At 35.9% G+C, this 72,089-nt stretch overlaps 1 long non-coding RNA gene across 1 annotated transcript; it reads right to left on the bottom strand.

The window, feature by feature from the left end:
- Positions 1-19,597: 19,597 nt before the first annotated feature.
- Positions 19,598-68,796, bottom strand: LOC141504893 (uncharacterized). Its single transcript, XR_012473493.1, has 3 exons — positions 68,699-68,796; positions 62,865-62,925; positions 19,598-19,684 (listed from the first exon to the last, which is right to left on the bottom strand). It is a non-coding gene; the product is annotated as an uncharacterized LOC141504893 (long non-coding RNA).
- Between the last annotated feature and the right edge of the window lie 3,293 nt (positions 68,797-72,089).

Raw genomic sequence — 72,089 nt, 5'->3', positions numbered from 1 at the left:
CATAATCATGATCCTGGAGTCATCTCTGACTTTCCTCTTCATCACCTCTCACATCTACTCATTCATCAAATCCTGAAAACTTCTAACATCATAACATCTCTTATCTTTATCTTTTTCTTTATATTATCATTTCTACCTCCCCCCCCAAAATAGGCCCTCAATATAATTTACTAGAAACATTGCAGTAACCTCTTTAAGAGAGAAGAAAATAGTCATTTATTAGGTGCTTACTTAATATGCCAGGCCCTATCCTAAGCACTTAACAAACAACTCATTTGATCCTCACACAATTTCTGTGTGAGGCATATGCTATTATTATCATCCCTATTTTATAGTTGAGGAAGGCAGAGCTTAAATGACTTGCTCAAAAATCATACAACTAGTAAGTATCTGAGGATAGATTTGAACTCAGGTATTCTTGACTCCAAGACCAGCATGTCACTGAGCCACTCAATTGCCTCCTTTCAGGTGTTCTATTCATTCTCTCTTCTAATCCACCATTCACTCTGCCACCTGAGTATTCTTTCTTAGGCATATTCTTATTCCTCTCCTGAAAAAAAATTTTTCACCAAAGCTCCATTGCCTAGGAAATAAAATTCAAATTCTTACTGACATTCAGAACAGATCCTTTTCTTCCTTCATAGATTAATTTCATATTACTTTCTTCCATGTACTCTGTTCTCTGGACAAACTGAATGACTTTTTTTGAGTGTGTCCTGTGGTTTTCTTCCTTCATCCTTTGCCTTCTTCCTGTGTCAGAATGCTCCTCCCTCTCCTCCCATTTGGAATTCTTGCAAAATTTGTAGATTAAAGACTAATTCAAATGCCAACTTCTCCAGGAATGCTCTTTTGAAAGAGCCTTCACCTTCAGACTTCACAGAACATTTTATTTTTTTAACTCAAATATACTTCTAAAGATCATGGATCATAGAGTTAGAGTAATTCATTTAGCTTAGCTTTCTTAAAAGTATGGTCCAGGGAAGGTTAAAACTATTTTCACAATAATTTTAAAATACTTTAATTCCTAATACAGCAAATTTTGATAGCTATAACCCACATAAAAAACCTATTTGGGAGGGGTTCCTCAAATTTTAGGAGCACGAACAATTATGGAGACCAAAAAGATAAAGTGACAACTTTCACTCCAATTTTGAGAAAAGCTGTTCTAGTTCAATGATCTCATTTAACAGAAAGGAGACTGAGATCTTGGAGTTTAAGTGACTTATCCAAGGTCACACAGGTAATAGTAAATGGCAGAATGAAAATTTGAAATCATATTCTCTACTTTCCAATTCATCTCTCTTTCTGTCGTTAGACACCACATGTGTTGAATTTTTTGTATATTGTGTTGTCTTTTCCCTTCAAGTATTTCCTCCATGAAGTTAATAACTATGCTAAATATAAGCCATGATTCTCCTTCAGCACCTGGGAGAATACTAGGTGAACAATAGGAACTGAATAAATGTTAGAATTATTGTTTTATATGTACACACATCCAATACACACACACACACATATATGCAGTAGTTATTTAAACATAATACACATACACATTCATATATCCACCCAATGTAAATACATATACACATCAATAACTCATACATATACATGCATACATGTATGTGTATATATGTATATATATATATACACACATGTGCATGTCTAGCTCTAGCTCTCTAGATATGGTGGTTATCATATTCTAGAAAACTTTTCATCCTGAAAGATTATTTCATCTCTAGAATTCATAACTCACTTGGACCATCTGTCCCTGTGGTCCTGGTTGACTCTTCTATTTAAAGAAGAAACTTAGGCAGTCTTTCTTCATCTAGCACCAGGATTCACTCTTTTCTATCATGCTCCTTATTTGGTGCTTTTGCTTCTTCTCTTATCCCCCTTTTTAGCTCCCCTTTATGTGTTTTCTTGTATTGTATTTCTAGTATTTTATACAGTAGGGAATATAGACAACACATTAATAAGTTTTTTTGCTTGTTGATTAACTAGTTTATTTTGTGTGTGTGTGTGTGTGTGTGTGTGTGTGTGTGTGTGTGTGTGTGTGTGTGTGTGTGTGTGTGTGTACAGATAATGCTTTTAAAGACAAATTCTGAGAAAGGTCTCATAGACTCCACTATACTGCCAAAGGGTTCCATGACACACAAAAAGTTAAGAGCCCCTTATCTAGACCTTTCATCTATTATTCCTGAGTCTTTCCAATTGACTCAGGCAGAATAAATCTAATCCATCTTCCATATGATAACCATCCAAATAACTGAAGACAGTGACTGTACACTTTTGAAGACATCTTGCTTACTATCCCTATTTCCTTTCATTGATCCTCACATGTTATGATCTCCATTTTCCTTATCATCTTAGCAGCCTTTCCTTGAGCTGCTCTAACTTGTCAACAACTACCTTGCTTGACTTCTAGATCTGAAAACAAAATTACTCCACATAAGACCAAAACTGAGTAAAGTAAGACTATTATATTTTAAATTTTGTAATCTATGCTGCTATTAGGGCATATGTAGAAGGTATATTAAAAAGAAAAAGAAAATCAAATTCATGTGTTCTTGATACAAATACAATTTCTCTCTTAAATTTCTATAGAGTTCAGAATATTGAGTTTAGTGCTTGAGAATACAAGGTTAAATTAAAGTTGGTCGCTTTTCTCAAGTTTAGCAGGAAGCTAAAGTACCAAATAAATAAAATGTTACCATACAAGATGAATGTTAAGCTCCAACTTAGTCTCCTTTCCTAGATCTTTATCCAGATCATAACTCTTAACCCTTGGTGTCCACCAATATTCCATAAGTCATCTCTCCTTCCTCTATGTTATTTCACTTGTTTGTTGTTCTTCATTCTTGAAAAGGACCACGACATCGGGGAGGTAATGCTACGACACGCAAGTAAATTGGATTTAAGTAAGGGGAGGATTGTTAAAGTCACCAGTCATACTTTCTCCATCTGGAACCATCTGGATTCAGTGGCCAGATATGGATTAGGATTACTGGAAATATCCCTGGATGTAGTAGGAGTCTTTGACCTTCTAAAGCTAAAGTCTTTAACAAGTCTTAGTTTGACTGAGGTAATACCCATTCAGTAATTAAGGTTAGGTAAGGCAGATAAAATGACTTTTTTTTAACCTAGTAAAAAAAAATCAAGCATAGAGGAAGACCCTCAGGGTTTCTGGTCAAACCAGAAAATAATTGGTTTTTATATCCACTCTGTGCCAATCAGGACCCAAGCAATGATCAAGCCAGGTTTGACCTGGGTCCTACTGTCAGTCAATCAATGAAGTTTTTAGGCATATCCTTAGGAAAGATATCTAGCCTGTAGCCCAAAATAACTTCTAAGGTTTCAGTTTTGTTTAGTGATCTCATCAGTTCCCATGAATTCAATTATCATTTCTATGAAGATGATTCTCAAATGTATTTTTCCATCCCTCAATATTCTCACATCTCCAATTAGCTATTGGAGACTCAGACTGTATTTCCTGGGGACTAAAGACATCAAATACATAGCAGGTGATACTTCCCATTGTAGATGCCAGATTAATGTCATTGGGAAATATTTAATGAAATAAATAAAATTCAGTAGAACATAAATAAAGTTAATATGTTGTTTTCTAAGTCAACATGTGACTCACAGGGAACTTATGTATAGTTTATTGGGTCTTGTTTCTATTTGAGTTTGACTTTACTACTATTGGCATTTTAAATTCAGCATGTCCAAAACTGTTTTCATTCCATTCTTATATTCACTATTAATTACTATTGAAGTTACCATTACTCTCCTGGTTACCCAGATTCACAATGTAGATGATATCTTTAGCTTACACTCTTTCCAATACCACTCCTTTCCCCTGTACCCCTCTCCCACATCCAATCTGTTGCCAAAGCCTGTTGATTTATCTTAACAATATTCCCCCTTCTTCTCTAATAATGCCACGATGAGTATGCAGGTCCTCATCACCTCCTGCCTCCTCTATTTTAATAGCCTTCTTCTTGATTTTCCTTCTTCAGATGTCTTTGTGCTTTGATTTATCCTCTATTCAGCTCTCTAAACGATTTTATTAAACAAAAGCAGGATCTTCCACTCCCCACAAAATTAGGAATCTCTAGCAACTGCTATCTATCCTCAGGATATGCTTGGCATTGAAAGCCCCAAATCATCTTGCCACTTCCTACATTTTTAGTCTTCTTACATTTTACTCTGAGAATTCTGTGGTACAAGTGAAATTGGTCTTGCTATTCCTGAAACTGAATGCCCATCTTATGACAGCTTAGTTGAACAGGGGATAGAGCAGTGACCCTGAAGTCAAGAGAATCTGAGTTCCAATTCAGCCTCAGACACTTACTTGTTGTATGACCTTGGGCAAGTTACTTAACCTCTATGGCCTTGCATTGAGGGTCATCTCTAGTCATTCTGATTCATATCTGACCACTGAACCCAGATGGCTCCAGAGAAAAAAATGAATCTGGTTACTTAGCACAACACCCCTCACTCAAATCCAATCCATGTGCTTGTCATGGCATCACCTCTCTGATGTCATGGTCTTCTTCAAGAACAAAGGAGAAAACAACTTCATCTTCCAATTTGGGGCATTTTCTTCAGGTGTCCCCCATATCTGGAAGTCTCTCTTTCCTTACTTCTTCCCCTCTGGTTTCCCAGGCTCCCTTCAAGGCTCAACTAATAATTCACCATCTAAAAGAAACTTTCCTTTAAGATTATGTCCAATTAAACCTGTATATATAGCTTATATGTACATAATAGTTTGCATGTTTTCTTCCCCATTAGACTATAAGCTGCTTGAGAGTGAGAATTGTCTTTGCTTTTTTTTGGTATAGTGTGTAGCACACAGAAGCTGCTTAATAAATGCATATTGACTGAACTTGACTTTACAAATAAATGCTATGAGAGGCATGGGGGAGGGGGGAGGGATGTAATTCCAAATTGAGGTGAGGGAAGTGGTATCATCAATAAAATATTTTTGAAGAGGGTAGCATTTAGGTTGATGTTTAATGGTTCCAAGTAGCAATTTGTAAACTGATCTTGTAGAAATGACAAAGACAGGCATTCTAGATCTAGGGAGAAAAGTAAGAAGAGTTAGAGGGAGAGGAAAGTAACGTCATTCTCTTCTTGATAGAAGTGTGATGCACTAAGAGTACAGAACAGGGAATATATGTATTTTTAGCATATAGCAAAAAAGGGGAATTTATTTTCTTTAACTATGCATATTTGTTAAAAGGAATTTAGAGGATGTGAGGGAGAATAAAAAGATTTTATCAATTAAAAATAATTTTAAACAAAGATATGGCTGGGTATGAGTAGTCTTGTTTGACTGAAGCATAAAGTGTTTACAGAGGAGTAAGCATGACAAAAGTTAAGTTGGTGCCAGAAAGTGAAGGGTTTTGAATGTCAGGCAGAAAAATTTGACTTTTACTAACATTTACAAGTGACCCACAGTCAGTTGCATCAATAGATAGTAAGCTTCTTTATCACAGAAGTTTTTTTTTTAGTAGAAGTTGATTGCTCACTTGGTGATATTATAGAATGCAGATAAAATTCTGTCAGGTGTGAGGTGAACTCAATGTTGTCTGAAGTCCTTTCCAGCTCTCTAGAGTATGATTTCTCAAATAGGTAATTTAAAAAGGATGCCATAATCTAGGAACAACTAGAAAAGATAAAGATAATAGTGAATCATTGAGCAGAATACTCTTTCCAGTAGTCAATGGATGACTACTATCTTCCTTCTAAGTGGTGAAAATCCATGTCATTCAGGACATGTCTAGGTGAGGTTCTCCTTTTTTTCACCTTGCATCTGCTCAGGATCGAAATCCCAAATTGTGGGAGTGAAGCTCTGGCAACCTCTAAGGATATAATTTGTCTCCTATTACATGATTTCTTCCAGTACAGGAAGTACCAAGTGTTTGTCATTTAGGAGTGGCATGTCATTATATTGAATATTGCAGTGTAATGATGTGAAATGATTAAATGACAAAATGCCAGCTCACTGCCAAAAATTTAAAGTGGCATACTTTTATTTGTACATTGGAAAGCTATTATTAATTCTTATATTGACTTTGCCAGCTGAAATAATGCAAGTGGACTGGTGCATGCTGAGACTGGGTGATGGGCTTGGTCCTGAGTCCAAACGCCAGCTTACAAACAAGAAGAGTCCATTCTTCTATCCGTGAGCTCAAAGTTGAATGCATCAGCTTAAAAGCAATCTTGTCACCTGATGAATATGGAATGACAGACATCAAAATAAGACTTGACTGGTGTTTTCATTGAGACAAAAAAACAGTAACTGGGACCAGGTGTCTGAACCAATAAAATAGCCTAGGCATATTATCATCATTATTATTATTTTACCTTCTGTTAATGTGATTTTTTTTGTAGTGAATTCATAGGGAAATTCATTTTGGCTTGTTGTCTTTAGAAAAACGGGATATAAAAATAATTTATGCTGTTGAATTATCAGAAGGACTTAGGGATAGCAAAGAAATTACACCCTTCCTAGAATGTAGAATCATGTATAGAAATGGTTGTGCAGGTTTGGAAATATAGGGTTTAAAATTTCATTCTTAGTAAGATGCTTTAAAAATGTTGCAGAGCCAATTTATGTGACCTCAAGCACATGAAGTTAATAAAATAGCTTGCTCTCTTCTTTCATCACTGGCTGCTATTCATGGGTCACCATTTTAAGGAGGTATTCATTGACAAATTCCATTCAGTACCTTCTCACCCACCCATATTCACTGAAGCAACTTTTCCTTTTTTTCCTTGTTTTTTTCCTCTGAGTGGGTCTCATATTTTGCTTTGTGGGGATAGGTGAAAATGCCATTTATCCAGACCTAGCCATTTACCTCTCAGTCATCCACCTTTGAATAGGCTTTTGCCATTACAATTCTCCTACCCCAGCACTTAAGACTAGCATATTTGGTATGGTGGGTTTTGTTTGGCATTGTGTGTATATGCGTGTGTATGTGTGTGTGTGTGTTTCTGTGTGTTTGTGTGTGTGTGTTGTTCATGTAAGCTGAACACCTTTACTCTTTGCTGTGTTTTTATTACATGCCATTACTGCTTTTGTTTGAGGCACTCTTCTGTTGTAAAGTGCTCTGGGGTGAGAGTGAGTGATTGATTGAGTATAGGAAAAAAAACAATAGAAGCACATGGCTTTCTAACCTGAACACACCTTGAAGGCCATTTAACTTGCTTGTGCCCTGACCACGTTCCAACAGAAAAGCACAAAGCAAGAATGCTATTATAAGTTTATATAAAATAGGGATGTATGTTCCAATATAGTTAGCATACTTCCCTCCCTTCTCTCCTCCCAACATAGGGGATATGCTCTTTGATTTCTGGCCTTTTCACCCAAGGAGAAAAACACATCTTTAAGGGATAGGGTTTGAATGTATAACTGTTTTATTAACAACTCTGATTCTGGCATTCATTGAACTTGTGAGAAATTATTAAAAATATAAAAACTGAAAAAGGAAACTGTTAAATATACATCTTGGGAGGAGAAATTGACTAAAACCATTTTATTTAGGATTTAAATGAATACCTTCATCTTTGTTTCTTCTCTTCATTTATCTAATTTGAAAAGTATAGAGTGGCCAGAAGTGGAATACCATCAGATTATGTTGCCCTCTTGTAATTCTCCTCTCCGCTCCTTCGTTTCAATCCTTCCACACATCCTTTTGGCTCCTGTTGTTGGTCAGCAGGTAATGAGAACTAAAGATTTTCTGAGAGGACAACAGAATGAATGGCAATGGAAGATTTTTCTATTTTTCTTTCACATATAGAGAGGCTTTGTTTAGGATGTCAACAGTGAGAACATCTTCTGAAATATGACTGCCAAAGATGGATGAAAAGCTCTGCTTAGACATCTGTGTCTAGTATCCTGAAAAAGTACACTTTGCCCTCCAGATCTGCCCTGGGTCACCACATCATGACCAGAACTCACTCAAAAACAATCCAGTCTGTTTTTATGGAGGTAGGATGGAAGGCTATATCTTTCTGCCATTTTTGCAGCAATTGATCCAATGAGCTTTGTGTGGATTTTCATGGAGGTTTATGATCTTTTTGTGAAGGCCTCCTGTATTACTGTCACTTCCCCAGAACTTAGATTCTTCCAAGAATTAGTTGGGCCATAGCCTCAGAAATATGGCCCCTGATTTTCAATATGTCATAAAAATGATGAAATGGATAGGTTCAAAGGAAACTGGGAAGATTTATCTGAACTTATGTACAATTGAGTAAGCAGAATTAAGACAATATGCAAGAAAACATTATAGAGAAAAACAACTTTGAAAGACTTTAGCACTCCAATCAATGCAATAATCAACAATCCAGAAGACTAAGGATGAAACCCACTAAAAGTGATGAGTTTAAAATTTAGAATTAAATGTATATCTTTGGACATGACCAATCTAGGAATTCTCTTTTCTGTGATATGCATCTTTGTTACTGAGGGATTTTTTTTTGATTGTTCCATCCATGGTGGTGGTGAGGAGCAATGGAAAGAAAAGACAGCAAATGCTTGAAAACATAAATACATTTTAAAAATTCAAATAAATTTAGTCTTTTCCATTATACCCTTTTATTCCATATTCTTCCTTGTTACAAGTCACTTATAGCAAAACATTCTCAAGTCAGGCTTCCTGAAGTTAGAAAAAAGATTAATAGACACTATAGATTAATAGAAAGGTACAAACCTAAATATCATCAATGGGACTCTATAACTCTTTCACTGCCACCCTAACCCTGGGCAGCAAATCCTCCTGAGATGTTATTGTATGATTTCCTCCCTCCAATTCCCAAGTCCAGGTGATTTAAGGTCTTTCTCTTAGACACCTAAATAAAACTACTCCTTTTTGGCTTCCATTCATTGTCCAAACTGAGATCCTAACTGAGCTCACTGACTTCAGGAGTAGCATATAGGTAGTATGAAATAGTGGAAAAAATGTTGCATTTGGAATCAAATGGTTCACAACCCAGTTTTGTACTTTATAAGTTAATGTGATTTTGTACAAGTCAGTTGACTTCTCTGGGCCTCAGCTTCCATTTCTGTAAAACAAGGTGGATAGACTAAATGGCTTCTCAGGTTCCTGCTTGCTCTTAATTTACTATCTGATATTATCTTGCTCTTAAAGTACCATTTTCCAAGCTGGGAACTCTACTCTGTTTAAATTAAAAGAGGGAATATCATCTATCTAGAGCGGGAAGGGACTTCAGGGACCTTTCAGTCCAATCCTCTTATTTTATAATTGAGAAAACTGAGGCCTAGGAAGGTTATTTGTCCCTGAAATCAGTTTATTAACATGATAGCATTTGAATTCACATTCTCTGATTCCAATATTGGCACACTTTTATGGTTTCCATGACTAGAAAACTTTAATATTTTTATTTTAATTTTTCAAGGAAATGGGGTTAATTAACATGACCAAGGTCAGTTTTAAGTTAAGGTAGTTAGTTTTAAGTTAGTAAGTTATAAGTAACTGAGGTCACATTTGAACTCAGGTCCTTCTGACTCCAGGGCCAATGCTCTATCCACTGCATCACCTAGCTGCCCATTGATGTTTAATATTTTATAATATTCCTCTAATAGATTTCCAAATCAACTGTTAGTTTATTATTGACCTATTAGGGAACCTCTGGATGACAACATCATGGCCCCCTATTGAAGTCTTTGAATCTCATAGCTTTGGTAGTATCTGACAATGATAAGGATCAGTATGCCTATATTCCTTCTCAGCTAATGTGATCACTGCCAATATCTTCCTAAAGTATTCCCTGGGGCAAGAGATGGAATTCCTCCCCAATGAGCAATGGACCTTTCTCATTGTTACTGAATGCTATATAGATACCAATGGAGCACAGGGGTTTTACATAAAAAACAGTTATTTCTTCCACATTATAGAGGTAAGTGCTTCTGCACTCTGGAAAATCCATGTAAAATTGTTTGATCCTCCTTTCATACCAGAAAATAAGTTTCAATATATTCTTTTTTGGGGGGGTGCTTACAGTTGTTTATTGCAAGATTTGGGTCAATATTATACAATATACAATATTATACAATACTATACACATTCAGCATTTCTGAACTTCTAAACTTTTTTTGTGTCATCTGCTGGTCTTTGCATGCCACCTCTACTTTCTGCAAAACTCCTTTCTTATATAAACCCATGATTTTTTGAAACCATGATGAGGAAGGGAAAATTGCATATGAACAAATCCATAATCCCTGAGTTGCTTTCCTAACTTGCTTGGATTTTCTTTAGAATGAACCAGAAATGTTTCCACTCTGTTTCTCCATATGAATTTAATTACAATTTTTTTCTAGCTCATTAAAGTATGATGTTTAATTAAATTTAATTTTGAAGTTTAATTAGTAAGGCACTAAATAAGTAGTTTAATTTAGGTAGAATTGTATTTTTATTATTATAGCCCAGCCTATCCATGATCAATTGGTATTTGCCCAGTTATTTAAATCTTATTTTATTTCTGTGAGAAGTGTTTTATATTTGTTTTTCATAGAGTTTCTGAGTCTGCCTTGTCAGGTAGACTCCCAAGTATTTTATATTATCTGAAGTTACTTTGAATGGGGTTTCTCTTTCTAGCTCTTGCTGCTGTATCTTACTAGTAATATATAGGTATGCTGAGGATTTATGAGGATTCATTTTATATCCTGCAACTTTGCTAAAATTGCTAATTGTTTCTAGCATTTTAGCTTATTTTTTATGATTCTATAGCTATACCATCATGTCATCTGCAAAGAGTGAGAGTTTTGTTTCTTCCTTCCCAATTCTAATTCCTTCAATTTCTTTTTTCTTCTCTTATTACTGAAGCTAACATTTCTAATACTTATTGGGAATGCCTCTAGCTTATCCCCATTGCATATAATGTTTGTTGATGGTTTCAGATAGATACTGCTTATCATTCTAAGGCACAATTCATTCATTCCTAGTTCTCTAGGGTTTTTAGTAGGAATGAATGCTGTATTTTGTCAAAGGCTTTTTCAGCATGTATTGAGATAATCATATGATTTCTGATAGGTTTGTTATTAATATAGTTAATTATACTAGCAGTTTTCCTAATACTGAACCAACCCTGCATTCTTGGGACAAATCCTGTTTTGTCATAATGTATTATCCTAGTGATAACTTGTTGTAATCATTTTGCTAAGATTTTATTTAAGATTTTTGTATCTATTATTCATTAAGGGGATAGGTCTATAATTTTTTCCCTCTGTTTTGACTCTTCCTGGTTTATGTTATCAGCACCATATTGGTGTCATAGGAAGAGTTAGGCAGAGTTCAGTCTTCACCTATTTTTTCCAAAGAGTTTGTATTGAATTGGAACCAATTGTTCCTTAAATATTTGATATAATCACTTGTGAATCCATCTGACCCAGGAGATATTTTCTTAGGGAGTTTAATAATGGCTTGTTGAATTTCTTTTTCTGAGTTAGGGTTTATTTAGGTATTTAATTTCCTCTTCATTTAACTTGGGCAACTTATATTTTTGTAAATATTCATACATTTAATTTAGGTTATCAAAATTATTGGCAAATACCAGACAAAATAATTCCAAATTATTACTTTATTATTATTATTTATTATTTATAATAATTATTAGTTCTCATTGGTGGTGAGTTCACTTTTTCATTTATGATATTAGCAATTTGGTTTTCTTCTTTTTTTAAATAAAATTAACCAGAGATTTATCAATTTTATTGGTTTTATTTATTAGTTCAATAGTTTTCTTGCTTTTGATTTTATTAATTTCTCCTCTAATTTTTAGAATTTCTAATTTGGTATTTAATTGGGATTTTTTCAGTTTGTTCTTTTTCTAATGTTTTTAGTTGCATGTTCAATTTATTGATTTCCTCTTTCTCTAATTTCTTCATGTAATCATTTAAAGATAAAACATATACCCTAGAAACCATCTTGGTTATATACCATACGGTTTGGTATGTTGTCTCATTATTGTCATTATCTTGGATAAAATCATTAATTCTTTCTATAATTTGTTGTTTGACCCACTTATTCTTTAAAATGAGGTTATTTAGTTTGCAATTAATTTTAGGTCTATCTCTCCCTAGCTGATTATTGCATGTGATTTTTATTGCATTATGATATGAGAAAGATGTATTCACTATTTCTTCCCTTTCTGCATTTGATTATTAGGTTTTTATGACCTAATCCATGATCAATTTTTGTTTAAATACCTTGTACAGCAGAAAAAAGTATATTCCTTTCTATCCTCATTTAATTTTCTCTAAAGGTCTGTCATGTCTAAGTGTTCTAACATTCTATTTACCTCCTTAACTCCCTTCTTGTTTATTTTATGGTTCGACTTATCTAAATCTGAGAATGGAGGGTTGAGGTCTCCCACCAGTAGAGTTTTGCTGTCTATGTCTTTCTGTAGTTCTTTCAGCTTCTCCTTTAAGAATTTGGATGCTATCCCATTGGGTGTATACATATTAATTATTGAAATCACTTTCTTAATTGTCTATGGTATCTTTTAAGAGGATATAGTTTCTTTCCTTATGTCTTTTAATGCTATCAAGTTTTACAGCTGCTTTGTCTGAGATAAGGATTGCTACCTCTTCCTTTTTCACTTCAGATGAAGAAAAATATATTTTGCTCCAACATTTTACCTTTACTCTATATGTATCTCTCTGCTTCAAATGAGATTCTTGTTAGCAACATATTGTAGGATTTTAGTTTTTAATACACTCTGCTATTTACTTTCTTTTTTGTTTGTTTGTTTGGTTTTGGTAATGGGGTTAAATGACTTGTACAAGATCACACAGCTAGGTAATTATCAAGTGTCTGAGGCCAGATTTGAACTCGTGTCATCCTGACTCCAAGGCTGGTGCTCTATCCACTGCACTATCTAGCTGCCCCCTCTCTTATGTTTTATGGGAGAATTCATCACCATTCACATTCAAAATTATAATTACTAACTCTTTATTGCCCTGCATGGTCTCTTCCCTTTGTTTGTATTTTCCCCCTTTCCCCCGCCTTTATCCATATTCCCCATTATTTTGCTTCTGAATACTACCTCCTTCAGTGTGTTTGCCCCCCCTTGTATCCAACCCCCCTCCTCTTTCTTTCCCCTTTCTCTTTGCCCCTTCTTTCTTCCCTTCTCTTAGTTCCTCTTTTTCTCCCCTCCCCCTTTCTCCTTTTAATACTTGAAAGGTAAGATAAGTTTCTTAATTTACTGAGTGTGTGTATGTTAACTTGGAACTAAATCTGATGAGAGTAAGATTCAGGCGGTTCTCATCTACTGCCTTCTTCCCCTGTATTGCAATAGGTCCTTTGTACCTCTTTATGTAATGCGATTTACTTTTTCTTGGTTTTGTCTATCGAAATTCTATTAAGTGGCTTTATTCATATTAGTTCTGAGGGAAAGCCAGGAGACCTTAGCACAATATCTGGTTTCTCTATGCCATCATGGCTGGAAGTCAAATGTTTTCACTCTGAAACTCATCCAACTTTGGGCTTCATATATTGAAATCAACCTCCACCTATATTGTCTCTTCCTCTGATGGACTTATTCCTTCTCAAATCTCCATTTTAAGGAGGATAGCAACCAAGGAAGTCATATCTTCATTCCTCTCCAGTCAATATTTCTGACTCTCCTGGATTTTCTCTATAATGCCTTACTTTTAACTTTCTTTTGTATGATGTCTTCTTCCAAAGAAATAAAACTCCTTGAGAACAGAGATTGTCATTTATTTCTCCCTATATTAGTATTTATACACTAACACATAAGCATAATGTGAGGAATTTAGGAAGCACTTAATAAATGCTTTAGTGACTTCACTTGACCAGACTTGACTTTTCTGATTGTACACTTTATACAGTATGCACTGTTTAAATGTCCTATGATTATTTTTGTCATATTTTTATTCCTTTTATTCATTTCTGATGCACAATTCTTCATGACTTGTCTGAAATATTTGATGATTATCTACCATGTCTCTTTCCATTGCCTTGATTCTGTAGAAGATTATGGAATTCCATGACCTCTAGCCATATTGCATTAATGGAAGAGTATTAGTATTAAAAAGTTGATTTTTTTTAAGGGAGAGGATTGAGGACATTTCACCAAAGGCAATCTAGATCTCCACTCTTCCTTCTATTCACTTTAGATCTCAGCTCACTGTCAAGTTTACAGCATTTGTCCAGGAAAACTGATAGATAGATAGATAGATAGATAGATAGATAGATAGATAGATAGATGATAGATAGATTGACAGATAGATGGATGGATTGATGGACTGCTAAATAGGTAGATAGATAGATAGATAGATAGATAGATAGATAGATAGACAGATGAATATATGTATGGATAGGTGATAGGTAGATAGAGGTAAACAGTGCCAATATGGAATTTTTATTGATAAATAATTTGGAAAATAATGTAACTTATTAGATGCATATCTATTTCTGTTTATCTTTATATTTACATATCTATCTGATTGCAGATTCCATGGATTGTCCAATCAACTGGCTTATCAGGCTGTGAGCAATAGCCATTTTTCAATCTACTTCTTTTTTCCTCTGTGGTTAGTTAGAACAAACTCTCCTGAGTAATTATGAATCTCATTTAAGCTGTTGTTCAGTGTTCCAGGACTGGATGCAATCAGCACAATGTCACCCTCAAAAATGATCTTTTGAGGACCTTGCCAACTGCAGAATTTCTGAATTTGTTTCTGTAAATTTGGCTTAAAATATTTTGATTTGATTTGTAACATAATATGATTGGATTTCTTTGTTATCATATGTATTTCATTTCTCTGCATTTAAAGAAATATTTTCAGGAGTCCATAAGATTTATAAGATAGCCATTATACACAAAAAAGGTTGAGAATCCCTATCCATAGGGAATCTTTCTTCCATTGAATATCCTTCATGATTGTTACAAAATATTGTGATATTTAAATAAAGTGATGACATATTGCTATGGTATTTTTATAGTAAAGCTGATTCTCCTGCCCTATTTCACTGCTGGAGTTTTGATGTATTCATTCTATATCTTGGGCCAGTTCATTCTCCCTTCAGCAATCCTTTCCCTTCCTTCCTTCATTCCCTTCCAATCTCCTGCTCTTCTTTTTGGCTCATAATATTGATGCCAGACTTAGTACAGATACCAGATTCTCCCAGCTCACAGTAGCTCAGAGTTCTGAGTTTAAGAGCTCCCCCCACAACCTGAGTTTTTCCTGGTAGCTGTTATTATAGCCATATCCCAGGACTAACCTAACACCTGACTAGCCATATAGTACTTTTATATAGTTTACAAATACTTCATCATGCATTTTCTTCTTTGGCTTTTGCAAATAGCCCTGTGCTATAGATAGGTGGAGAATTAGTCTCATTTTACTAATGAGGCAACTAGGACTCTGAAAGATTAAATATTCTTCTGTTATTCCATTAAATGGAAGAGGTCACTTTATGGATAAGAAAACTGGGGACTGAAGAGATCAAGTGGCTTTCCTGAGGGGATTTGAACTCAGACCATCTAAATCTTATCAGTACACTTCTCATCTTGCCAGGGAATGGTAGAAGAGAAAAGACAAATAAATTTTGTTGTAGGGGAAAGGCATATTTGAGTTTTTGAAGGTATAAACCTGGCCAGTATTTTGTATTATCATAATATCCTAGTCTAAGCATTGGATCTAACAGAATCTTGGATATCTAGGTGGCACAGTACATAAAGCACTGAGTCTGGGTTCTGGAAGATCTGGTTCAAATCCAACCTCAGATATTTAAGTCATTTAACCCCATTTGTCTCAGTTTTTTTCACCTGTAAAATGAGCTCAAGAAGGAAAATTACAAACTGATGTAGGATATTTAGCAAGAAAATCCCAAATGAGATCATGATGGGTCAAACAAAATTGGAATATCAAGATCTTGAAACTTCTGACACAAACTTATAATCCAGCTGGGCAACAGCTCATAAAGAACTGCCAAGAAGACAATTGCCATTAACCTTTTATCTAGAGCTGTAACTAGTGCAGAGACATTGGAACCTTGGCCCAGAGTAAGAAGTTCAGAAGACACTAAGAGAACCAACTAAGAGTGTATTGCTTTCCCCAACAACCACACAGAGTTGTCCAGAATAGTCCAGACTAGCTACAGCTAGTCTTCTAGTGATGCAGAAACGTTATGTAATATGGGGAGGGGGGAAGGACTTCTCTTCTCCATCCCATTCCAAGTTTCTTATAGCAGTTGCAAAAATCTCTAGCTATGCCTCTTCTTAAGAAACTGAGTTGCCTATCTTCTTCAAGACTGTCTTCAGAAAACCTCATCACTGAAACACAGAGCAAACTGACCAGATATCTAGCTCCTCTGATGTGTACTGCTCTTCCAAAAAGAGGTTTAACCTGGCTCTTTTGCTGGTGTATATAATATATAGTCAGAGATCTGGCCTTCCCTCTGCTTTTATCTGTTGCCTATAAGTGACCTCAGAGCAAAACAAAGGAAAAAACCTAATGCTTCCTGTTTAAAAAATGCAATTCCCTGCCTCCTTGAGTATGACAATGGTGTAGCAACTCTATATACCAGAAAGAAAAACTGATATCTCTCTGCCCAGGTGTCAGGGAATCATTGTCTATCTAGGCAGAGAGTCTTCGAATCTTATCCAGCTCACCTGGATGCCTAGGAGAGGCACAGCTGTCAGGTCATAGTTGGTGAATGGCACCAAGTCACACAGAACCACCAGATCTCAGAATTAGAACTTGGAGTTCATCTCGGTCAGCTGGTACCTAGCCAAGAATCCTCTTGATAGCATTCTCATCAAGTGGTCATCCAGTCTTTGCTTGAAATCTCTACAGAAAAGGTACTCATTTATTATTGAAGCAGGCAATTCCAGTTTTGGAAAGATCTAATTGCTAATAACTATAAGTAATAGCATTTGCAATCTGATTTAAGGTTTGTAAAATGTTTCACATAAATCATCTCATTTGATCCAGAGAGTGATAACAACCCTGTGAGATCTATAAGTGCTGTTATCATTCCCATTTTATAGAGGTGAAAACTGAGGTAGTAAGAAGATAATGGATTTGCCCAGCAACACACAGGCTAGAAGTGGTCTATAGAAAGATTTGAATTCAGGTCTTCCAGATTTTAAGTTGAACATTTTATGCATTTCTCCAAAGAACTTCTTTCAAGGAAAATTTTCCTATTCAGGACCATAACTTGCCCTTCCATAAGGCATTTCCAGAAGGCATTTCTTACTCATAAGAAGCTGATGTGTATGGGATAAACAGCAAACACTGTCTTTCATGATGAAAAGAGACATGAGGATGCTTATTTGGCTAAACCAAATATTTGGCTGAATCACCTGAGGAAAAAGTCAACCATCATAAATTGTTTTTACATCTTCAGTTTTCACTGTGAGAGAAGCAGTACCAGTTTACTTTACTTTGGAAATAAATTGAAATGTATTCTCTTCAAATAAACTATAGTACTTCCTCCAAAAGACTACTTAAGGATAGCAAAGTTCATAATAAAAAGAATTGATAGTAACAACAGCAACAACAACAACAACAACATCAACAATTATAAAGGACTTAGTTTTATGCAAAAAGCTCTATATTAAAACTGGAACTCAAATTTGGCCGACTTAGGTTGATTGACCAAAAATAGAAATTGGCTTACATAGCCTTTCGTTTTTAGGGAAGGTGAAGATATGAATTTAGACACTTGATTTTCTTAGCTTAGAGAACACTGTAGGCTAAACTGCTCTGGCCCTCAGGGACTGTGCTATCAGCAGCTATGGGCTGGATAAAATTTTTTAAAATTCATTTCTCATATCCATTTGACATGGATTTGTATGTGTGCATCATGTATAAAATTGTACTGGCATGTACTCTGACCTTCCAAATAGTTTTGAGATCATGGTCTGTGGATCTTCTCCTTCATTTAATTCTCAGACCAAAAACTTCAACTTTGCTAAGTTGGGTATTACATTATTAACAATTCAGAAATAAGAGGAAGTGCACAATGACTGTATTTGTGAGCTAGATATGTGAACTATGGTAGAAAAAGCAATGGACTTGAAGTTCAGAGTCCTAGTATTGAGTCCTCGCTTTTTTCATTAAATAACAAAGTGATCCATAGGAGGTCACATTATCAGGGAAGCAGGTTAGTATATGGGAAGCAACAGAGAGACTGGTTTCAAATCATATCTCTGATGCTTTAACTTGATGAGCTTGTGCAAGTCACTTCCTTGGTTCTCATTTTTCTTATCTGTAAAATGAAAGGATTGGGCTAGGTGGTTCCTGAGGGCTCTTCCTGCTCTCAATCTCTGATTATTGTTAAATGGTAAATCATTTAAACACTATGAGCCTCCACTTCCCCATTTTTAAAAGGATAATAATAATAATAACAATAACAGACATTTATATAGTTCTTTAAGTTCTAGCATCTCATTTGATTCTTACAATCCTATGAAGTATGATTCCCCATTTTTTAGTTGAGAAAACTGAGTCTGAGAAAGGATAAATGATTAACTCAGGATTATATTATCTCACATGTGAAAAATACTTTTAAAATTTGAAATGCAAAATTTTACTATGCAATGATTGTTTATTAATATTATTGGGTGACACTGAATTTTACTGGCTTACATTTTTAGTAAGTCAAGAAGCTAGGACTTGAATCCAGGTCTTTTGACTCTAAATCCAGGCCTGTCCACAAATCTAGTTTGATGAATAGCACGTACACACACACACACACACACACACACACACACACACACACACAGAAATATATATTTTTTTCTCTGATTCATTTCTCTGAATCAGGCAAGATCCTTAAGTTTCAATTTCTGCTTCTGCAAAATGGGAATAATAATACCTATATTATTTGATTCATGGGATTTTTTAAAAGTTCAAATAAACATCAAGTTTAATATAAAAGTCCTTATTAAAATGAAAAGCACAACTTAAATATTCACTGCTATTATTGATAGTCATAGTGGTGATATTACAATAATTTACATGAAAGACACACTAGATTTTGAGAAAGGGGAAAAATTAAGATGCTCAAAAAGGTAGGTGACTACAGTTGTTGATAAAGTATGACAAGGGAAAATGGTCAATTAATGGCAGTCAACAGACATTACACTAGGCTGTGGATGGACTTGGGATGAAATTCAAGCCAATGTTTTGTTTTTAATTTGTGGCTACATCTTCATGCTGGCATCTCTGTATGAGGAACTGTATGAACAGAAATGGTTTTCTCTTTAAATATGGCCCCTGGAGATTTAAATGAACCAGATGTGGCTAGATACCTAACTAGATTTCATATTTAGATTCAGTGTTCTGCACTCTTCCCCTCCCCCAAATTAATTCATGATTAGGTTGACGATGGGTAGGCTGTGTGCATCATGTCACTGCCAAAGATGGAAAACAACTAACCTTACCTTTGCCCCAAGCCCAAACAACACTCATTAAAAATTGGAAAAGGTTTTTACAGACCTGAAGAAGGTAGTAGTAGATTTTTATTTGTTTTCCATTTTCTTCACGATTCTCTGTAATGTAGTTTATACAGAGAAGGAAATGTAAAAAAGGGTAGGGAACAGAAGTCACCCTCAAGACAGTGTGGGGGGGTAGATTCTTATTCAGCATATTTGCCCAGTCAATTTTGCCATCCTGGAAGACCTAAACACAGCAAATGGAAGACAATTTTGATGAGTTCAGAGATCTTTATTTCCTATTAATCATTAGACTACCATCACTGGTTCAGTTTAGTATCCAAAACCGAAATAAAACATCGACTAAATTAATAAAATCTTAGAATTGGAGGGTATCATAAAGGCCATCTTTCTTGGAGTTTAAGTCCCTTTTGTTATATCCCCATTAAATGATCAACCAACTTCAATTTAAGTATCACCCTGGGTTGGGGAGCTCATTACCTTTAGTTGTTTTTTCCCCTAATATTTTTGAATCTTTCTTATTAGTAGTATTTTTACCTTTTATTGAGCAGGAATCTTTCTTCCTATGAACACTTATTTGAACTATTTCATACTCTGTGCAAAGTAAAATCATTTTATTTTTTTTCTATATGACAAATGGATTTGGAAACTTTTTAAAAGCCTATGATGTAGTAGTATGATTTCTACCCTTCAATATTTCATGAGATGCCACGGATAAACAATTCATACATCAATGGGCAACATAAACTGGTTTTCAGTGACATAGGTGGATAATCTGTACCTGGGTCCATAGTCAAATTTCTTCTAATCCAATAGTAAATGTCAGAAATTGGGCCTGTTGCTATTGTAATTTTTGTTGTTAATATTTTATTGATTTGTGGGGATTTGCTTTTAATACCACCACTTCTCAATAATCTGTCTTTTCCCTTCCCAATTTAAATAAGGGTATACCCTTATTTAAAGGGAACTCATTCTAAAGTATCAAAGTAAAAACAGTTAAGCAAAAACAGTGATCATTACTTTTGAGAACCTAGGATTGATTACTTGATAGTAATAATAACTGACATTCATGTAGTTCTGTAAATTTTGCAAAACACATTTATATTCTGTCATTTGATCCTCATTAAAAATTTAGGTTGATGGTACAATATCCCCATTGTATAGTTAAGAAAAGTAAGACTCAGAAGGCTAGTAAATGTCAGAGGTGATATTTAAATTCAGGACATCTTGACTCTGGATTCTATATTTTAGCCATTAAACCATTCTGCCTCTCTCTCTCTCTCTCTCTCTCTCTCTCTCTCTCTCTCTCTCTCTCTCTCTCTCTCCACACACACACACACACACACACACACACACACATTCAGGTTTGGATATAGATGATGGACATTATATTTCTTCATTAATGGATCCATTCACACTTTCACCTTAATAGTCTCATCATTGGTGTTACCAACAGGTTTTCTTTTACCCTTTCTTCCTTTCTTCACTTCTTCCATCGAAGGTAGATAGGTGAGAATAGTTTCTAGCATGAATGCTCTTCCTTTTTCTTTCTTTTCTCCTCTCCAGTTTTCCCTTTCTTTGTCCCTGCCCAGACCCCATAAGTGCACTAGGTGGAAATGATGAACAAGAAGTCCCTTCTCCTAACTGCTCTACTCTTGATTAGCCACTAATCTTTATCATGCCCATTCTTTGTGAGAGATCTTGGAATCTCTACTCCATTTGAGCCACTTCTAGCTTCCTAGTGATTAATAAATCACAGGTCCCTCCAGTCTCCCCTACCTTGCAGAGTAATTATGGAAGCTCACACTGCTTGGAGGAGCTGGCAATCTCCAAATATAATCCTTCTGGATGATAGAGGACTATTAGACCTTATTTGCCCTGCTACTTCCTCCTAAAATACTTTGAGCTTCACCATCTGCCTTGCTCCACATCCTCCAGACCACTGAACACTGTCACATGACCTGCCAATGAATCCCAGTGACCCTTGTCATCTGCTTAGATTCTGACCAATTGTACATTCAAATCTTTCCCTCCCCTTTGAAATCTAATCTATGTGGTATCTCCTCTTTGAGAATGTGAGCTTCTTGAAAGTAGGCCCTACATTGTCTTTTTTGTTTGTGTTCCTAGAATTTTGCTCATTGAAATGCACACAGTAAGACCTTACCAAATGTGTTTTTTTATTCATTCATTCATTCACTGATGTGAATACTCAATTTAACAGTTCAGATCACAGTCCAGTCATGCCTTTCCCTTCTGTATACTTTTATTCTAAGTCCTCCTGTAAATCTTCCCTAGGAGTTTCCTTTTGTTGTTTATCCCTTAAAATATATACTTCCTCCCTCAAAATTCCTTATGACATCATACTTTCCTTCAGATTGTCTAATATTTATTCTATAAAAATTTATTTTGTATAAATTTACACACATACTTGTTGTCTCCCTTGGTAGCATACAAACTCTTAGGGGTCAGGGTCAATTTGATATTTGTTGTTCTTTACCTGAGATCTCATCACACAATGCCTATCATAGAGTAGGCACAAATCTTATTGGCTTGATGAAGGATTAAGTGGATACCAGGAGAGGACATGGTCAATCTGAACCTCAATCTTATATGACCAATCTACCTTCTCATTCAGTCATACATTTCTTTAATGATTACTGTTTGATGTATAATTTGTTTTACGTTACATGTCTGATTTATTTCCACTATGTATTTCTCCCTGAGTGATCTACAATTTTGGTTCTTCAGAGACTGTGACATTACATGTTTCATAGTTATATTGCATCAATAATATGAAAAAAATTAAGTTTTTGTTTGCTTTGGGGAAAAGTTAAGGATTTTTTAAAAATAGTGCGTAATTTTTCAAATGCAGATCTACACTATTTCATCTTCCCATGGAATTCTGCACCAGCTTATTGTCTTTCTGCATTAGATATAAGTACCAAGACCAGTTCAATAGACAGTCCTTTCAATTGTATATCATCATTTTCTGAACAATAAGCATTCTTTATCTTCTTAGTTTTTGTATGTGGAACATTAAGCTGAACATTCAGTGATTTTTTTGAAGGAAGTTATGTGATTCACAGGGTAGAGTATAGGAGGAATTGAGTTTAAATCTTATCTTAAACATTTATTAGTTGTGTTACCTTGGGGAGGTCAATTGATCTATGTTGATCTCAGTTTTTTAATCTGTAAAATGAAGATAATAATAGTGCCCACCTTCCAAGATAGTTGTGAAGAGCAAGTGATATATATATATATATATATATATAGATTATATATATGTATATGTATGCATATATATGTGCATAAATACATACACACATATATAATTTTACAAATCTTAAAGTACTACATAAATGCTACTTATTATTATGCATCATATGTGAGAGATCCTGAAATATTCAGATATTTTATTCAATAAGCACATCATCTCAAAAGAAGGAAATCTGGAGAACTTTTCTTTTGATGGAGACCCTTCCATTTGAATACAGAGTTGAACCTCCTCTATGATGGTGACAATACATATTTTGTATTCCTCATTTTATAACTGTTATGAATTATCAGAATATAACTGAAGTTACCACATTTGTTTTATCTTCTCTGATTTTAAGCTGGGCACAAGCAAGATGCACTCAGATGGCAATTATGTGGTATTAAAAATACCAAGATCCAATATTCCCAGACAAAAATGGCAATTTTGATTTATAGATCATAGCAAAGACATCTTTCACAAGGCGAGAAATAAAAGATACATGTTGTATGATCCATATACACATTATAATCACATACAATTTATATTTTTGAATTTATGTTTTCACTTGATTGCAAGTGAAAGGCAGGTGAGAAGAAGCAGTGGAACCTCTTTTTCATTGAAGGTGATTCAACACAGTAATGTGTCATATTTAACTGAACTGAAGAAATCATTAATGATTATTAAAACCTGGTAGTTCTGCCAACTGGTCTAATTTTGCCAGCGCCAATTCTAGCATGAAGAACAAAACTTTTCTTCTTACCAAGTCAGTTACATTTCTAAGAATTTGGCTGCTATTAAAAATAAAAGAGTTTCTTTCTGCCTGATATATTTATTTATTTGGGGACAAATCAACTTTCAGAGAAACTGAAGTTTAAAAACACACACACAGAAAAGAAGTGAAATAAGATAAGTTTCTCATTTCAAGACTTTTTGTGCTAATGTAAGTGTCAAAGTGTCCTCATTTAGCAGGTGAAAGTCTGTTTGTGGGTTGGGAAGAGGTGGTGTGCATATGACTCTTAGATCTATAATATTCATATAGCACTTGTGCATCTGAGCCATATTTATTTATTATTAGCACCATTAGAAAGATCTAACAAGCTTATCGGTTATACTTTTAGATGAATGTGAAACAGATAAGAAGGAACTGTGAGAAATTGTGACAAAGATACACACTCTGTAAAAGAGTGGACCCATTTTCAGGGTTAGTGATGGGCAAAAATGACTCTAATTCTGTTATACAAGAATCATAATTTATCATTTTCAAAGGAGGGCTTGGTAACTAATTGGGCAACAGCCTTCACCTAGCTTTCTGGGAGTAGAAGAGCAAGGGAATTAAAACCTGATAATTTAAACTCTTACTGCATTTGGAACCATCTCCAGTTGTCCTGATCTATATCTGGACACAGGACATCTCCAAAATATTTTGAGACTTGCAAGTCATGGCATCAGCTTCCTGTTGTAATGGTCTTCTTCGACAATGAAGGACAAACAGACAACAGGGTGTATAAGCCATAACAAGCACATTTCTTGTTCCAAATAACTTTTCACCCCAGATAATTGAGAGAGACAGAGACAGATAAATTGGAAGAAGAAAAAAGAAAAAAAAAGAAGAAAAAGAAGAGAGACTGGAATAGAGAGAGACAGAGACAGAGAAAGAAAGAAAAAAGAAGAAAAAGAAAAGAGAGGGGGAGTGGGAGGGGAGAGGGGGAGGAGAGAGGAAGAGAAGGGGAGGGGAGGAGGGGAGGGGTGAGGAGGAGGGGATGGAGTACCTTAATCTTAATAAAAGGCAGTATAATGAAGGGGAAAGAATGCAGAATTTGGATCCAGACAACCTGGGTTCAGATACCAGATCTGTTCATTAATCTTAGCCAATGAACTTTTTCTTTCTGAGCTTCCATAACTAGATGTGACTCAGATTCAAGGGTTTATTCTCTTAAATCTCATTAGGACTAGCAGGTTGAATCACCACAGGTTAGCTGTATATTCTCATGCTTCTAAGGGCTATTGGACAATTGAGAGTGTTTTTATAGAGCTATAACTCATGGGCCCCCATTGATGTATTTCTTCTACTGATGATTCATTGATAACATTGGTTATTTACCAAGATAAATAAATAGTAACATATGTAAGTAATACATATATAACAATATATTAGTATGTATAAATACATATATATTTATTTTTTCATTTCATTTTAGTCTATTTCCCTATATCTTCATTATATATCCCTGTAAATTTCCAAGTCAAATTATCCCTCCCTGGCCACCACATATAGTTGTATCTCTTCATTAGAATGTAAACTTGTTGAAGGTAGAAGCTGTCTTTATTTTTGTTTTTGCTGCAAATTCACAATAAGTAGCCTTGTGCCTAGTACATAGATCTTAATATATACTTTTTCATCCATCCATCCATCCATCCATCCATCCATCCATCCATCCATCCATCCATCCATCCACTCATTCATTCAATCTAAAGTGTCATGTTCTCTGATCAATGAAGGTAAATAAAATGGTACCAAGCCCTTTTAGAGTTAGGCACATAAGGAGTAGAGTACCTTTTATGCCTAACCATTATGATTCTGAAGGGGTTGTCAAGGTATTGGATTCATCTTTCTGGTAGAAAGAATTAAGGGTGCGACAGAGAGAGTGAGGATCTTTGAAAGCAAAAACCCAACTTAAAGTAATGCATTATATTTTGAACACTGTATGTTTGACAATACATTTCATGCCTCATTTCCTGCTAGTTGTGAGCTCTAGTAAACACTCAGAGAGCAAATTCACATTTTTCATGTCAAAAATCCCTCTAGTTCTCTCCCTCCCCTCAACTTGTCACTAGTTAAATAGACCCCTATAAGAATAGTCTGTTCACACTGTAATCTGTTGTGACACTAAGCCTTAATCTGTCTTCAAATTTCCATTGTTTTTCACTAAAAGATTATTGGAGAAATATTTTATAGCTCACATTCATTTTCTTTGCTAAGAATAAATTGCATAATCAGTGGGTATCTGACCAATGCTGAATCTTCTGTCCAAACCCAAGTTTAAGTATTTCATGTGGATTATTCATAGCCATCTATTCAGTTAATTCAATGTAATTATTTTTGTCTGGTTGAGGCAGAATTTACCCTTCCCTGAAATGAGCTTATCTTGTAATAAGATATTAAAAGAGGAAGGACGATGTTGGTGGAGTTAGTTTTACTGAAGCCAAACCACTCACCCCCAGGGTCTGAGTTATGGGACTGTCAAAGTCTTCCATTGGAATACAGTCTGAATTTCTCAAGTGCTTTCAAGTTGTTACTAAAATAACTGAGAATTGTTAATAATAATATTAATAATAATGAAGTGATTTCCCCAACTAAAATCCTCTTCTATTACCTCATCATGGTTTAGGTGTGACCTGATTTCCCTAAAGACAATGTCAGTGGACTATAAGCTCTGTTAGGCCCTATTAAGTAAGAAAGGCTTTCACAATGGATTCAATTATGGACTGTGTGTCTTTCATCAGACAGATAGCCAGTAAGATTATCCCTCTGGCATATAAAGTCCTTGAGGATACAGACCTTTCGGTTTTTATCATTGTATCCTCAATGATTACCACTGTGGTTTGCACATGGTAGGTGCTTAATCAGTGGTGTTTGAAAGTGAAAAGCAGAAGGGAAGAAGAGAGATGGGGAGAGAAAAGGCTTATTGCTAGAAGGGTTCCAATAAAGGAATTTTTTGTGGGGTGGAGGAATGAAAAGAAACTCCTAAAATCATCTATTAAGAATAAGAGGGGTTATAATATGCATTAATAGTAAAGGAGGTTACATAAATTGAATTGTAGATCTTGTAAAGTATTGAAGTACAGACCAATTTAGTAATATATAATTGATTCTTTCTATATACTGGGTCTTGTATTTGATTAGTGTGCCAAAGAATCATTGAAGTAGAAGAAAGTACAAGAAATCATCTATGCTTTTCTTTTAAGCTATATAAATATTGATTGGTCATCCTATGATTACTGATCACTTCGGCAGGAGATCACCAAATTTTCTTGGACATTTTTTCCAATGTTTCACCTTTTATATGGCAGAAGAAGTTCTAATTTTGTCCATCTTAAATCCTTTCATTAGCAAATAAATATACTTTAATTTATTAATTTTATTGATAATTTTATGTATGACTACCTCCTAATTAAAGAGAAATCATTGGATACCCATTGCTAGCACATTATAGAATAATATTAATATCTCATATGTATGTTACATTTTATATATGTTCAACAAGTCTGATATTTATTTGTATAGCACAGATTGAACGAATCAACACATTTTTATCCTAAGTGACTCTTCTCTGTATCTTTCTGTGAATCCTTAAAAGGAGATCCCCCTAATATGCTGAAGGCTTTCTTCTATATCTCTTAACATTGTCTGGGTATCAATAGATCATATGTATCCACTACTGATTTTCTCTTATCATCACAAGACTGTCTTAACTCCTTTTGTGATTATACATCTCTGCTAACATCATTTAGACCCCATGTCTTAAGCAATTTTGCATTAGTAATGTGTTGCAAACCACTTGTGCTTCTCATGTACTTTTCCATAGATCTTTGAGTGACTTTAAACTTTAATTCTTAGGAGTTTGTGGTATTCCAAAGCATGAAACCATACATCAATTATTCAAAGAACAATATAGTCCCCCTTTGGTTCAGAGAAAAGTCTGGGACCATTAAAAACCTGTGTAATTTACTCTCCTCCATCTCTAAAACTTCTAAGTCAAGCTCACTGTTCATCTGCAATATCTAGCTAAGATAATATGTACCAATAGATCAACTATGTGGCTTGTCCATTCAGTGCATATTATAGACTGTTCCAAAGACATTCTTTCTTAGCTTTTTCTTGTGTGAATATTTAAAAATGATTCTTTAGAATAATGATTAATCTCATTTAGGAGATTACAGTCTTACAGAGCTTGCTATACTCAGCCCCATTCCCTTGATGAAAAACATAACTAAATATATTTGTATCAAGAATATTTAAGGAAGGACCTTGAATTTAAAATGGAAAAACTCAGTGAAAATTTTAATATCAAACACTATTCTTTTTTAATTAAATTCCATTTTTTTACCCAATTACAAGTCAAGACAATTTTCAGCATTCATTTTGATAGTGTTTTGGGTTCCAATTTTTTTTCTCCCTCCTTTCTCCTCTTTCTAAAAGGGTAGGCAATTTGAAATAGGTTTTATACATAGATAGATAGATAGATAGATAGATAGATAGATAGATAGATAGATATACACACACACACACATATGCTATCATGTAAAATGTATTTACATAAGAGTTATAGCTGTAAAAGAAGAAACATCAAAAAGATGAAAAACAAAAAAGAACAAAGTGAATGAAAAAAGTTTGTTTCAATTTGTATTTAGAATCTATCAGTTCTTTATCAGAATGTGGATAACCTTTTCCTTCATGAGTCCTTTGTACTTATCTTGGATCATTGTGTTGCTGAGAACTGAATAATTCATAATTGATTATCACACAATGCTGTTGATACTGCATACAATGTTTTTTCTGGTTCTGCTTATTTCACTTAGCATTACAGCATACAAACCTTTCCAGGATTTTCTGAAATTCACCTGTTCCTTAATTCTTATTGAACAATAGTATTTCATTACATTCATATAACACAACTTATGCAGTCATTTCCCCAATTGATAAGCATCCCCTTAATTTCTAATATTAAGATCACCATGAAAAGGGCTGCTGTAAATATTTTTTGCATGTGTAGATTCTTTTCCCCTTTTTATGATTTTTTTTTTGGAATACAGACCTAGTAGTAGTAGTAATACTGCATCAAAAAGAATACACAGTTTGGTTGTTCTTTCAACATAGTAGCAAATTGCTCTCTAGAATGCTTGGATCAGTTCACAACATCATAAATAAAGCACTAGTGTCTCAATTTTCCTACTTCCTCTTGAATATTTATCATTTTCCTTTTTTTTTCATATTAAACAATCTGATAGATGTGAAGTGGCACCTGAGAGTTGTTTTAATTTGCAGTTCTCTAATCAGATGTGATTTAGAACACTTCTTCCTATATTCATAGGATGGCTTTGATTTCTTCATCTGAAAACTGTCTATTTTAGAAATGAGGCCTTTATTAGAAATACTTGCTTTCTGCTTTCTTTCTAATCTTGGTTGCATTGGTTTTTGTTTATGCAAAAAGTTTTTATTAATATAATCAAAATAATCTATTTGACATTTTGTAATGCTCTCTTTCTTGTTTGGTCATAAGCTTGTAACTTGCTTAATGTCTCCTTTTAAGTATTGGATACTATACCAATTGGTTAATATGTGTTTAGTTTTGATATTATTTCATTATCTATGGTATCTTTTAGCAAGATGGTGTTTCCTTCCTTAACTTTTTAAATTAGGTTTATTTTTGTTTTTGCTTCATCTGAAATCAGGATTGTTACCATTCCTTTTTTTTTACTCCAACTGAAGTATAACTGATTCTGCTCCAGTCCCTTACCTTTACTCTGTGTGTATCTCTCTCCTTCAAATGTGCTTCTTGTAAACAACATGTTGTCAGATTCTGTTTTTTAATCCATTTGGTTATCTGTTTTCATTTTATTGGATAGTTTATCCAATTCACATGCACAACTGTGATTACTAACTGTATATTTACCTTGATCCTACTTTTCCTCCTGTTTGTCTTCTCTCTCATTTAACCTTTCCCTCCTCAACAGAATTTTGCTTCTGTCTACTGCCTCTCTCAGTCTTCCCTCTATTCTGTTAGTCATACAAACAGGCAACCTTCAGGGCAAAATAGGCATTGAATCCACAGATCACCTCAGGAAAGAGATCCAAAAAAAGAAACTCCAACGAAAATTATAATGGGAGATTAGGTGATGGGTATTGCTTGAACCTTACTGCCATCAGGATTGGCTCAAAGAAGGAATAATACACTCAATCAGTTGAATATAGAAATCTATCTTACCTGACAGAAAAGTAAGAGAAGGAAGGCACATTGTGGGTTCTGATGCTGATGTTTGCCTGGTCCATCATACTGAGGCTCAAAATTTTCCACTAGCTTGGTATGGTGGGGTTTGTTCCAGGGCAGTTTTACTTCAGTGATTTTGATATTGTCTCTTCTGGACCTATTTTCCAGGTTAGTTGGTTTTCCCATGGTTTTCTATTTTTTTCATTCTTTTAAATTTATTGGATTGATTCTTGATGTTTTATAGAGTCAATAGCTCTCACTTGCCCAATTCTAACTTTTATGTGGTGCTGCACTGATGTTGACCTGGGAGACCCTAGTGTCTGGTGTTGTGTTGAGGGGTTGGAGTAGGATGTGGTTGATGGTACTAAAGAACATAGAGTTCTGGCAACCATAAGGTCCTAGAGCTGGTGTCTGGTGTATGCTGAGATGGGTGATACGTTTGGCATTTCATTGGAGCTATACTGAAGCACAAGGTAGTTTTACCAATGAAGGTTGCCTGTTTGTCCAGGGCTATGCTGAGTCATGTGGTGGTTCTCAGACCTGGAGACTGCCTTCTTCCATGGCTATGTGGAGGAACATGGTGGGTTCTGATTCTGGCATTTGCCTGTCCCATCACACGGAGGCTCAGGATCTTCCACTAGCTTGTTATGGTGGAGTTTGTTGCTTGCTTGCTGGAATGCTTCCTTTTTTTAGAGCATTCCCTTTTTACCTTCCTGAGATAAACCTTTCTTATTGGTCTTGCAAGTTCATTTGGCTAAAATATTGTTTCACTCTGTCTTTTCGTTGCTTCTGCTGTCCCAGTATTTGTTTGAGGGAAATATTTTATGGTTGTTTGGAGGTGAATATGGGAGAGTTATAGTGATTTACTGCTTATTCTGTCATCTTGGCTTCTGGAAGTCTCTAAAACACTATTCTTCATCAAGAAGAGAATACAGAGATACTGCCATTAGAACAGTAGAATTGCCTCATTGGAATGCTAACACCACAGTTTTTGATATGTTATACAAAGAAGTACAAATGGCCAAAGATGGGGGGAATACATTATTAAGGCATTAATGAATGCTCTTTCATTCCATGAAAAGAGGAGATTCATTCTGGAGTCATCACTATTTCAATTTAGTTTTATGGGATTAATCCTCAAGTATCTAAAAGAGGGAAAACATTAAAAACTAGGGAAAAATTCTGATCCTATTATTACCCCCAAAATGGTGATTAAGAAAATATTAATAACAACATATCCATCTTTTCAAGAAATTAATCTATATGCACATAGAGATAAACTTAAGCTATATACACATAAGGGTATAAGAAAGGATCAGTGAGCATTTCATAGACTATTTTTCATAGCAGTTTAAAATTTTAGTCACTCAATTAGCTGAAATGTGCAAAGGATATAAGATATCATTGTTTTTATTGTTTGCTGACTATGAAAAGAGTGTTTGATTCAATGAGACAAAATATCCCCTTAAAAAAACCTCTTCCTCTTCCAACAAGTTGTTTCTCACATGTGTCAAAATTACAAAAATTTGGGGTGGCTAGATGGGGCAGTGGATAGAGCACTGGCCCTGAAGTCAGGAGTACCTGAGTTCAAATTTGGCCTCAGACACATAATCATTACCTAGCTGTGTGGCCTTGGGCAAGCCACTTAACCCCATTTGTCTTGCAAAAAATAATTATAGAAACTTCCTTCCAGTATGTAGTAATGAAAGGAATTTGAAGGGCCATCTGATAGTCATCAAGTAAAGTTTAAAATGGGAATGTTGTTACAGAATGTTACACAAGGTGTAACATCATGGAGAATGTTCACAACAAAAGGACGAGGCATTTCCAAAGCATGATGTTTTCTAGATGCTCCTTTTAGTGGATCACATTATCATACCAATTTATATAATACCTAGCATATAACAAAATATAATATATTATATATTTGTATAATACATTATTTTAATACATTATTATATGATAGAATATATGATATACCATCACATAATATAACATGGTTTATATATATATATATATATATATATATATATATATATATATATATAAAGTTAAAATTTCAGGGATATGTTATTTGATCACTGTGAGTATTTCTTCATTAAACCAAAAGTCAATCCCAATAAAACCAAGTAGGAAAAAAGTAGAAAAAATACCAGGCTAGAATGGACTAGTTTAGACTAGAGTAATAACAATTCACATGTAAAGTACATAACATAGATGATTTAAAAATATTCTGTTGGAGGTGATTTCATTTTAATTTCACAACCCTCTGAAGCAAAAGGTATTGAGGACAATAGAGTAAATTTATAGAAAGAGAAACAGACTCAGTCAGACAATAAACTTTTATTAAATGCCTACTATGTTCAAGGATAGGTGAAGGCAACAAAACAACCCAAAAGAAAGCAGTCAGAAGGTAGGAAAGGGACATAATGCATAAATCTAAATGGGTGTAACTGATTGAGAAATGAAGAGATATCTTGCAAGGTTCTGGGAGGGGTTTTCTATTTCCCCAACCAATTAGAGAAGCTCAAGAGACAGAGGGTACTGGTGAGGTGTGAGTACCAGAGCTGAAGTGTTCTTTATAATGATAAAGTTCCTGGGGTCATGATGAGGAAGTCTTGAAACTTCTTTTAAGGATAAATAACTTTTAAATGGCAGATTTGGGACTAAAGGATATCTCTTGAATTCCAGTTCCATACTCTTTGCACTACATTATGCTGAACAAAATTACCCCATTTCTTTTATCTTCTTAATAAATCCTCCCCCAATAAAACTTTTCTATTACATATATGTAGAACATGTCCAACTTCTGCATGTCACTCTTTTAAAAAATATTTTATTTATTTTTTTCTCCAACTACATGCAATAGTATTTTTCAACAATAATTTTTTTCTCCAAGGTTTTTAGTTTCACATTTTTTCTCTCTCTCCCTTCCCTTCCCTTCCCCTCCCCCTGACAGAAAGCAATATCATATAGGCTATATCCATATATATATATATATATGTATATATATGTATATATACATATATATATGTAAATATATATATATATATATATATCCATCTATCTATCTGCTTATACATAATCACTGTATGTCTCTTAAAATGTAAAGACAAAGTTAGTTTAAGTGCTAAGGGTGATAGCTGGAATGATAAGTTCAAAATACTCATAACCTTATGGGAATGGAACCAAATTGGAAGTCATCATTTTTCAGTAAAGCTGAATAACTCCTATAGGTCCTACTGAGTCTAAGATGATGCCTTCCAATCCAGACATTAGGGGCACTGAAGAATTTGCTTTGAGAATTATACAATGAATGCCACTGGTCTAATGGAAAGAAAACAGGCTTAAGGCAGGAATGACAACAAACTAAAGTCAAATACAAGTGTTGGTTTGAGACCCAAAGGACTTGAATTCGAATCTCACCACCTGTGAACTGAAATGAGTCACTTAAGGTCTGGCTCTATGCCTTAGTTTTTTCATCTGTAAAATGTGGGCTTTGTACTAGATGAACTCAGTTTGAAGATCCCATACTCTAAATTTAGAGTACAAGAATGCAAAGGCTTCTAGTCTTAGTTTTGCTACTGACTAGTTATTTGACTTCAAATGAAGCTAGTTTTAAAATTTGCAATATTTTATCTAACTTAATTCATTTGATCTTCACAACTATGTGAGGAGGTGCATTTTTACAGTTGAGGAAACTGAAATTTGCCTAGAATCACACAACTAATAAGTCTGAGGTAAGACTGAAATTTAACTCTTATTCCATTCCTTTATTCTACCTATTATACCATCTAGTTGCAAATCATTTTATATTTATGTACCTTTTAGCTATCAGATGAGAATTATAAACATCTACCATCTTGACTTTTTGGAGTTATTATATTAAGTACGATCATAAACCTGAATATCCTTCAAAAAGCTAAAAGTCTTATACAAATATAAGACATCTTATGGAGACATGGTAGACCACTCTTTTTAGTATCTGCCCTGCCATTGCTATCCAAGTTTTAAATGGGTCTTACCAACCACACAGCTGCAATGCCTTTAAGACCCCAGAGTGTTGCCACATGACCTACTTTTATGCTCTAAGTTACTCTTGGACTTTTTCATCTACTCTGATACTATACTCTAAGGACCAGTGTGCTTTTCCATCTGCCTTGTAGTTAAATCCTCCTGCTAAATGTTTTGATGTTTCAGTCATCTCTACCTCTCACATGACCCCATTTGAGATTTTTCTTGGCAGAAACGGAGGTTTGCCATTTCCTTCTCCAGCCCATTTTCCACATGAAAAAAACTGAGGCAAACAGAGTTTGATGACTTATCCAGGGTCACACAGCTAGTAGTCTGAGGTCAGAATTGGAATTGAACTCATGAAGTAGAGTCTTCATGACTTCAGATCCAGCACTCTATGCATCAACTAACTGTTCCATATGTGTCACATGTTTATCAGACTTCCTCACCTCTGCTTCTTAGATTCCTTGACTTCCTTCAAGAACTAGATTAAATTTGCTCATAGGAGGCTTTTCCCCCCAGTACCACTCAGATATTTTTTCTTTTCTGTTCTCTTATTTTTGGAGATGACTGGAATTACATGATTTGCCCATAGTAAGTGTCTGAGATCAGATCTGAATTCAACTTCTGATTTCAGGGCCAGCAATCTATTCACTAGGTCACCAAGCTACCTTGACCCTCATATACTAAAATGTGCCCTTTTCTGATGTTCTTCTATTTGCACTGGCTATATCTCATTAATACATATTTACATAGTTTCCCATATTAGACTGTGAGCTCTTTGAGGGAAGGTATTTCTACATTTCTTTGTATCCTAGAACCACTCATACAGTAGCAAGACCTTACTGATGCTTATTGACTAAATGACTGACTGCTTGATTATTGTTTTCTTATCCTACATTTTTGAAGAGGACTAATGACATCAGGAGAGATATATTGACTTACATATGAATTGGATTTAAGTGAGGCATGGTTGTACAAAGTCATAAACCTCACTCTCTATTCTTGAGTCTGTGAGGCCTAGTAGCAAGACAAAAGTCAGAAAGACTGGCAATGGTCAGGATGCAGTTAGATGATCTTGGCATCTTTGTTGTTCAAAATACCTGCTTCAATTGCCTTCTTGGCCTTTAAACAAATTGAAGAATGGGCTAATATTACCTCATTTGATCCTCACTACAACCAGGGAAACAGAAGACATTTTTACCCACATTTTTCAGTTATAGAAACTGAGGCAGATGTTCAGCAACTTACCCAGTGTTACACAGACATTAAATGTCTGAGCTCAGACAAATTTTCCCATTTCACCCAGGAAAATTTTCTCTCACTAACATGTCTGAATGCTTTCAATCACACTCAACCCATTTTAGTGCATTTGCAAGATGATTTACTGGGGTATATAGCCACTGAGCATGCTACAACTTCTTGGAGGCACAGGTAAGAGTTGGGAGAATGAGACAGACCCCAAAAGATGAAAAGCATCAATGAACTCTTAGTAAGAACCTAAGAAATGGGGGCGGAGCCAAGATGGTGACATGACGTGATCGAGTCTTAGGAGCTCTCTGATAAAAACTCATAAACTTTCAAGAGACAGAACCCACAAAAGGACCCAGTGAGGCAGTTCTCCTACTCAAGGTAACCTGGAAAAGAGCAGAAAGGCTCTGCTCCCTGGGGTCGGAGGGGCGGCCCGCCAGAGGGAAAGAACTTCAGCCTCTCAGAGGTAGCTGCAGGCCCCTGGAAGCCGTGACTCACAGCGGTGGGGGAGTCTCCGGAGCTGCACCCCGGGGAGCACTGGGCACAAAGTGGGGGAACAGCGGGGGACCTCTGCCAGAGCGAGCACGTGGAGCCCAACCCTCAGGGCACATAGCGAGCAGCTTGGTTTTTTGGCAGCCCAGACACAGAAACAGAAGCAGGCAGAGCTGTAAGCAGGAGCCCCCAGGGCATGAGCCCATTGAGCTGAGGGAGGGGAGTGAAGAGAGAGAGACTGCAGAGCTCTGTCCTCTGCCCCTGGAACAGGACTCTGGGGCTCTGGCCACACTCAGATCCTGATCCCAGTCTAGGCCCCACCATAGAACAACAGGGCCCCCCACCTCGGCCCCATGGCAGAGGGGGGCACTTATGGTCATTCACAGACCAGGAGGGAGGACAGAGCCTCACACACTGAGACCCTTGTGGGAGTGTCCCAAAAGCTCAGGAAGCACCCCAAACCAGGCCCAGGCTGGGAAAATGAGCAAGCAGAGAAATAAGAGGAAGACTATTGAGAAATATTTTGCAAATGAGCCCAAGAAGGATCAAAATACTCAGTCTGAAGATGAGGAAGCACAAGCTCTGCATCTAAAGACTCCAAGAAAAACAGAAATTGGGCTCAGGCTATGACAGAGCTCAAAAAAGACTTTGAAAATCAAATGAGGGAGTTAGAAGAAAAATTGGGAAAAGAAAGGAGAGAGTTGCAGGAAAAACATGAAAATGAAGTCAGCAGCTTAGTCAAGGAAATCCAAAAAAAATGCTGAAGAAAATAGCATGCTAAAAACCAGCTTAGGTCAAATGGATAAAACAGTTCAAAAAGTTATTGAGGAGAAGAATGCTTTAAAAAGCAAAATTGGCCAGATGGAAAAAGAGATAAGAAAACTCTCTGAGGAGAACAAATCCTTCAGACAAAGAATAGAATTCAGGGAGATTGATGAATTTACCAGAAATCAGGAATCAATACTTCAAAACAAAAAAATGAAAAATTAGAAGAAAATGTGAAATATCTCTTTGAAAAAACAACTGATATGGAAAACAGACTTAGGAAAGATAATTTAAAGATTATTGGAATACCTGAAAGTCATGATCAGGAAAAGAGCCTTGACATCATTTTCAAAGAATTACTACAGGAAAATTGCCCTGATATTCTAGAAGCAGAGGGCAAAATAGAAATGAAGAGAATCCACCGATCCCCCCCAAGAAAGAGATCCCAAAAAACCAACCCCTAGGAATATTATAGCCGAGTTCCAGAACTCCCAAGTCAAAGAGAAAATATTATAAGCAGCCAGAAGGACAGTTCAAATATCGTGGAGCTGCAATCAGGATCACAGAGGACTTAGCAGCAACTACATTGGAAGCTCATAGGGCTTGGAATACAATATACTAGAAGGCAAAAGAGCTTAGAATGCAGCCAAGAATGAACTACCCAGCAAGGCTGAATGTCCTCTTCCAGGGAAAAAGATGGACTTTTAATGAACCAGGGGAATTTCAGATGTTCCTTTTGGAATGGCCAGAGCTGAACAGAAGGTTTGATCTTCAGATACAGGACTCAGGTGAAGCATGGAGATTGGAAAATATGAGGGACTTAATGAGGATGAACTGCATGTATAGAAAAATGATACTGATAATATTCATATGAAACTTCTCAGTTAATAGAGCAGGTAGAGGGAGCTTTTATAGTTGAAGCACAGGAGAAAACTGAATTCAAAGATAAAATATGGTGTAAAAATGGAGTCAATAGAAAAAAAGGGAAATGGAATGGGAGAAAGAAAAAGGAGAGGGGGAATAGGCCAAGATATTTCACATAATAAGATTTTTTTTATTACAATGAGCTATTGCAATGATATGGAAGGGGGGAGGCAAGGGGGAATGAGGGAACCTTTTCTCTCATCAGAGGTGGCTAGGACAGGAAACAGCAAATATACTCAATGGGGTATAGACATCTGGAGTAAGAAGGAGGGGGGGATCAGGGGGAAGGGATGTGAATGGGGATGTGAATAAAGGAGGAGAGGATGGACCATGGGGGGAGAGTGGCCAGATATAACACATTTTCTTTTTTACTTCTTGCAAGGGCCTGGGATTGGAAGGCCTGCCCAGGACCATAGGGCCAGGTGAATTCTGGGCCTAAGGGGTGGTATGGGGGAATCAGGGCTTCTTGGCCCCAGGACCAGGGATCTGTCTGCTGTGCCACTCAGCAACCCTACAGCAGAGTCAGAGTGAAAGGAGAGAGAAAATATAGTACATGGTAGTGGAGAAATAAGAAAAGAGGGAGTCGTGATCAGCAATGGCAACGTTGGAAAAATATGGAAGTAACTTTTGTGATGGACTTATCATAAAGAATGTGATCCACCCGTGACAGAGTTGTTGGTGTTGGAACAAAGACTGAAGCACATTTTTTGTTATTATTATTTGGGGGAGGGTGCGGGGCAAGTGTCGCTGGGTGGCCTGCCTGGGGCCACATAGCAGGATGATCTTTGGGTGTCTGGGGCCGGATTTGGACCCATGTGCTCCTGGCTCAAGGGCCAATGCTCTGTTTGCCACCCAGCCACCCCTACTATTATTACTATTTTATTATATTTTGGGTCTTTTTTTTTCTTCTTTTTGGTTTTTGCCGGGCAGTGGGGATCGGGTGGCTTGCATGTCACATGGCTGGGTGACTGTTGGGTTTACGAGGCTGGATGTGGACTCGGGTGCTCTTGTCTCCAGGGCTGGTGCTTCATCCATTGCGCCACCTGGCCATACCCACAATTATTACTATTATTTTTTTAATTTTAATTTTTTTCTCTCCCCTTTACTTTTTTCGCCCAAACAAGTCTATCTATATTCATGGGGGGAGGACTTTGTTTACTTGTAAACAAGAATATTTTATTAATTAAAAAAAACATTTGTATGAAATGAGAATAAAAAATAAATTTTAAAAAAATGAAAAAAAACCTAAGAAATGCTGTTTCATTTAATTCCAAGGCATCGCACAGCTCAAAGGAACTTCCACAGCAATCTAATCCATTTCCTGAAACTTGAAATTCTGCTACAACATTTCCAATAAGTTCTCATTTGGTCTTTTCGTAGCACCTCTGGTTAGAGGGAGCTCATTACTTACTGAGTTAGTTCATTCTGTCAATGGACCTGTCTAATTGTTAGGAAGTTCTCTATTAGGATGAGACAAAATCTGCCTCCTAATGAAAACCACCTACTGGTCTGGTTTCTATCTTCTTTCAAAAATGGCTATGGTACTTCATATTTTTATGTAATATTTCCCTATAAGGGTCTTTTAGATCCTATTGCATAGATCATATATAAAATTAGAGTTGACTGTCTTCCATTTGATTCAATTAATGTCAACAAATATTTATTAAACATCTATAATCAGTACTGAGCAAAGCTTTATGTATACAGAAACAGAGTAATGATAGATGCTGTTTTCTTGAAGGAAGAAAAGACATAAATACAAATAACTATACCACAAGTGAAACAGTAGCTAGTTCAAAGGAGGGTCCAGACAGGGTCATAAAAACAAATTTGTCATCAAATAGATTCAAGTCTTTGACTTCCTTTGAATCTGGATCAACTGAGGGAAAGAGACATTTAGCCTTAAGAAGAAAAATGTTTGCGGAGTTGAAAGACTACCATATGAAAGAGGGATTCATCTTGTCCTGCTTAGGAGATGCTAAGGGCACTAACAGTAAAATCCTGGCTCTGGACTGTGCATTGTTTAAGTTCTAATCTGAACTCATACATTTAATGTCTGTGTAACCCTAGGTAAGTTATTGAACTTCTGCCTCAGTTTCTATAATTGAAAAATGTGGGTAAAAATATATCTATTTCTATGGTTGTGGTGAGGATCAAATGAGGTAATATTAGCCCACTCTCCAATAATATCATAGCAGTCAGTGTAATTTTGCGCACAGGTTTTTTTTTTTATTTTTTCCAAATATTTTCTAGAGAACATAATAAATACTTCCTTCCATCCCCTATCCCTATTCCCTGCCCCCCACATCTATCTTCTTCCTTCCTTTTTTCTATTTTGTCCCACAGGGAGGTAAAAAGAACAAATTTTAGTTCTATATCATCATGATCTGTGTGTAAGAAATCACATCACTGAGGAAATGTTTGATCACAAAGGACTTGTAAAAAAGAATGAGGGATGATTGATGAACAAATAGGCCAAGTAATGAACTGGTAATCATGAAATATAAAAAGACCTTGAGCAAGGCCTCCAGTAAGTTGGGTAAATCCTTTATGGAAGATTTATAGGAGATCAGAGATGAGAATCATATTGGAATAGAAGGAATGGATGGATTGCAATTTGTACTCATGGAGGGAACATGTGTTTTGACAGATTTGGAGAACACACCAATCAACAAGCATTTCTTAAGTACTTACTATTGAATTCCAGAACTCTCATACATACAATTGTGCAAAATGAAATGAGTTGATTCAAGAAGTAGTGAGTTCAGTATCACTTGACAGTCGTCACTTGGAGGATGGATGACCTTCCATTGATCACTTATGTAGTGGTGATTGCAGTTCAAGTGTCAGTAATCCAGTTGATTACAAATTCCCTTTTTGCTCTGAGAGTATGACTTTGTCATAGATGCCTGACTAACTTAAATCCAATTCCCACTCAAATCATGACATTATACTCGTGTTGTCATTGGTCCTCTTTGAGAATGAAGGATGAGCAATAATAATAATAACAACCGCCTGTTGGGTTCAAAAGCATGGTAGCCCCATAGTGGCCTTGGAAACAGATGAAGGATTTAAGGTTTAACGTCTATATTTCACATTTCTTTGTCTCTTACAGGGCTTAGTACAATGTTCAGCATATAGTGAATATGGAATAAATACTTGTTGACTGCCCAACTTTTCTCATTTCTGAGCAATATTCTTGTTTTCAGACATAGCCCTATTCAAGCCAAGTTCCAACTCCATGATAAGGTTGGGAATCTGACACTACATCTAGGTATTTTACAGTCCACTCACCTGGATTGATGGCTTGTGTAAATTGCATCCTTGAATCTCATCCCCAAGTAGGTGGCTTGTGGCATAATAGAAAGATGAAGAAAAGAATAGATTTTTTCATTGCCCAAAGGATGTAGAAAATACAAATACTACCACAGCATATTCCTTCTGCTTCATCCCAGCATTTATTCAGCTTCCTATCTAGCTGTATGTGGAAACAGTTTCATTTTGCTTCTTGATCTTGACAATATATCTGAAGATTGCAATTATCATCAATTTGCCATTTTAACTTTGTAATGGCCTAGCCTTATCATTTCAACAACTGATTAGAGATTGGAAAACAAGGGTCTTTTTTCAAGAGAAAAATACTAGTGCTCATGCTAGGTTATTATCTTCTTTATGGAATATTTTGAAGTTTTAGAATTTGTCTGGTTTGAAGAAGACCAAAGTAAAATACTGTCTGTCCTCAAAAAGTTTATATTCACGTGATTGGTGAAAAAGATAGTGTGAGGCAGGGATAGAGACAAAGGAGACACCCAGAAAAATGTTCTTTATTAACATTTGAGGCGAGAGAGACTACTTTTGAAGGCAGGAGGAGACAGATGAACTGAGCCTTTAAATAAAGATAATGATTCAGCAAGGCAGAGACTTGCATTCCCACAGGTACTAAGCACAACTGGTGCCTTCATCCAGGAGGTGGGAAATGGATCTCCAAGATCAGAATATATGGTAGTCAAGTTTAGTTTGGAACATCAAATGTGTTAATTCAATTTATTTCAGTATTAACTGTGCCTATTAAATTTAGCTAGGTTGTACAATGAATAGAATGCCAGATCTGGAGTTAGACTCATCTTCCTGAGTTGAAATTCAACTTCAGATACTTACTAGCTGTATGACCCTGAACAAGTCACTTAGTCCTTTTTTACCTCAGTTTATCTGTAAAATAAACTGCATAAGGAAATGGCAAACCAAAAAAAACCTCAAATGAGGTAATTAAGTGTAGGACACAAAACAACTGAATGACACCAAAAGTGCCAGGTGGAGAAGAAGCTTGGATCAGTGCCCAGAGAGCTGGCCCCAGTCAGCTTGATTTGAATTCAATTCCTGGTTCTGATAGAATTGGCTATATGGCCCAGATCATGCTACCTACTCTCTTAGTGTCCCCACACAAACATCCAAGACAAAAATTGCAGAGCAATTGCTAATGAGGTAGTTCCTTACTAAGAATGCTTTATAGAAAAATCATACATCTGGTTGGGAAGAAAAAAATATACTTGGCTTTCTCCTAGGTTTTGGGAATACAAAGAAAAAAGTTTCTTCCATCATAGCACTGACATTGGGGGAGAGAAGGAATACAAAGGGAATGAGGATACAAATGTACAAAAGGAGGTAAAAGCAAAATAACTAGAAAATGAAAAATGGTAGACAGAGCCAGAATTAATTTCTCTGTGCCTCAGTTTCCTCATCTATAAAATGAAGGTGTGGGATCTGATGACCCCTAAGGTCCCTTCCAACTCTAACTCTATTATCTTATGACCAGACTAACCACAAAAGAGATGAGGAAAGATTTTAAATAGATTCTGGAACCTGAGTTAAGCCTTGAAAGAAGCTAGGGATTCTGAGGGGGAGGTGAAAAGTACATTCCAGACATGAGGGACAGACTGAGCAAAGACATACTTTATTAGCTTTGTGATCCTGAACAAGTCATTTAACCTCTCTCTGCCCCAGTTTCCTCAACTCTATAATAAGAATAATAATAGGGGTCATTGTCAGACTCAAAAGGGATGAACTTTGTAAAGCCCAGTATCTGGTCCATAGTAAGTGCTTAATAAAACCTTGTTCCCTTCCCCTGTTTTTCTACCCACAGAGACAGTAAATAGAAAAGTGAATTCAGGACACAGATAATAGTCCAGTTTGGTTGAATTGTAGAGTATGTGAAGGAGAATAACATAAAATGTCTACAAAAGTAGGTGCAACCCAGATAATGAGGACTTTAAATTCTAGGTTAAAGAATTTATATGTTATGCTAGAGGCAATAAGATACCACTGAAGATTTTTGAGCAGAGGAGAGTGGTATGGTCAGATACAGCTATTAGGAATATCAATTTCATAACCAGATGCAGGATTGGTTGAAAAGGAAGATCCATGAGCGACACATTCATGGCTCTTGAGAAAGAGAGAGAATGACCTGGAGACTAGAAGACGATTGTGAAGTGAACCCCAAAGGAGAAGAGGTTGTTTAGAAATGATGGTATGGGGGGGTCAGTGAAAAGGAATATGTCTATTCTTTCTCCAGTGCTTTCAGGTGGCACATGAAAGAAGGAACACACAGTCCTGGGGAGGTTGACCACTGATGTCATATCTTTTGATAAGAGTCAGGTTTCTATTAGTTCCTGAAGATATAAAGAATATGAGCTGAACAAACCTAGAATGAAAGGAATTTTATTAACAAAAATGTAGGAGTTTCAGAGGAAACAATGATATGGGAGGATAGAAGAGGATATGGACAGCAGAGGAGTAGGGTTAAGGTAAATAAGGAAAAGGACTTGAAGAGAGGTAGGTGGGGGAAGGGGATTTTTCACTTCAGCAAATGGTAAATATGAATTAAAGGGTTAAAGATACCAGATACTGGGAATTTGGCAGCCATAAGATGGGGGGAAAGGAATCAATTGAGTAGTTCTCCCAATCTTCAGACCTTGAGATGACTGAGAATGGTATTAGTTCAGGGGTAATTAACTTCTAATTCCTCATCTGACCACCATATAACTTTCCATTGTGAGTTGAGTGATTCTCGATTTTTTTAATGTTATTTTATTTTATTTTTTCCAATTACATGCAAAGATAGTTTTCAACATTCACCTTTTTTGTAAACTTTTGAGTTCCACTGAATTATTCATTATAGTATTCTCTGACTTGCAGCTATGCAATATCACTAAAAGACTGTTTATGTTTGTAAAAATGAATTATCATTATAGGAACAAACTTGAGGTCATTAAAATAACCTTATTGTTTCCCAAAGGCAATCCAGATTGATAGACTGATCTTTTCTTGTTCAATTTTGCAGTTCATTGGCCAAGGTATATATTTTGGTAAATGAGCTCCATAGGTTATCTATCCAATTAAATATCATGATTTTGGCAATAGGCATGTTTTATACACTTGATTTTTTCTTGTTTAATAATAAGATCTAATTCCTTAAAGTAATTATATGTTTTATGTATTTTTACACACACACATACACACACACACACACACACACACACACATATATATATATATATATAAGATCTCATATAATATATATATATATATATATATATTAATTATAGATCTCATTTAGGAAGTTCTAAAATGTTGCAGACTTGATATAACCATGTAATCCCATTCACAAACAGTAATATCTAGAAGACCCTGTCATCTATAAGGTTTCACTCTTTGGCATGTACTCTACTATAGATATTTTCCATGTCATTTGCAAGATACCTTTGAATAAGGATTGATTTTCCTATTTTGGACATATTGATATTAAATAATAATCAGAGATTTACTGAACAAGCTAACTCTGTTATAATGCATTTGAAGTTATCTTGAATGATTTTTATATATGAAAGGGAGATATTTTCTTGGAGAAAAGACTTTGAAGTATTATTTTTCTCCACTAGATCAAATGCTTTTTTATAGTCAACAAATACAGAAATAAGTATACAAGGATCTTGCATTCCTTCTATCTTAAAATAAACATGTCTGTAAAAATATGACCTACTGTATTGTTTACAAAAAAATCCAGCCTTCATTCCCAAACCTCAAGGATAGTATGTAGATTATTCTCCAGATGGATAGTGATTTAGAATCTGGTTCACTTTGATTTGGTATTGATACGGTCTGAGATTCTTCATTCATTCCTTTAGTACTTTTACCTCTTTCAGATATCTGGAGAATCAAGTTCTCAATGCCTTCAAAATTGTGGTAAATTGAGAATGGACCCTTCTTTGTATCCTTGGTCTGGTACAATTGTTTTTCTTATCTCTATTTTCCTCTGGGGCATTTTTACATCCTCATGCAACACATCTGGGACTGTCAAGTTAGAGTTCCACCATGGTCATTCCACATCATTTAAAGTTTTGCTGTAAAAATTTTCACAGATTTTGTATATTTAAAAAATTCTGGTAGTTTTTTTTGTTTTTTTCTACTAGTTTCTTTTTGGGGAGGGGTTATAGTTTCCTTACAGAATACTCTGAGGATAACTTTGCTTTCTTAGGGTTTTTGCCAAGTTTTCTTTTTAATGTCCCTCCCCATCAATAGCTTCTTTATGGCTTATTAAGAAATGTTATTGATGATTGTCTATCATTCTTTCTGTAAAATTTTATAAATCAATTTCTAACTGGAGTTACCACTGCCTTCTAGGTTTCTTGATTTGTCATTATTGAGCATTAACTGAGATGGTTTTAAGGATTCTTTGGTCTCCTCCCAGTGACAATTAATGAAAAATATTTAATTTTTTTAGCAAATTAGTAAAATCTATGTTGATGTCTAGTCTTCAATCCAGTTTTTTACTGTTAGTCACTTGTTTAAAGGTTCAGGTAGGAAATGTCATAATTGCATATCATATCATATCTTTTCTTTCTCTTTTTCTTTTTTCTTCATTTTTATTTTTATACTTCTAGTCATATTCATCTTGAATATTCTCTAAGTGATCTGACTATACACAGTCAACTAATTTGGGAATGGCTTCCACATTAGTAATGAGTCATTTCCTGTCTATCCAGTTATACTCAATTTCATTTCTTTCTTAACTTATTTAGTGCCTGTTATGTCTAACAGTTTCCAACTTTTTCCCACAGCACATGGGGCTTCTTAGTGTAGAGGTCTTTGAACACTTTCATTTCTGGATAGACAGATAAATCATTTGCTTATGCTAAGTGCTGCACACTGTGCTGTGTTTACCATACAAATTTAAGCAAACAAGATAGTTTCTACCTTCAGGGATTTTACACTCTATAAGGTGAAGAGAGCACACAAAGGAGATGGAAAGGGGGACGGGAGAGAGGCTATCTGAGCCCAGGACTATTGGAAAGGAGGTAGAAAAGTCCGAGAATGAATCAAATTGATGACTGTTTCCCTTCTTCATGTGTCAGTCTGGGCTTTGCCAATCTGGAGTCTCAGGGTAGGACTCTAACTACTGGACCACATTCTCCAACCTTCTTTTCCTTTATCTTCCCTGTCTATGTCCCCCACACCTTTAAATAGATGTAGACTTAATTTGGAGGATTCTTGAGAGTTCTTTGTTGAATTTTTCTATTCTCTCATCCTCTACAACAGAATTGGTGCAAATTGTGATTGATATCAAAATGATGACTACTTGCAAATACTTACCATGAATCCTGACATTCAAGATGACCAACGATTTCATCTTTTGACAATTCCTACTGCCTTTGTATGTAAAATAAAAGGAACTCCTTTATTTGTCTCTTCTAAGGAAAATATATGAACTGACATTTAGCTTCAACTTCCTTTTGCAGTCTCTTTTTGTTTAGACTGAGGGAATAGATTGTGAAGATTCAAATCTTCTAGTAATCTGAGCAAACCTGGCTCAGTGAAGAAGGATCTCATATTTAGAAAAGGATGCTAATCAAGGTTGGATAATACATGCTTAAATGCAAATATAATGCAATATATTATGTGTTAAATGAATAAGAGTGTTATGAAAATGCTATGAGAGTTCAAAATTTAAAGAAGTCCTTACTGGCTATGGAAAATAAGTGGTTAGTTCATAGAGTACTGTGAGCTAGACCTTGAAGGATGCTTAGAAATTCCAATAGGGTGAGAGAAAGGCTAGAGCAGAAGGGCATTTCAAGCTCAAGGAAAAGAATGGCATGATAAAGCAACCTACAGAAGACATGTTTGGGGGACAATTAGTAATTTGTCTGGAGCATAAGGTGAGAAAGTTAGATTTGGAGGGCCTCACATGACAGGCTAAGGGGATTGAATTTTATTCATTAAAGAATGGAGACTCTTCCAAAATTTTTGAGAAAGTTAGTGGTGTGGTTGGATCTTTGCATGAGGAAGATTTTTGCATTTATATGAAAGATAAATTAGAGACCAGAGATGGAGGCAGGGAGATCAGAGATGAGGCTTGAAGGACCATATATTAGCAAGTAATAGTTTTAGCTAATTAACCCATGATTCTTATTTGTTCTCTAATGAGAAATACTCAGAACAGTTCAGTTTTGATGTGCTAAGAGATACATGGAATGACTGCCATACTGGTGGTATTATGGGGGGAGGGGACACTTAAACAGTTAGAGACCCAGATTGAGAAGCAGCAATGAAAAACACAGATGTTGGGTGATAGTTTGAAGATTAAATTAGTTTGTTTTACAATTTTGCCCAGGACTTATATTCAAGTGTCCTCCATGGGGCAACAATAACCAAAAAAGTAGAGTTAGAGCACTTATTTAAAATAAACTAAGGAGAAGGTTGTTACAAAACATCTTTTTTAAAGGTATTGATGTGTGTGGGTCACGGAAAGATTTACTTAAAGAATACTGTTAAGATTTTTTTAAGGTGGGATAAAGCGACTAGCTAAGCAGAAAAAGACTCTTGGAGTCAGATATTTGAATAAAGTGTTTGCTGCAGAAAGGTAATAACAAATGATATACCGTTCCTTTGTAGTCACTGGCTCTTTAATTGAGTAGACTGATGTGTCGCTCATATAATGGATCTGTGGAACAGACAGAGTTTGAGGCACTGTTATTTATCCCCTCAAAGCAATGCATTTGAAGTGTAGGTGAATACAAACCATTTAGGAAATAATTGGTCTGACCCAGTAGCAGAGTAGCCATTTTGGCAGAAGGAAGAGAGGAGTTACTCAGGTGACAGAAGACAATAAGGCAGAGAGAGAGAGAATGCAAGAGATCCCGAGTTTTAAACCTGTCAGCAGAGAAAAGAAAGAATTATAAACACAAACTCCTTCCCCCATTTTTGATTCAAGTGTCTCAGCAAAAATCTTCTGGCTCACCAATTAACTAAGTTAATGTTTCCTTTGGCAGCCATTTGTAATGGTAGGACTTCTCCAATAAGAAACCTATCTCTAAAAGCTGAGGGGAGTGGATAGCTGTATCAAACCTTAACTAGGTAGGAAAACCTAAAGAATTCTAAGATTTCTTTCTTGCCATTTTATGTCTGCTTTCATACTCTGAGAAAGTATCAGAGAAAGAGAACATTCATTCCTTCATCAACTCATACATTCAGCAAACTGTTTTTAGAAGTCTTGCCTTAGTTGTGGACCAGATGGTGTCAAAGGTTCATAATAACCCTAAAACAACATTTTGAGAGGAACCAATCAGTTTTCAAATTTCACTAGGCTAAAATAAGAATAACTATACAAGCTAGGAGTTATGATATGACTCTGTTAAAAAACTGATCAGAGTAGCACCATTTAATTCTGAGACCATTCCCACTCCATCACTAACTCATTCTGTCCTCAGCATCTTTTCTTAGGGGTGAACCTGTCACATGGTATATTCTAGAGAAATGACTCAATCTCCCCTATTCAACCCAAAAGTCCAATCCAAGCCTCTACATTTGGTCAACTGATTGTTTGGAATGAAGGCCTCTTTCTTTCTTTCTTTCAATGTTTCAATGATCCCAATATCTACAGACAAATGCTTCATCTGCCTCCCCTCATGTAACTCCTAAAAGTCCAGAAATTTCAGAGGTTCACATCTTAAGTTGGTCTAAATGACTGGAATTCATATACTGCCAACCTATATGGTGGAACTCATTGGGAGTGACACCATTCTCTAGTCTAAGACCTTCTCATTCCTTTTTGTTGAATTTTGAGTCCACTGTGCTGATGTCTGGGTCCTACTTCTTTATGGTCATCTCCAATGAAGTCCACCAGATGGGGCTTTCTCCCCTTCTAGTCTCATGTATGCCTGGTCATATTCCCTTTTCCATTCCCCCTTTAAATTTTCATTGTATAGCAGAGTCAAAACTCTATTCTACAAAAAGGAAAAGATGGTCAGAAATAATTATGGGATGTAGACAATTAGAGTTATTGAGATTGTCTTAGTGATAAAATGATTCACATGTCTAAACCACCTGATCATAAATCAACCCTGGGCAAGAAGCATTATGAAACTGTGGAAAGAATACTGGCCCTGGAAGTCAAAAGATCTGGGTTCAAATCCTGATTTTGGAAAGGAATATTGGAACATTGAACAAGTAACTTTTCTGAGATTCAGTTTCTTCATCTGCAAGATCTGAGTCCTAGTAGTAGAATCTTGAGTAGGTTGTCTAACATCTCTGAGATCTAATTTTTTTTCACATGTAAAATGAGGAGGTTGAGAGATTCCTTTAATTTCCAAATCTTATGATACTACTTACCACCTGGGTTACCTTACCTTCTCTATGCTTCATTTTTATAATACATGAAATGAAGGCATTCAGATTGTAATCGTGGACAAGTTACAGTTTCTCTAGGTGTCACTTTTCTACTATGTAAAATGTGGGTGTTGGATGACCAAGGTCGTTTCCAGCTCTCAAATCTACAAATGAATGACTACTGAAACTATCGGGAGTTAATAGAATAAGGGATTATCACAAGCTTTCCAATTTGCATAAAGTGTTTGGCTTCCTTTGAAGGATAATTTATGAAAGATATACATTTGACTAATATAAAATTAAAGTCCTCCCTTTTCATAAGAGAGACGTGTCAGTGGAGTTCTTTTTGTGATATTTAGACATCAAGTTTTCCTTACTATTTCTTTCTTCAGCTCTGGTCCTGGCTATATTTTTTGAATCATTCGAAAGGCAGCCAGCAGAACTTGGATTTCTGACTTCATTCAAATTGGAAAGATGTGGTAATGAAATCTTTCCTTATAACATGTTTCAGGTCTATTAAATAAGCACATTGAAGAATTCCTGTTCCATTTGAAATGAGCTTGTCATGTTACCCTAATTGCAGTGTCTGTGTGGGTAAGGAGTGCCAAGGTCTGCTTGGGATGATTTTAAGAATTAATTATTAAAGTTTCCTATTTCCACTTAATAATCTCTACAGATTACTACTCTACACTTATTCCTTTATGATTTGCAATATTAGCCTAATTATTGTTCTTGGTACCTCCATGCATGACGTGCTGAAGTGTTCACTTCAAACTACCAAAGGGGATTGCTGAGCTAGGGCATCTGTAGGTAAGAAAACTTTGTCGGCCCAATTTACTAATAAATCTTGGCGTGATGCTCCTTGCAAAGATGCCAGCCTGTCAAAGGCTTAATCAGGGAGAATAATCCTGGTATCTCTCTATTGTATTGGGGAAAATCATTGTTTATGACTTCAGGGAGCACCAGCTTGTTAATTTTCAAGATAAGTGGGAAGGGAGGCTTTTTTTAGGAGCAAGGAGGGCAGCCAGGACAGGAAGGTTTATTTGGGGTAGTTAAGCTTTCCCCATGCATCTCTTCCCAGATGCACCATGACAGAATAACTTTAAAGAATTGCAAAGATTTTTCAGGTTGTATGAGAGGGGAACAGAAAGTAAGTATAGGTATTTATTTCTCAAGTTGGGCAATTGTCTTCAATTTTTCCTCGCTGCCCACATTTCTCTGACGAGTGACTATTCCAGTTGCCATGGGTATTTTGGGCCAGTATTATAGAGGAGGCTCCTTCAGTTAGATAAGATTGACTTCTGCCTACTTTTATTTTGAGTCAGACATGAGTGAATTGTTTTGGTTGTTTGTTCAGGGAGTTGTTTATGTCAATTTTTCCCCACATCTAGCAGGAATTGTTATATAATTATGCATAAATATGTATATTTATACACATACGTATACATATATGATATTTATGTTTTACCTATAAGTATGTGGTATGTGTATATATCTTATATGCATCTTATGACATTAATCATAGACATCATTTTTTGTGATCATTATGACAAAGGGGAATGATTCATTTTCATTAGATTTAAAGTGTTAGTGTTAGATTTCAAGGAGGCACTTGGCCTCTCTAGGTACTGAGAATGAGGTGAATGAGTTTGTTTTGGATCTGAATATCTAAGCCATCATTCACAGCTGAAATTGACCACTTCTGTTCTGCTTTAGCAACCCAGACCCTGGGATTATGGGACCATGGTGTTAAAGCGGGAAAGGGGACCTTAAAGGCATGTCCTAGAATCTAACCTCTTCATTTTATAAATTAAGAACTAAGAGCTAAATAGATGAATTGACTTAGAAACATACAAGTAAATAACAGTGAGAAATCCTGCCTAGAATCTCAGACTCCAAGGTCCATGCTCTTTCCTCTTTATAGTACCCTCCATTAATCACTTAGAATGAATGAATGAAACTAAATGAATAAAGAATTTGAATGGCAACTTAGAGGAAATGAGAGTCAGCATTATATTTTGTGAGTTGAGATTCATTTCAATGTAAATAGTAATGAACCAGGTTTAATTGCTTAGCATTGATATTCAATGTCATTTCTTATTAAATATTGAATTTTTAAAAATCCTGATGTTCTCAGTTGAGCCAAGCTTTCCCTAGTGACTAACATAAGGAAAACTTTTAAGGACCATTTCAAGATCCCCATGAGAAATAGCAATAACTAGTCATTTATCTTATTTAACTTAATGTTCTGAAACATATTTTCACTAGTATACTTAGTCATCTGGGATCCTCTGAGCTCTGACTTAGGAAGATTCTCATAAGTCCTTTAAACTGGCCATTTGGCTAGGAAGGCAATGGCCAAACCTAGCTCTCAATATAGCTACATGACCTTAGATCCTGGTTTTCATAAATGTGTCACTTGTCAAGTTCCTATGTGGTTAGAACTTGGGGAAAATCCAATTCTATCTTTCTATTCTGCTTTTCAGGGTAACTTAAGAGATGAATTGCATACCAAATTAGGATAATCCATTTGTTCCCTGTCTTTCTTTACCTTCATAAGTAAGAAGTCATAGAAGCATAGAATATCACGTTTGGATGGATCTTTAGAGGCACTCTAGTTTGAGCCATACGAGTAGGAAATTAATTTCCAGATACATAAAGACACGCCTATATAAAAATATAAAATACATTGTATATAGAAACTTGAATTTCTATCACATGCAGCTTGTTTTTACATATTAAAAAATGTATTACATTAGCACTGAAATTGCTCTGAGCTTTCTTCTTTTTTCCTGTGTATATTTAAAAAAAGTTTCCTTAATACTCTTTTTCTTTTTCTTTTCCATGTGGAAGGAAGAATATTCTTAGTATTATCCTTCCACTCCCCCATAATCTTCCTTCCTCCTCCAAAAAACTCTCCCTGAAACAAAACAAATCTATTCAAACCTTGGCTGTATCTAAAAATGAATATTTCATTCCATACATTAGAAAGAGCTTGGGTTCTAGAGTCAGAAGATCTAAGTTCAAATACTCAATAAATCTCAGAGAAATAAATCTTGAGAAATGAATCTCAGCTTCCTCCCTGACCTGGGACATAACACACCAGAAACCCAACTGTCCATTTGATCATATAGGATGATTTGGGGTCAATCATTTAAATTCATTGTTTATAAAATAAGACAGATTGGTTTGAGGTGTCTTCTAGTTTGAGAACTATGATCCCAATCATTGCTTTAATCCTTTCTGTTTCATGTTTGGGTCCTTTCACTTCAGGCTCTGTTGGGCAAGTTGTCTTTGCTGGGTTCCAGTTTACCTGCTATCTAGAGAGACAGAAAGGTCTGTAACAGTCTTGCCACTGGTTGCTGAATTAACTTCACAGGTGAATCTGAGTACACACACTGTTGTCCTTCATGACCAGAAGAAATGCTTTTAGGAATGCCAGCTTGCTGGGTAGCACATTTTTGTCCCCTCTGGGAGGCAATTTGTTGTAACATTGCCAATTGCCTATAACTGACTGCCAGCTCTTGAAATAAACCATCACCACAGTTTACAAAGCAGTAAGCAGGGAGCCCTGTATCCTGAGAGTTGGCAGCAATAGGTGGAACCTGCCACCAGTCTCAATCCAACCAATCCAAGGTCAATTGTCATTATTGGGAGGTGGGGGGGGTGTTGACCCATGTGAGATGAAAAATTGATCTCCATCCAATACCCTCTTTGGATAATGGATCACTGTCTTTGGTGCTCAGAATATGGCACTCTTCCACAGTACTAAATTTCTCTTAAAATTTATTTTTTCAAACATTATTTTTAATGTTAAACACCCCCAAAATACATTTTTCATGTTTATGGCTGATGCATAAAATTACAATGGGAGAACATTTTTACCAGCATACCAGGATCATGCTCCATAATTTAAAAGGTGACTTTAGTGTTGCAATAAATTTCATGAGACACTGAAACCTCTGTGGAAAATACACAAATTAGAGGTTGGCCATTTAGCATTTTTTGGGGGGGGGCATGTGGTTAATTACTGTATCCACACCATTAAGGAAGCTGGCAGGTGGGGTATAAAGGGTGTGGGGTTCTCCATAGTGGATGGGAGGTGCTGATTGTCATAAGGGGAGTAATGTACATGCTGTCCTTCAGGATGACTGCATTGACATTTTGGTGAGGTTGTGAATGATGGAACTAAGGGATGAGACAGATGCCTTGAGAGAGCTCTCTCCCTATTAAAAATTGGGCTTCCTTGAGTCTATCAGGAGGTGAGTGCTGTGAGTTTAGTGTGAGACTATTAGCTCATGCTGGCTGAGTTTCACAGTTTGAAATTAATTTTTTTTTGTTTATTTTAGCCCTCCTGATGTCCTAAGCAATTGCCACTTTGTCACTGAGCTGTTTTAATTTTCAAGGAAGGTAGGTGGTGTCTGCTACAAATCAGTTGCTCCTTCTGAGCTAGCACCTGCGTGGCTCCTCTCTTCCTTTTCTTCTTTCCTTCCCCAAAGATATAGGAATACACTTGGGAAGCCAAGGGAATGTGCAAACAAGCTAAGAAACTGATTTTTAGTGGAGAATGTTCGTGGTCTGAAGCTTGGCCTAGAAGTTGAGGAAGGAGAGTGGGGCTTGGTGGTCATTGGTCCTTTCTGCATTCTCACAGGGAGGAAACTTAAGATGGGGCAGTTATTGCCAGATGCAGGGCTTTAATGAAGCCACATAAATTAGCACATCCCTACAAGTCATGGACCTGAGAGAAATCATACTGTGAAAAAGTTTAGATGACTCCCCATGTTGGTACTATGCTTATTGAGGCTAATGATGCCCCTGGCCATCAGAGGCACCAAAGTTATAAACATAGTAAGTGGAGTATAGAAAGGCCTGGGGGAAATATGGTCTGCCAGACCATTTTGGGGTTGTTAGATTAAAGAAAAAATAAAAGATCTGTCAGCCACATTGCCTCTGTAATGAAATAAATGTTTACCAACAACCTAATATCAGAAAGTAAGCAGCAAATTACCAAATCATGCTTGTGTTGGCTCTTCTGTTCACAACATGATGGTTAAATGGTGACAGTTTCTCTTCCTTAAATCCATCAAAAGAATGCTAAGCTTGTTGAAGTAATGTAAAAAAGTCTTTTTTTATTCTCAAAGATTTTTTAAAATACCTTAAGATTGAACATTTATATATAATTTATATATAATTGATCTTGTAGCTAACCACTCAATAGAATCCCTTTTTTATACTTATTTGGAGAGATATTTTAAGTGGTAAGAAAAGGGTAAACTCAAGGAAAACCACCTAGACTCCTTATATTTTTTTTTTATATTGAGGTATACTTACTAGCTGTGTGATACCAGGAATTCACCTAACCTCTCAGGGTCCTAATCATCTTGCTAATAATCTCAGTTGCAAAGAAAGTCCCAACCTGCATTGGCATAGGGAGTTCTCTCACCTGGGACTTTCCTATGCCAGTGAAATTAAATGTTTAGAGTCTTATCCAGTCTCTAACTTAGGTCACAACCTAATTTGTGTGAAGTGATAATTATAGACTTTTCTCATCTTAAGCTTTCTAAAGGTAAAGATGATAACAACTTCTCCTCCCTTCTTCCCAGTCTTCCCTTATCGTTAGCTTAAGAAGTAATCACTAAAGGAGCTAAGCCCTTACCTTGTCTATGAGATTACTATGGGGAAACCATACTTCTCTAAAGAAGGCCAAGAAGACATCATCAGTGTCTTTAGGACATTGTTTTAGGTACATATACAGCATGTGTCTAGTCTTCAGATGTAGCTTCAGAGTCAACAGTGGCAAATTTCTCAGAGAAATGGGTTCAAAGTGAGGTAATTTTGGACAAATGCCAGGGATTCTGAGCACCAGAGGTCAATTAATTACTCAAAAAAGAGTCAAAATGGTCATTTCTACCAAAAAGGTAAATTTTGATCATGTCAGTGCAATTGTATTATCTACCTTCATAAATACTGCTATTGAGGTGTGAAGTCTTTGTGCCTAGGCTAGGTAATGCAGCAGATTAGAGCTCTGGGAAAGCAGCCTCAGTCCTATATTGACAAGTTCTCATCAACAGGAAAAAAAATTGTCCCCTGACATAGATTTTCCCCTTAACCTTTACCCTTTTATAAAGCAGTAAATCCTTTGTGTAAACCCATGCTTACTCTTAGAATATCAAATCAAATTAGATACTTTATGGCAAGGAAGCAAATAGTATAATCTTTGAAGTACTGTATTTAGGGCAAACCTTTATTTCTTTTTAAAAAATATACAATCATTCATTTAAATAATAAATATTAATATTTATTGAGATCCTGGAATGTACCAGACACTATGTTAAGCATTAAAAAATACAAAACACAGAAAGAAGAAATCCCTATTTACAGGAAGTTTATCTTTTAATGGGTAAAACTACAAGTACATAAATAAGTATACATAGCATAAATTTAAGAATAAACACATAAAAGTTCATTAGAAGTAGTGATATGCTGATAAATATTTAATGGTAAACATTTTAGTTCAAACTATTAATATTTTCTACATCTTCTTGTCTAAATAATTAACCAAAAAAAGCAAACCTTTATTTCTAATGTTTGCCTATTTCTCAAAAACAAATGCTCACTTTGAAAATTTAACAAGTGGAACAGGCTCTAACACACCCCTGAATAAAAGTAGGCTTAGATAAAGGTCCCTAGGGAGAGTTTCAGGAACAGGGAAATGCCTCATGGAAAGGGTGGTGCTGAAGCTATATCTTGAAGGAAAAGAGACATTCTATGAGGGGAGATGATAGGAGGAAATGCATTCTAAGACTACAGCGACAAAAGAAAAAAATAGCTTCTTGTATGTGTGAGAGAGAAAGCCAGTTTGAAAATACAGGAGGGAGAATGATGTCCAGCAATGCTGGAAAGATATGTTAGAACCAGTCTGAGAATAGTTCTAAAGAGTAAACACAAGAATTTTATCTCCTTTGGAAACTAAATTCTTATAACTCTAACCTACATAATGTATTATTTTATTATATAAAAACCTCACTATTGTTATGTTTACATTATTATTGGCTTTTATTGAGAAAAATCTAATTTATTTTTACTATGTATTCCTAACACCTAGAAGAATATCTTGTACATAGTTAGCAACTTAATAAACTTTTAAAAGTTTTATTGTTGAATTTCATTTTAATGATAAGCTCTTCAAAGGCAAAGACCACTTGATTGAACACTTTCTTTATCCTCTACAACACCATGCATATGATGGAGACTTTAGTTTGAAACAGTGATTATTTGTGTATTAGTTGGTTGGATAGAACATACCTTTTGTCATGTCTTTCATTCCTTATATCAGTCCTGGCAAATAGGAAAGCTGATGGACAAAAGTACCATTTAACTAACACATTGGATACTATGGGATCATAAGTCATCCATCAGGAGGTTAAAGAATTAAACCAAAGGTCTAGCTATTTTACAAGCAGACAAATAGTGTTGGATCAACATTGAATTTGGAAACTTGGTGGATGTGTCAGATTTAAATATAAAATGTCAACCATATTTCCCAACTTCTTGACTTATAAACAACAAAAAAGAAGACTAAGGAAAGAAAATATTTACATGAGACCCAAGTCTTAAAAGAATATATGCTTCATGCTTCAAGGTCAAAAAATATAAAGGTTGGAAATTCTATAAAAATAGTAATAGTGATGACTGGTGTTTATATGATCCTTTAATATTTGCAAAGTGATTTTCATATTACATATCATTTCTCCTCAAAACAATCCCTATGAAATAAGTCCCACAATGCTAACTTTTAATTACAGATGAGCAAACTGAAGCTCAGAAAAATTAGGTGTCTTAACCAAGGTCATGAAGCCAATATCAATGGCAAGATCTAGCTCAGATATTCCTAAATCCATTATCCACTATTCCTGCCAACGCAAAGTGGGAAAAATGAATGGTTTTTAGCACAACAGAAAGAGGAGTGAATCTAACATTTTTATTCAATATTTATTATGTAATACAAATTTATAGCTCCATGCCCACAGAAAATACTCAGAAAGTATTTGTTGATTTAATCTACCTTAGTCCCAAAGCTATCATTGGAAGAGTGATATTTGCAACTTTGTACTGAAAATGGGATGACAGATGTAGACAACTACAGATAAAGATAAAATACATGTCATTGATATCCTGAGTCATTTAGGATCTTGATTATCCAATCTAAGATTATCCTTTGCATTTATTTTGGTTGGAAATCACCATAGGGTTTTTGGGGTATTCAGAAACATTCAGTAACAATAGCAACTTACCCTCATAGCTTACAAAATACTCTTTATCTGAAGGTTTTCTTTGTTGCTTCACATGTAGAATTCTGTTGCCTTGGTCCGGACACCTGCTGTCAGGTCCCTCAGTGATAGTGGAATTCTTTTAATAAATATACTGCAAGCTAATTTTTTTCTTCAAATCTTCTATTTTAGGTTTCCCCTCATGATCCTCCTCTGACTAGAAACTTAAGCCCTTTCTGAGTTCACTCCATTGGAAGACTTCTGTATTTTACCCATAGACCATTTATAGAAGGTTGCCTGTTTTCATATACAAAAAAATTTGACATGAAAAATCATCCACAGAAAACTCTGGTTGAGATTGCTGAGTAGAACTTGGGTGAAACTCACCTTTTTCACTGACTGACAAATGCTATATTCTGTCCTATTACAAATTATTTATTTTTGTCTCAAGAAAATTTAAGTATTTTCATAGTTATTATGTTAATATCTTTCCCTTCTCACCCATTCCTACTTCCTCCCCCTGGGGAAAACATTCCTCTCCTAAATCCATTTTATTTGTAAAACAAAACAGAAAAACATGAGCTAGAGGGTGAGGAGAAGCAACTTATTTTTTTTTCAAATCATAATTTATAACACATAGTGTCTCTGTGAAATAATGTTAGATTTATACCAAACTGCCCCTCCACACGTGTATGTGTGTAGGTGTGTGCACGTCTGTGTGTGTGTGTGTGTGTGTGTGTGTGTGTGTGTGTGCATGTGTGTGTTTCAGGCCTAACTTGATATTTTGTTCTTATCTTCCCAGGCCTTCTTCATCTGCTCTTGGAATATACCCAACACCATGGGTGTTCTTGGCAATAGCATCTTTTCAAATCTGTGGTAAGGATGCCACAGCGAAACATTTATAGGAATAAAACAATGAAGGCAAATAGTGCTATGATTGGAAAGCATTTCCTACACTTTTCTTGAGGAAACTCAGACACATCTGCATTTTTATTTTCTATGATTCAAATGTACATATATCATCTTGTCCTTTTCCTCTTCTTACATCTTCCTTTCTTAAAAAGTCTTGAGATTTCACCAGTGCAAGGGATCCCTCCCCTAATACAGACTGCGACCCCTCTGTGCATTAGTAGGAGACTTTCAGAATTGTTGTGGCCAAGAAAATCCATCTCCTGGTGGCCAACCTTCTGGTAACGAGCCCCTCTCTGTGCTTACTTGGTTGATCCTTAGACAACAAACATATGGTCTGTCATTGGGCCTATCACTTTAAATCTTTTCAGTCTGTTAGGGCCTACCAGAGCCCATTTATCAGCAGGCAAATTTGGGGCAGACAGTACATATGGTCAAAATTTGGGCTCAAAAAGGAGAAGAGTGGATTGAAATGCCTTTGGGAAATTACTAGCCTCTTTTCATGACCTTCCAACTTCTCCCAGAAACAATGGCCTATCCTTTTTATGAAAAATATGTCATTAGAGAAAGGAAGAGTAGCTAAATACATAGAAAACCAGTTTTGAAGCCAGAGTCGACTCAGGTTCAGGTCCCAAATGTGACACAAGTTAGCTGCATGACTGGGCAAGTCATTCAAGCAGTTATTGCTTGTAGACAGTTCTGAAAGAGTGTAAGTTAACTAGAAGGAGTTTGCTCATCAGGAATTTCCCAGTACCAATAAAACCACAGGTCAAGTCTCTAGGTTTTAAAACTTCAATATCCCACTTTCCTATTATGTGATTGCAAGAAATAGAGCACAGCACTCTGATAATTTGGAAATAAATACCACATAGAGGAGAAGCCCTTGGTAGATGTGAGTGGGAAGCAGCATATAATTAATGAGAAATTTTGAAAAAGAACAGGAGTTAAAGAAAAACTAGCAAATATATGGTACTTTACATAGTTTCATTTTATCTTCACAACAATCCTAGAAGGAAGTATTTATTATCTCCATCTTACAGATGGGGAAATTGAGACTCAGAACAGTTAAGTGATTTGCCCAGGATCACACATAGCTACTAGGTGTCTGAAACAAAATGTAAATTCAGATTGTTCTGAATCTGAGTCCAATACTCTATTTTACTGTGCCACCTCTTGATTTCATCAGGGAAATGTATTGTAGAAAAAGAATATTGGTCACATGTGCAGGGTGAATGATGAGATATGTTCCCACGACATCCTTAAATTGTCAAGAGAAGGTATATTAGGCCTCTGACACTAGGGGGTGAATGCACTGTGATAAACTAGTGGGAGGTTAAGAAAAAATAGCACACAGGATTGGGTAGTGATTTGCCCTGTTGGGGAGAACATTTAAATTGATGATATAACATATCCATAGCACAATCTGAAGTATCTACTAGAGTCTGAACTCTACCACAATAGCCTTTGAGAACCTAGGGTCACCAAGAACATCTCAAAATTGGATCATACAAAGATGGAAATGATAAAAATGACTGAAAAACAAAAATATTAAATTTTTTCCCTCTAGGCTTCTATATGACACCCAGAAGTCTACTCCCTTTTCTATAGGACAGTACTTCAAATACCTGAGGACTAATAATGTATCCTTGAATATTTTTTTCTCCAGGTTGAACATCCCAAGTTCCTTTAACTAATAATCATCTGGTATGAATTCAAAAGCTTTTGTGTTTTTTTTTTTTTTACTATTCTACTGCCTCCGTCTGAATATTACCCAGCTAATTAACATTCTTCCTAACTGTGTTGCCCCGAATTGGACATAGTTCAGTAGATATAATCTGATCAGGGCAGAGTACAGTGGAACTATCATTTTCTTATTCCTGGAAGCTGTGCTTCCTTTAAGGAATGCTAAGATCACATTAGCTATTATTTTATTTTATTTTTATTTTATTTTATTTTATTTTGGTTTGTCCTATCACCTTGTTAATGCATATTGAGCTTGTAATCCACTAATATCCCCAGATATTTTTCAGATAAATACCCATCTAACCATCTCTTTCCTATCTTGTACTTATGGAATTTGGATCATGCCAAAGGACAACTCAAGTACAGTAAACTAATATCTCTAAAATTTATGTTCAGAAACTAGGTCCAAGAAAATTGTCACAATTGTCTATATGATGCTACTATACTGGTCAACATCTAACACTACTGATATTCCAATTTGCTACATGATAATGTTATACTGCTCAGCCTCTTTTTTTTGCACATCTCCCTACCCCCACTCCTACATGACAACTCTTCTTGTAAAGGTGACATCATTAATGTCTCTGTCATTCTCTTGCAGTGTCCCTATGGGGAAGCCACCGTTAGAGCCCTTTGTTCTTCAATCAGTTGTTCATCATGATTATTTTAAAGAAGTAAAATTATCATAGATTCTGAAGTCAAAAGGGGAAAAGGGAAATGTAGAAAATTGGGGGGAAATTAAATATGTGCAAAACATTTTTAGTACCTATGATACAGCTAAGGCTTCTATTAGTATGCATTATGTTTGTTTGATTTCTACATTAAATGATAGTTTGTTAAATTTAGAGATGCAAAGACCTAGGAAAACACTGGACAATATTTTTTTCCTCTGGTGAGGGAGAAGTAAGTCTCCTTAAACAGTCATACACAAAAATCCCAGAATAATTCTTGGGAAAAAAATCTTCCCTCCCCTCAGTCACAAAATTCTTTGGGCTTTCCTATCTTGGCTCCTAAATAGCAGTCTTTTAAGAATTCCCACTCAGCAGATATTCCCATACCAAAAGGGTCCTTGTGTTAATGTCATTTCAGATACTAAAAGGTCAGGAGAAGAACAGTGGGTCTAGTTGTGATTGGCAGGATGCTGGGAATGGATGAATTGGATCTGTCAGATTTCAGATCTCCATGAAAGACCCACATGGAGCCCTTCTATAACCTGGAGTGTGAACTTGAAAATGGGCCCTAACTACCGGCTGTCGTCAAGAGACAACCCCTAGAGTCAGAGACTGAACAGAGTCCAAAGAGGTAGGCAGGTGCCTAGGGAAGAAACAATGGATTTGTCCCACATTAGACTCTACATTGTTACAGATACTCTGTTTGCCTCTCTCAGCTTGCCTCTTTCTGCTACTGTATTTTTCTTTATCGGACCAGTGGTCAACGGGAATAATAATATATTTTTTGTTGTTGTTGTTTAAAAGAAGCCCTTGAAAGCCATTTGGAGACTAAGGTCCAGAAATCTAATCTTTGTTTGATTCTATGTTTAGTGGGGATTCAAATCCCAACTTAATTTAATCTTTTGACTTATCCTGCAGGTACTACCTGATTATATTCCAGGGCCACCAGTAATAGGATTGCAGGGAAAGAATCTTGCTATTAGCACTTTGAGAAACGAAAGCTTACCAGACACCAGCACTGGCATTGCTCAGCGTAACCCGCCATAAATGAATGACTGCCTCTCAGAGCGTTTTCCCTGTTGTCTCATTTTAATAAGCTATTGCACAGCTACATATAAAAGTTGCAGATTCCATTGATCTGTCGAATTCTTTGAATTTCAACAAAAACCAAGAATCCAAACTCTTTGTTCTTGTACTTGTTGAGTCAGACCCTCCCTAGGATGTTTATCACAAGGTTGAAAAATAGCCCAATATACCAAAATTGGCTAGAATGACCTTTTTTGTAGTTCACATAGAGTTTGGAAATTTTCAGTGCCTTTCTATGACAAGCACACATACCTATACACAGATTATAATTGAGATAAGATAATAATCAAGGCTCTCCATTGCTTAGGTTTCCCCATTTTCTGGACTTTTACCTCATTATGAGAAAGATTTCTGGGTTTTTTTTTAATTCTGTTACTCTATGTTTCATGGTTTGCCTGGACCAAAGAATCCATCATCATAAAGTTATCCAATAAGTCCTTAATTGGCTATGTTGATCCTCAAACGTAGGCATGGTCTGTTTTCAGGACTATACTTGAGGTCTTTTCAGCATGCTGTAACCAGTAAGAGTTTGCCTTCCAATGATTAAACCTTCCAGTAACTCAGGATAGTCTTCAAAACAATGAAGCATCAGAATGGGACTTTATAGAATGTATACCCTTACCAATGAGATCAGAAAACTATCTGCATATTTGGGTATGCCTTCTACAAAAGTATTTAGGAGACACTTCATTTCTTAATAGATGGTTTTATGAGTTGCTTTGGCTAAAAACAAGATTAGCAAACAAAAATCTATTGGGTACTCTATTATAATGAACACCTCTATACTTAGTTATCAAAGTACTCAGATAGTAAGCCAAATCTGCTGCTAAATTTCTTACTTTAAGATTTTCCAGCTTCTTAGGACCTGAAAGAATTTGTATTCTGCTCTGCTCAACTCCAAAAATCAGGCTCACTTCCATACCACACTGAAGCACTGGTTGAGAGAGTGAACTTTAGAAGGATTACTGGACAACTTAGATACATTAGACTGAGCTCCATGAGAGCAGGGATTTCTTTAGCCTTTCTTTGTATCCCCAGGGCTTTCACATACTTCCAATATCTCCATTTAGCTCAAGAGCATTCTAGAAAATAAAATCCCAGAACTGAGGTTTCTTGAGACTTGAGAACAATAAGGAAACCAATTAGATTAGAGAATTATGTAGCTGGAATTAGGACTTATCTATTCCTCTTTATACTTCCTTATAACTATCAAATAGCATAGGAAAATGGAAGCCCTAGGTGCTGTCAACATAAATCAGTAATATAATCAGCTGACTTTAATCCTAACCTGCCCTGGTTAAGATGCCCCAAATGGATCTGTTGCACTTAATTTAGGAAAAGTGCAAATGGATATAAAAGTATAGGGACGAGTACTTACATATGTGCTCAAACTCCCCACAGACCTCCACAATTTTGTTTTCTAGCTCCCATGTTGCCCCCTGTAATAAAAGCAAAATCATTTGTATATATGTGTGCATATAAGCACAACATGCATATCATATAAATATACACACATATACTACATATATTTTTGTAGATCTTCCACTCAGAGTTGGCTCTCAGTGAATTCAATTATATCTTAACTGGAATCCCATGAGGTGCAAAATTTAAATGCACTGCCCCAGACCTATATTGAAGTATAGGAGAGATAGAGATAGGAAAGGAAGAGAAAGGAAAGGGGTATCACAGAAGAGTTCTCTTCCCAGAAAGTTAGAAGATCAATTGCCCATTCAGAAGATTGGCTCTGGTTCTACTGTCATCTCAGGGGCTGCAGGGAGACTGTGGGCAACTGCATACCAGACTTCCTCACACTGAAGGATGGGTTTTCTGGGTCTGTTGTTCACTCAACACTAAGCAGTCACTTGTAATGTATGAAACACATTTCATTTAATTTTCTTCTCCCTGTACCATGGAGATACTAATTCATCTGTCTCCTTCAAAAAAGTCAATGTTAAAATAAAATTAAAAATAATCATATTAAATCTTTAGTCCTCTCCAGAGGACAGTGCTTGTTGTAGGCAAGGACAGAGAGCAAGTTTCAAACATGCACTTCAGAAATAGCACATGATTCTTCCTGGGCCCCTCTGCTGTAAATTCTAAGAAGGACTATCTGGAAGGAAACTATGGCTTAATGTAAACGTAATTGCAAATGTCTGAACAATTGAGAATATCAGAATAGAAACATGAAAGGTCACAGAAGGGAAAGAAATATGTCTTTGGCACAGAATTAAGAAATAAATGGTTCAACTCTAGCTTTGACTTTTTCCCCCCTTCCTGACAGAAGATGCTCACTACCCAGGACAGAAAATAGTTCATGAGTTATTTATTTTATCTGCATTCCTAGTGAAATTGAGTTAAAAATCATTAGATAACCTTGTAAAACCTATGACTGGTACTGTTAATTCCACCTAATGATTCTCCCATGTAACTACCCAGCAAAGGCAGGGGGTTATCTGTTAAAAGAAGCTTTAAACTATTAATAGCCTAAGAGTACCTTTTTCAGCATCCAAATCTGAGGTGCTTCTTCCAGTCTTACATTCAGAGTAGGGGGAGGGCACATTCACTTCCCCCCAATGACCTTACATTGTCACCCAGAGTTTACCTTCCACTCGCCTGGAACGGTTAACTTGCTCCCCATGCCTTACCCTCCATATTTGTGGTCTTAATTGAGGAACCTAAACAAACAAATTAATCACCCCAGCCCATAAAAATGACAGAATTCATATGGTAGCATTCTTCATTCCCTCCAATTTGTTCTCCTGAAATCCCTGCAGCGATTTATTTGCTGAATATGCGAGTTTTCCCCCCTTATGAAAATTACAAATTGTTGTCAAGGTTAACGAGTTAATATTCTCATTCAATATTTATTTTAGAAGGAGAGGAAGAAGTGCGACTGTTCCTGTACTTCTTCCCCTGCAGAGCCTGGTTTCTTAATCAAAATGACAAGGACACTGTCCTTTGGATAATACTCTGAATCATCGAGACTAAAAAATGAGCTTTATTAATCAACAGACCCTGATTAATTATTATAAAGTGATGCTCATACATTTCTGTACATTTTAATAATTCCTGCAGAAGGCTAACAATGTCCCCAGTGATTTGAAGCCTTTTGGGTTGGAATTTTTCTAAGCAATGTCGCAATAAATAGTCCAAGGGTACCAGGCCTCTTTCACTAATCCACTCAGCTTCAATCCCACTACCAAGGAAGATCTTCTTTTTTCCTATTTCCCATCTATAATTCATCATTTGCATACAAAGTAAGAAGCCAAGAATCGGCAATCTCATCAGTTTTCAAAATACCAAGGGATGGGGGGGGGGGGAAGGGGAGGGGAGAATGTATTGCAGGCTGCATTATATAATTCATATAACCAGAATATTTCTGTAAAAACAGGGAACTGTGATTTCCTGATGAGGATCATCATGTAATTGATAAGCAGGATGAAGATGAACAGAGTGAGAAGCTCTAGTGTGCCAAAGCTGTCTATTCTCTATTCTCTCACATCTACACTCACTCCAGTCCCATTTTCCATCAACAAAGGAAAATCCTTCCTGTCTTAAAATAGCTGCCTGGGAGAACCCACAGTTATAAAGACTGTTGAAGCTCCTGTACAACCCTTCAATGAACCTCCTTCCCTGTTATCCAACAGATGGAAACTCAGCCACCTGCTTCTACTGCTGTCAATATAGTCCTGAAGTTCTCACAAACTTTGCTCAAAGGAATACATGTCTTGGAAAATCAATCTCTCTTGGGAGGCAACAAACTCACCTGACAAGAAACAAAGTAGCCTAATAACTCTAGGTTGTAGGTACTCTAATGGTCCCATTTTACAGATGAGGAAACTGAGGCAGAGAGAAGTTAAGTGATGTACTTAGGGTTACCCAGTTAAATTTCTGAGGCAGGATTTGAACTCACATCTCTCTGAATATAATTCCAACATTTGTCCATTGCACCACCAAAATGCCTCCAAGAAAGGAATTTCCTAGGTGTGCCTCAGTCTTGAGCTCACTCAGAGATAGCAAAAGAAAGACTTTCTATTCATGTGTTGGTATTTTTAAAGGTTTGCTATTTAACATTTGCTATTTCACATTGGCTTAGGTAATTGTTATTATTCTCTAAGTTATCAAAACATACTCAACTAGGGATTGCTTCTTGAGACTCTTATCAGTTTGTGAACAGGTTAACCTGTAGATTATCAAGTCTGAGATCTGTGACTTTTTCAGCATCAATAATGACTTTTCATACATCTTATTCATGTAAAGAAGTCAGGAAGATTGTAAAGATCTGAACCAGTTCCTGCTCTTGCATTTTTCCCTGTAGAACTAGGAGTGCTTATCACAGATAACAACTAAAATGAGATTATGATGTTAGCTTTCTCCAGAGATAACAGCAGTCTAGGTCATAAAACTACCATATGGTAGGATTTGGCAGTCTTTACCGAGAGCCATGGTTTAATTATCACATGGACAGATTTGGTTCCCCATTTGCAAGTGCCCAGGTCCTCCTGTGGCAAGGGTTGGCAACACAATTAAGGAAAAAACCTGTATTATGTTTGGCTGATACATGAAGTGACCTTACTGTGGTCAGCACTGTCATTCCCTAACATTTCACTCATGATTAAGTTTATCATTTCAAATGAACATAAAATGTCAGCTCTCAGGGTCTACTTAATATGGGGAGCCAAACTAGATCTCTCTCTTTGATTTGAAAAGGATGAGGTCAAGAGAATGATCTGATTAGCTCCCACAGACAATTTTTGTTAGAACTATTGGATAATATAGTATGGGTAAAATCCATCTTGCAACTAGTGAGTTGCCATGAACCAAACCCTTAGGGTGTCCAACATTTTCTTCTGACATCTCCAACTCATTCGTTCAATGCGTTAGTTCTTTGGCTCCATGTTTCAAGGAACACTATGCTTTGGCTGACTAAACACACCTCAGTTTTTCTCTTATCCATTATTGAAGGATTCTTATGCTTTTTTATTATTTCCTTCTCCCACTTTTGCTGATTTGAGTAGATCAAAGATGCTAGGGAAATATTAAATCCATCTCTCATAAGTCAGTGTTTTTTCCTTCATTTTACACATGCTCTGTAGCATTTCTGTACAATTAGCACAGTATGCAGGAGTGTTCTGTTTCTTAAACCTTCCTTTACCAAGTAGAAAACTCATAAATAATGGGAGGAGGAGAGAGAACAATGCCATGGCAGTCAAATTTCAGCTAATGATGTTGCTGCAGATGAGAGGCAAGTTTCTAAGAACTGTCTTTAGAGTTTTTGTAACCTTCCAGTGTCTACCACTTTGTGCTTGTCATTAACTTACTTTATGGTCATGTTAGTATCCAGTTATAAGGCCCAGACAGTTGACTAGTTTTGCCTAAAGCAGAGGAGTCGACTCACTGAGCTGTGGACCAGGAAAAAGTGATCTAAAGTCCTTAAAGTTGGATTTGTCCCTTAGCTAATTTCAGTCCATTCCACCATTGCCAAATATGGCACCCTCTGTGCCATCCTAGGGAATTCAAATGGACATAATGAGTATTGGGTAAGGGGTTGTGAAAATTATCTTCTCTTTGCTCTTCTGTTCCTTGCAGTCAGGGTGTAAGTGGATATATAGCATAGATCTAGAGATGAAGGGGACCTTAGAAAAACTTGGAAACAGCAATAAAACTTCCTGTTGATTCTGTCATCCTGATTACAAGGATTTTTCATGGGTTTTAAGTATTCCTAGGAGATATTTGGGCAACTTGTTGGCACAGTGGAGAGAGACTTTGAACCAGCAGCACTTCTTTTCATGAGATCAGACCTGACCTCAGGCACTAGCTGTATCACCCTGACTAGTCACTTAACCCTGTTTATCTCAGATTCTCATTTGTAAAATGAGCTAGACAAGAAAATGGCAAACCACTTTAGTATCTTTGCCAAGAAGACCCCAAATAGAATCAGGAAAAGTCAGACACAACTGAAACAACTCAACAATAACAATAAGGAGATTTCTGTCAAGTTCCTGCCCTCATCAAATGGTGACAAGATATGAGATTTCTGTTGCCACATCAGCAATGGAGTATATAGGTTATGGAAATATTGATAAATATTAGATTTCAAGGATTCCTTTTCTTGTATATATAATTTGTCTTATCCTGTTCAATTACCTGATGCTTCAAATTCCCAAATAAGTAACAGTATTCCCCCCGCATTGCTATAATCCCTGTCCAGCATATTCTCCTACTCTTCAGGTTTCCAACAAATTCTAGCTGTCCTAAACATCAAGACTACTTTCCAAGAGAAGTCCAGAAAAAATTCCAAAGATTTATTAGTGTATTATGTATGTTTTTCAATGAATCTATGCTCATTCAAATTGGTCATTGGTTCCACAGATCACAATTTGAGGTGTTTCAAATTAATAGTCCTTCGAAGTGCACCCAACCCCAACCTGGCTAGAAGATAAACTTTCCATGTAAGAAGAGTCTTACCATAGGGCATTCCCATTTACTGTTTCATGACCACTCTCCTCATTTTTTCCCTCTGAGTTTATGGCAAAAACAGAAATCCACTGAACCTGTAGACCTTTATTCCAAAGCAGAACATACAAGTCCAAGGTTTTTTCCTTTGAGAGTCACACTTTTACTTCATTGTTGATCTACCACAATATCAGGCATATTGGATGATTTTGAGTAACTCCAGGCTGTCATTTTCACTTTTTTTAGGGCATTGCCTGACTTTTCTCTTTTATATGACATGGGATTAACTGGCTTTTAAATAGAAGCTCCAAGTTTATGACCTTTTGGGAAAATGGTGACTTTTTATATTGGCATCTTTATTGGGGTGAAGGGGAAGAAATAAAATTTCTCTTAATGGAAAGGCCCAGTATAGACATCCATTTGAAATTATTTGTAAATATTCATTTTAGAGTGTTTTAAGATTGGCAAAGTCTTTTCCTCATAATACTATGAATTAAGGATTTCAGTTATTATTATTATTATTATTATTATTATTATTATTATTATTATTATCATTTTATTGACAAGTAAATTAAGCCTCAAAGAGATTAATGACTTGTCCTTGATCATGGGAGGTAGAGAAACTGTGGTTCTCTCTCACGTTTCCTGAATCCAAATTGAACTCTTTCTAGTACAATCCATGTATTGAATGAAAAGCATAGGATGCTTGTCAACTGAACTGATCTTTGTAAAAAATCCAGAAATCCCTGCACATACCTTAAAAGGTTCTTCATCCATAGAGCATGACAGTATGACAATATCATTTATTGGAAAGTTATGAGAAGCAAGAATGCAAAATAGAAAATGGAGTCATGGAAGTGATGTGGGATGTGGAAATGATTAACATTGTTGGCTGCTAGGATTTTGAAATCAGAATAAAGAAAGTCAGAACTACAGCATAATGTAAAACAGAATTTCTCCTGAGCTCACAAGAAAGTATTATGACCTAGGGGCAACTAGGTGGTGTAGTGGATAAAGCACCAGCCTTGGAGTCAGGAGTACCTGGGTTCAAATCCGGTCTCAGATACTTAATAATTACCTAGCTGTGTGGCCTGGGGCAAGCCACTTAACCCCATTTGCCTTGCAATATCCTAAAAAAAAAGTATTATGACCCAGAGGGTCTTTCCTAATTGTAATTGTTATTCTTCTATGGTATACAATATCTTTTTAAAAATTTTTATTTATTTAAGGCAATGGGGATAAGTGAATTTCCCAAGGTCACACAGCTAGGCAATTATTAAGTGTCTGAGGGCAGATTTAAACTCAGGTCCTCCTGACTTCAGGGCCAGTGCATTATCCATTGTGCCACCTAGCTGCCCCTGGTATAGGATATCTTAATCAGAAGCAATAGCTTTGTCTAATTGACTAAAGTTGGGGAGAGACTTTATACCTTTTTCACAGATCTCTAGACAGTCAAGATAGTCCTTGTGTAATATAACAGACTTAAGAAAGAATCATTCATTCAGTAAGTTCAATTAGATTGTTGATTCACATGAGGACCTAAAAGTCACGTCAATTGATATATTCAAGGGTAGAAAGACAACAGAATGGCTAAAAGGAATTATATTTTTTTTATTCACGGGACTGGTTGAACTACATATTTCAAAAATAAAAGAAAATCAGAAATGTCTTTTAAAGAATATTTACATTTCAATTATTGGTACCATCAACATTTCTATGGGAAATAGAAGAATTTAATGTTTATTATGTAGATAAACTAAGGTTTATGATGGAAAAGTGATGAAGTCACAAGGGAAAAAAATCACAATGAGCCACAAAGTTACAGAAAAGTACATAGGATTAAGAATCAGGAGACCTGGATGTGACTTGGGATGTGACTTTGGACGTGACTTCACTCTGGATGTGACTTTGAGTGAGGTACTTCTCTTTAGGCCTTCATTTCCTCATTTGTAAAATGAAGTGGATTGACAAAACCTCTAAGGTTTCTTTTAAATCTAACAATCTACAAATCTAGGAGTTAATTAGTGAATTAATGCAGAGATATCTTCAACAAATTCCTCTTGAGAGGTCTTATCATGGAATAGAGGTGAATATGGTCATGCCAGCAGACACATAGTTCTGGAAGTCACAGTTGAATTGGAAAATACAGAGATGCAACATTGAAGCAAGATTGTATGTCTGTTGTAGGAAAAGCTTGTTAATGTTCAGTTGTTTTAAATTCTGCCTCTTTGTGTCCCCATTTGGAGTTTTCTTGGCAATGATACTGGAGTGGCTTGCTATTTCCTTCTTCCTTCATTTTACAGATGAGGAACTGAGGCAAACTGGGTTAAGAGACTTGTCCAGGGTCACATAATTAGCAAAGTTGGATTTGAACTCATGAAGAGGAGTTTTTCATTTCATAGTGTTTTCAGATTGACAAAGCCTTTTTCTCATAATAATCCCACTAATGGAGAATGGCACTTTATCCACTGTGCCACCTAGATGTCCTTACCATTTAGTTGCCAGTGCAACTTTGGTCATCTGGTGATAATTGTTTTTTTTTTTATTCTGGCAACTAATGAAATCAATTTATAAAGGCATAAAAATGTTGTGGTCAGCACAAAATGAAGTATCACCATTGACAAAATCATGAATAGATATCTTAATGAAATTGATTATTGTTATATTATTCCAAATAACATTCTATTCATTCAGACCTTTGATTTATGTCTAACTGAGAAGAGACAATATTTTTTTTTTCTTAAGAACATTTCAGTAGAAGATCTACTCCCATGATAACATAGCTTAACGGGGAAGAGAGTTAGAAAGAGAATCAGAAGACCTAGGTTTTCATCTGCCTAACTATGACATTCAGAAAATCATTTCACTTTTTTGGGCTGAATTTATTAAAATGAATAGGCAGGGCAAGATAACTTCTAAGACTCCTTCCAGCTCTAACATGTCATGTTTTTAAGTGGAGTATCATATTGACACTACATTTAATTTCCTTATTTTGTTTCTTCAGGGAAACTCATAGAATTTGGTACTAGGTTGTTTTTTAACAGGAGAAATAGTTAGCTTCTAAAGTATGAGGTATTCCTAAAATCAAATACCATTTCATTAAATTCCATGAAGTACCTTTGAACTTCTCAGAAGAAAGGTTCTATGTAAATCCAAGGTATTACTATTATATTGTATTTGCCCAAGGATAAAATTCCCAGTGACTGTAGGATAAAATATTTTCAGCAGAAGTAAATCTTTAGGAAACAGAAATTACAAAGGGATTCACTTGTTTTAAAAATATAGGTTTGCGGAACTCATGAAGGTGTTAGAAGATTTACTGATGCCTAGATATGAATAAGATTATCTTTACCTTCTATTTGGAATCTTTGATTTCCTCTTGGTTCAATAGTATCTTTAAGTGTAGCCAGGTCATAATCTGAGACTATTACATGGACATTTTTGTTCAAATAGGTATTTTTGTACTTTGTCTAAGAAAATATTTCTACTCAGTTGCTTCTAGAGTGCTTCCTCTTGACAGGGAGGTGACATCTTCATTATTTATGGCTAGACCAATAGATCACCATATTATTAAGGGTTCTAACTTTTTCCCTCAAATTTAATTGAAAAACTGGAAAAAAACTAGAGAGGTTTCAAGCATGCACTTGAAAATGAATTTTATAAAAAAAATGAATTTTATGTCTATTTTCAATAATCAATCCAGTTGTTCATGAAGACATTTGCCACCAAGTTGACTACCTGGTTGATGCTTATTTTTATTTTTTTTCCTCAACTAATACCATCCGCTAAGGCATGAAGGAGTTAGAATTTCCATCAGAGGAGGGATTAAGCACACCATTGAAATGTAGAGACTTGCTAATTTAAATAAACTAGATATAAAATAAATACTGATAATATCCTCTGGTTTTTTAAATTAAAAAGGCTTATGTTGATAGATTCTCAACCAGAAAGCCTAACTAATATACTGAAGGTGATCCTGGGGAAGTCCCCTAATGTCTCAATGCTCAGAGGCAACTCTCCAAGACTAAAATGTACTCTGCCTTGGCAAAGGGAATTTCATTATTGCATAATGGACAAATTACAAGTCTAGTCATTATCATTAGCTAATCTTATTTTAGTTAGCTGTGTGACCTTGGGTAAGTCACTT

The sequence above is a fragment of the Macrotis lagotis genome, chromosome 1 (assembly GCF_037893015.1).
Source record: "Macrotis lagotis isolate mMagLag1 chromosome 1, bilby.v1.9.chrom.fasta, whole genome shotgun sequence".
Lineage (NCBI taxonomy): Eukaryota > Metazoa > Chordata > Mammalia > Peramelemorphia > Peramelidae > Macrotis > Macrotis lagotis.
This window is presented reverse-complemented; position numbering and strand designations above follow the sequence as displayed.